The sequence below is a fragment of the Cynocephalus volans genome, chromosome 8, assembly GCF_027409185.1.
Source record: "Cynocephalus volans isolate mCynVol1 chromosome 8, mCynVol1.pri, whole genome shotgun sequence".
NCBI classification, from domain to species: Eukaryota; Metazoa; Chordata; class Mammalia; order Dermoptera; family Cynocephalidae; genus Cynocephalus; species Cynocephalus volans.
Window position 1 is genome coordinate 19248676 of NC_084467.1, and position 72089 is coordinate 19320764.

Below are 72089 nucleotides of genomic sequence, written 5' to 3' on the forward strand. Positions count from 1 at the left end.
GAATCGATGTCAAGTTCATTCATAACAAGCATTTATTACAAACTGTGTGCCCATCACCTTGCTAGACGCAATGGTAAAGAGGAAGGATGTGGAAGATTCCGTGTTTGTTCTGGAGTTGCTCATGATCTAGTTGATACATACAGAAGGGCAACTCTTCCTCTGTCCACCAGGTAAACATTGGTGTTGTTCTGGATTATGCCCTTTGCCCTTTTGTTGTTCTATTCTACCTGCTCTCTCTGGGTCATCTCATCTGAGCTCATGACTTCAACTAACCACCATGCTTCCCTCCCAAATCACTACGCCTGGTCTGAGCTCACTCCTGGGCTCCCAACGTGTGTCTTCCAAATGCTTTCATCCTCATCTCCTCTCTGTCACTCATAATTGACATGTAATTCATCAGTAAGTTTTGTTAACTTTGCCTTTGAAATATAGCCAGAATCCTACCTTTTTCCACCACTTCCACCTTCGTGGCCTTTGTCTAAAACCACAGTCCTCTCTGGTCTGCATGATCATAATACCTCTTTGAAACCAATATCACAATTTTCTTGTGGCTGCCTGCTCCTTATGCACTTCCCTTTCTTTTGGTAATGGAATTTTCTTTGGTGAATGTAACCATCAGCGTCCCAGCAGATGGTTAATCTAAGGAGAGTTTGGTAAAAGTTACACACAAAAGTGTGGACAGGGTTAAGGGAAACAAGCAAGAATGATGGTATGATACCCTGAGGCTGGCAATGGAAGACAGCCATTATCACCTCTCTAGGGCAGGAGAAGGGAGAATTTACCAGAACAAGGAGAAAGTACCTGTATGAAGACCTCTTGACAGAAGCTTCAGGAAATGTATGTAGCCAACCCGCAGTGACCTAGAAGAGGCCAGTGGAATAATACCCTTGCTTCATCCTCCCCCAACCGTGTGATCTCCTTTTGATGTCCTCTATTGAATGAATTCAACTGTAAGCCACAGAACAAAGGACCTCCTGAAGCAGTCCATGCAGGTTTGCCTCTTGAGGCACAAATCGGGAAGGAAAAGGATGGAGAGTAGATCTGGAGAGACCAACAGAAAATGCAGAAAGTCACCTCTTCCCAATTCTCAGTTCATGAGATGTGAGAGGAGCTGACCTTGCCCCAGCTCTGGAGGTGAGCACATGACCCAGGCCTGGGCTTTCAGAATGTTCCTGCTCCTTCTCAAGAGAGTGGTTTAGTGATGCACAAGTAACCCAAGTCATATCAATGAGATGCAGTCCTGGGACTTTGTGGACAGCACCGGGGGAAAGAAACTCTTTGCTGGTAAAGATCTGATTTGAAGTTGTAAGCAGCCATTCTGCCATCTCATGGGGAAAGGCAGCCTGAGAATGAAAAGTTAACATACAGGAAAATAGAATCAAGAAATGAAAGACTAACTCCCGATGTCACAGTTTAAGCCCCCACATACAACCGTGTCTGAAGCCCTGGACTTTTTGTTATGCAAGTCAACTAATTCCATTTGTTGTCTAACCCAGTTTGGGTGATGTATTATTGCATGCAAACAAAGAGAATCTTGAATAATACTTGTTAATACTTACCCCAAACGTATACCTATTTGACTCTAAATATGCTGTTATTTTTATGGAATGCTTTTCATCTTCTCCACCTAGAAAACTCCTACTCCAGTATTCTCTTAACCGCAAAGCATTCCCTGACCTATCCAGGTGGGATCGCTCCCTCCTTCCTCTGCTTTGTGAGTACTTTGCAAATGTCTCTATTAGCGCACATACACAATTGTACCACACCACTGTCCCCTATCTGTGAACTCAAGTGGCAGATTTGTATGGGCCTTACCCTTGGAAGTGCAATACCCATCAAAGAGTGTAATACTTCAGGGAAACTGAGTTAAACAAGGCTAAACTGGTCTTCTGACTTAGGACCTCTCAGAGCCATTTTTGTGTTAACGTGCATCATGGATCTCCCAGCAGGGGTACGGAATACAGCAGTTTTCAAACTCATAGGATGTAAAAATTCGATTTTTTTGCAGAAGTGGCTGTGTTAGAGAAATTTAGAGAAGAAAAGATTACTGCAGTCTTTAACGGGACCTTAACAAAAGAAGTGGCTCTCAATAAATATTTGTTAAGTGAACGAAATTGAAGAACTTGGTTATGCCAAGATGGGGAGCAGGAGCAGCAGGGTTGCCAGCAGCAGAAAGAGCAGAAGCAGTAAGCAGGAGGCAAGAGGGGGTGATCTATGGGACATATCTCTGATGGTACCGGGGTCAATTGTTAAAGGAGCTGCTAGGGTCATGATCCAACCCCGTTTCCTTAGTTTAAATCTAACAGTGATTAGACGTATTCTACATGCTTTAGAACATCTTTCTGCCCCATGACCCAGGTGCTGAGTGCCTGACAACACAGCTTTCTTGATTTTGACCTTCACTTTGCCTCTGACGGACCGTGAGTGTGTGAATAGAGTTGATTCTCTTCTAACTGCACATCCTTACAGATGGGAGCTGAGACAAGTTCCGTCCCTGCTCTGTGTATCTATTTCCCTCTCCATGAGCTAAGGGAAGAGACACGAGCTCCCTTCCAAGCAGGGTTCAGGTACTTTATAAAAATAGCAGTAGTAATAATAACACGCCTGCCAACACAAGCTCAAGTCCAACCACTGTAACTTCACACAAGTCACTGAACAGCTTAGACCCTTGCTCTTGCCATTTGCAAAATAGGTATAAATATGTCCCATCATCTCCTAGGCCTTCTGAGACATCAAGCACCACTGTGCGTGGAAGTGCTTTGTAAACAAAAAAGAAAGCATTAAAAATGTAAATATTATTATTGTACTTAAGGCATAAGGTGAAGAGTATAAGAGGAGAGAAAAGGGGAGGAAGAGAAAGCAGGAGAGGGAGGAGGGGGGGTGGAGAAAGAGGAGGTGGGGGGAGGGAAAGAGAAAGGAGGGAGAGAGGGGGCGGGGGCGGGGGAGGGGGAGGGGGGAGGGGGAGGAGGCGGGGGCTGTGCAGTACGCTCCCAGGGCTGAGAGTCCTCGGTATAGTCACACACCTGGTGCTACCTACTGCTCGGCTACCTACTAGCCGCCTCTCCCCGGGCAATTAAGGACAAGGGAGCCCCTCCTCATGTATTAAGTAGGGACGATCATATCCGGTTCGCTGTTTACTGTGAGGTTAAATGAGGTAAAGCTCGCAAAGCACTCAGCGCAGTGTACATAGTAACTGGCCCTGAGTAAATGTTAATAATATTCCTATTAACTCTCTTGCGCAGGAAAAGGAAATAAACGATCTCTGGTCACTGTGGAAAACAATAAAGTCGCCGGAGTGCCTGTTGCCCGGGGGACCTAAAGCCCCCGCCTCAGTGCAACAGCCCAAGCTGGTCATAGGCGGGGAGCAAGACCCCGGAAGGAGCGGGCAGAGTGCGCGCGCGCGGTGAGACCCTCGCTCCGCCCCCGCCCCAGCTCCGCCCCCGCCCCGCCGCCGACCTCTGGCGCCTGCGCCGCCGCGCGCGCCCTGCCGGAGGAGGGAGGGGGCCGGAGGGGGCGCGCGCGGGCCGGGAGCGCGCGCGACGCCGACAGCCGCGCTCGGCCCCAGACGCCGCCCGCGTCCCCGCCGAGGCGGCCGCTCCCGCCGGCGTCGAGGGCGTGGCGGCAAGGCTGCGGGCGCCCGGCGCCGCTCGGACTCTGCCCTCTGCCCCCGGCCCCGGCCCCCCGAGGCCCCCTCTCGCCGCCCCCGCGTGGCCCCGTCGTGCCGCCAGGCCTCGCCCTTTCCTCGCCTCCTTGCTTCCGTCCTGCAGCGGCGGGGCGCTCAGGTGAGTCTCCCCTTCGCAGGGTGGGGCCGGCGCCCGGCATCGCAGAGCAGGTGCAGCCAGAGCTGGGGAGAGTGGAGGGCGTGGGGGCACGAAAAGTTAAAAGAAGAAGCCGTCCGGAGAAGCCCGGGAGCGGTGGGCTCTCCTGAGCGGAGTCCCCGGAGACGCTGCTGCGACCTTGCCGCCCGCTCCAGCCCCGCTCGCACCCAGGGTCTTCTCTGGAAGCCTCAACGGTGGTGTCCTGGAAGACGAAGCCAAAAGGGAAAAAATGTTTTCTCTCCTCACCAGCGATTTCTCCCCACCGTCGGTGACCTCTTGCAAAGCCGACAGGCCTAACCTGTCCCGGAAGGCAGGAGAGGTGCAGTCGGCCAAGCAGGGGCGGCCGGAAGGTGGGAGCCCCTCTCTCGTTCTCTGTCGCCCCCCTCTCCCGTGATGCATGCATAACCATTGCATGACTTATTCCCCAACTTCTTCAAACTTGTCTTATCTGCTTTCGTCAGGTGAAGCAATAGTGGTCTATTTCCAGGTTGCTTCGTTCCAGCTTGTGCAAAATCTGATCATCTCCTTTAGGGATTAGGATTCTAGCGTAGGGAGCAGTTCAGATCCGTGTTTCAGAAACAAACTAGGATTAAAGTGATCTTTCAGTGTAGTGTTCAAAGCAAAAAATACTCGTTCCCCTTACTGAAAGCTACCTAGTACACCGCGTTTATGTGAACTTTTCATAGAAGTCTCTGCATTTTATACAAGTCTCTGATGTACTGTTTGGCAAGAGAAGCAATGTGTAGCTGTGGTTACTTATGACTTAATTTATGTAAGACGATTTCATTAGCTTTGGTTCAGTATGTTAAACTGTAAAAACACAGTGTTAAGACTCAAGATCTAGATGTTTGTGCTCACACAAACTCGTTCTTTTTGATGGGGATTTTATATTGGTATTCCAGAAATGTACTGTTGATGCATGAAGACAGAGAAAAGCCTGAAAACTAAGAGCCCATTTCTTTAGCTATGTCATCAGCTTTACATTTTACTGCATTTCTTTCCTAGCCTGGGAGGAGATTTCGGTGCCTTTAGAGGAAACAAGATTTTTCCTACTATTGAAATGTAACATTTGTAAAGCTTTTAAACAAGTAAACATTAGAGTAACAAATGAGAACAAATTTTGTACGATGTTAGAGGAGCTGTTGGTCGAAAGACTTAGGCAAAACATCATGAGAAATAGTGTGACATGGAAACCAGTTAGGCTGAAGCCGGTGAAATAGTGGAAGCTCTGAAGTTCAATACCCTTTGTTACTTAGACCCAAAAAACCATGGAAGATAGGGGTCAGACAGTGATCTCCACCTTTCCCCTAGAATGTAGAGGTTATATTGAGGGGAGATGAATTATTATATACAGCAAAACAGCATCAGTCTTTTATATCTCTACTTCAGTTATTCTTTAAAGCCTATTTTCATGTGTTCGGACAGTTGATTTTTGTTGTTTATTTCTGTTCTCTTTCTCATGCTAACAAATATCACTGTTCCTGGTGGAGCAATTATAACAGAACCAATTCTGTATCTGTGATAACAGGGCATAGGCCATTGCAACATACAAAATATAAAAATCTAGTTTTCACCTATTTTACTTTACTGTTGCACCACATTTTTTACCACAGCTACTGAAAATTCTTCCTAATGGGTGAATGAGGATAAACTAGAAGATACAGGCTTCATGATAGCCATTCAGAACCCACCCCTACAATAATAATCCTGAGTGTTTCTTTAAATTTAGCCAAAATTTATAGTTTAGAAGTTTTAAAAAGGAATTTAGTAATTCAAAGCATCTGTGAGTTTATCCTTTAATTTTATATATGAGAGAGAACAAGTATGGAGAAGCCAAATGACTTTTCCAAGGTTATTCAGCAGGACACTTGTAGAGCTGTAAATGGAGTACTTGTTTGCTTCCTTCCAGTATTGTTCAGAAGCATTTTGAACACATCAAAAAATTTTTAAAAATGCATCTGGCTTAGGTATTAAAATGTTCACCAAGTTGGAAAGCATATTGTTTTGAAATTTTATTTTTAAAAAATCCTGGAGGAGAAGGAATTTACCTTTTCCTGATCAGAACTGAAAATGGAAGATCAATGCAATGTGCTTGACATTTTGCCTTAATGGGTTACTTTTGTCACAAGGCTTGTTGTAGCAGAACAGATGGTCATGCTACTTGGAGTTTTTCCACTCATTTGATGTTTCCATGAAGAAACAATTTGCCAGAAGCCAACCACAGCTACAGTTGTGCTGGAGATGATGCTAAACCCTGATTAGCACAGACCTTTGCTTACAGAAGCTGGAGGATATTGGTTCAGCCCTTTTCTGCTGGGCCGGTCAAGATTTCCCTGGGTCAGTCAACTGAAGGACACCTTAGTCTTGTAATAGTTAAGGGCTAGCTGGTTAGCTCAGTTGGTTGGAGTGCAGTGTTATAACACCAAAGTCAAGGTTTCGGATCCTCTTACCTGCCAGTTGCCAAACAAACAAAAAATAGTTGGACCAGAGGCAGAGTTAGCAACAACTCCAGGAATAACAGCATAGAGCCATGGTTCTTCTGTGATTTTTTTCTTTGCCTTAGTGAAACTGAGTTTACCTTTTAAGCACCAGCTGAGTTACCTCATACGATCTCCTTACATATCTGTCTTTCTGTTCAAATTTAACTGCATTTATGATGCCAGAAAATTATGAAATGCTAGACAATGTTGACTTAAGCTATATCCAAAAAAATTCATGGCTTGTCTTTAGCAAGAGAACCATCATCTGAATGATAATGTCACTGATATTGTATGCATTGCATTATGCCAACATTCTGTTAGGCCCATAAAAAGGCAAAAAAAAGGCTGTGGACCCTTTTGTTTCAGTTAGCTCTCTGTTTTTAAATCTTTGAATGTTTTCATACTGGAGCCATATTAATACCTCTGGTGGGTGCTCTAGAGTTCATTGTTTTGATAAATCTGCTACTGAATAGTTTTCTTGAAATGAAACAAAGTGTTAATTTTATTTTTGTTGCCTTTTTGATGCTTGGAATTAGATCATTTGGAGATGTATTTTTCTCAATTTATTATTTTAATGCCAGTTCCACCAGTGGTTCTGATATTGGGGTCCTTTTATGCCTATGTAAAAATAATTATTGAGTACTGGCTGTATCTATCCAAAGCATTATTCTAAGCACTTTGCATGTATTTTCTCATTTAATCCTAATATCCTTATTGGGTAAGGATTATTATTATCCCCATTTTATAGTTGAGGAAACAGAAATAAGCAAAGTACTTTACCTAACATAGAGTACTGAGGAAGCCAGAGTTTAAATCTAGAAAGTCTGATTATGGAGCCTGAAATTTTCTGGGGTACACTTAAGGACTGTTAAGACCTTGTGGTTATTGTGGTGTTTCAGCAATCTGTCCTTTTTATATACAGTAATGTATAAGTGAAGAAAATATAGCAATACTGTCATCTAAAGATTACTGAAATATCTTGAGACAAAGGCAAATAATTTAACAATAATCTAAAAAATTTGAAGGAAGTATAACCATATAGAACATTACTGGGATCACTGACAAAATTTGAATATAGACTGTGAATTAGATAATAATATTCTATCAATGTTAAATTTACTATTTTTGATAATTGTACTTTGGGTTCTGTAAGAAAATGATCTTTTTCTTACACACTAAAGTATTTGGAATAAAAGGGGTAACTCCATCTTACTTTCAATGGTTCAGAAAAAACACTGTATAAAAATAGAGAGAGAACGATACAGCAAATGAGCAGTTAGTAACTCTGGGTGGAGTCTGTGCAGGAGCTCCTGTACTAGTCTTATAACTTCTGTTTGAAGTTATATCAAAGAAAAGGTACCCAGAATTGAAGGTAGAAAACAGGAAATGAAGGTGTAACATTCTAAGAATTTTTTTTTTAAGTCAGGTGAAGGATTGTTTCCTGTGCTCTATTTTTTTTTTTTTTTTTTTTTCTTTTTAGGAGTTCGAGGAGGGAACTTGAAATGAACAAAAAATCTTATCAAAAATAGGTTGACTTTCTCAAATTTCATAATCTTAGCCATTCAGCACTCCCCAACTTGCCAATCTCCAAAAGATCAGGCACAGTATTTTCCTCACCTCTTTAAAGAGGCTGGGAGGAAGGGAATGGATAAAAACATTGATGCCTCCAAGAGATCTAAAGACAGTCCACTTTTATTTATTATTTAATTTTTTTTTAGTTTTATTTTATTTTGTCAATATGCAATGTGGTTGACTATTGTGGCCCATTACCGAAATCTCCCTTCCTCCTTCCTCTCCCCCCTCCCTCCCAACAGTGTCCTTTCTGTTTGCTTGTTGTATCAACTTCAAGGAATTGTCATTGTTGTGCCTTCTTCCGTCCCCCCCCCCCCCGACCATTGTTTGTGTATTTATTTATTTATTTTTAGCTTCCACAAATAAGTGAATATGTGATATTTCTCTTTAAGACAGGCCACTTTTAGTGATACTGAAAGTTAAATTGGGTGGATTACGTTATCTCCCTGCCTAGACACTCAATGGCATGCTGATATTGACTGGTTTTTATGTCAAAACTCTGTAACCCTACTCTCATGGCAACCCGGCCCACACCTACCTTTCTGACTTGTCTCATGCCACCCCAGCCCTCCAGCCGCGCTGGATCACGTGACCTTTGTGCATGTTGATCTTCTTCCTGCCTTTGTTGGCTTCACCTCCAAGGCACCTCATACTGTTCCTGCTGAAACTGTTCACCCTGTAAGTCTCACCATAACCTCCTTTGGGAACCTGTCTCTAATCCCTTGCAGAACTAAATTTTCCATTGTCCATGCTGATATATCAGTGGGGTAATCACAGTGCTATCTGCTGTTGTTCAGCAATCCTTATTAAGCATATTCTGTGAGCTGGAAACTATGCCAGGGCCTAGGGATTCAAAGGCTCTCACAGTCTGGTAGCTAGGAGTGATTTGTAAACAAATAATCATAATGTAAATATATAACAGAGAAGTAGACTGTGAGAGTCTGCGAGAGCTACAAAGCACTGTGAGAGCTGCAAACTCTATCTGACAAATTAGTCTTGAAGAAAAGATTATAATGAAAGCCAAAATGAGATACCATCCCTTCCCCCCACCCTCCAACCAGGGCCCCATTACAAATTGGAGATTTCTGACACAAGAATCTAATTAAAGGAATAAGTTAACAATGTAGTACCTGTGGGCTACCCAGATAGATATGTTCAATAGAAAGTTAAAAATACAAGCATAGAACTCATGAGAGAGGTTGAGTCTGGGTACATAAATTTGAAAGTAGTCGTGTTGATCAGTGATTTTCAGTGTGAGTAGGCAGGAAAGACCAAGAGGCAGATAAGAGTCTCCTAGGAACGTGGTACTTTTTCCAAAATACCCATTTGCTTCATTGTCCAAGATTCTGCTCTTCCTTCCACCTCAGCTTGGGTGACATCCCTGCTGGCTTAAAAAGCATTGTGTGCAATGAGAGATACACCTGTGTATGAACCTCAGGGAAGCAGGAAAGAACCACTAGTGCTTAGGTAGTTACATGCTCTAGTGTGGATAAAACCACCCAGGAAGAGTAAGATGAAGAAAAAAGGATGGGGATGAAACTTCAAAGAGACTAAATTGTACAGGGGGAGTGGAGAAAGAGGAGCCAGAGAAAAAGACAGAGTTGATGAGGAAGAAGAGCCAGGAAGGACCAAGACTCAGAAGGTGGGGGCGCAGAGAGGTCTGCAAACCAACGGGTGGGCAGCAAGGTCGTGTGCTACAGAGATAGGCTGAGACCTGAAATTAGGTTTCAACCATTAGCAAACCACTGCTATCCATAATGAAGGCAGTTGCAGTCAAAAGGTGGTGGCAGAAGCCCAACTGTACTGAGTTCAGGAGTGACCAGAGTACAGGGAGTGAATGCAGCAAGTATAGATTCTCTTTGCAGGAAGTGGGTAAGAAAGGTGAAGGAGAGACAGGTAGATTGAGGGGAAGGTAGAATCCAAGTGGTGGGGATCTCGAACACGTGTGTTTGCTGAGGAAAAGGAACAGGCAGAGAAGGAGAAATTGAAAATACAGCAGACCATTAATGGAACAAGACCCTTTAGGAGAGTAGAGTGGTGAGCATTGTTGAGGAAGAGAAATTCTTTGATGAGAGCCCCTTGAGGGCAGGGACCGTGTCTTATTCATCCAGGATCCCCAATACCAAGCAATAGACACTCAGAAAATGTTTATAAAAGTGAGTAAAGATTTTACTTCTTAGAATTAGTCTTGATTGATATAGTAGAAAAACAACAACAAAAAAGAAACCCCTATTTTTTTTTTTTTTTTTTTTTTTTTTTGTCTTTTTGTGACTGGCCGCACCGCGCTCAGCCAGTGAGCGCACCAGCCATCCTTATATAGGATCCGAACCCGTGGTGGGAGCGCTTCTGCGCTCCCAGCACTGCACTCTCCCGAGTGCGCCACGGGGTCGGCCCAGAAACCCCTATTTTTATCCTGTAATTACTGTTCTCTAATGTACTCTATATAAACAATATATTTGTGGCCCTTATGCTCTTTGAAATAAAAGGAAAATCACAAATTAGGTAATATCGAGGTAGCAGTACTCAGGATCACCTAACTTTTTGTGCCTGATAGGTATTTCTTAAATTCCGTGTTGGCCTTTTGAAAAATGTTCTGTCTATAGCTCTCTGTCCTGGTGGGTGTGGTGCACAGTTCACTGGAGAGACAGACATGCACATAAACAGTCCGTACAAGACCAGTTCTGTTCCATTATTTAAAGAGGGATGCTGCCAGCTCCAGGTCTTTGGCTTAAAATGAGTGATTTTAAAAAGTTCAGAAAAAGGATATCTTTTTGATTCTCTCCCCTGTTAAGTTTTGCCTACTGTAAATGTTTCTGATATTAACAAAGATTGACTTTGTAGAGAAATTTTGGTTCTGTGTAAATTATCTCTTTGAGAGTATATTAAAAAAACAATTTAGTTAAGAAAGGTAAAGTCAGCTCATCACATATTTCAGGGCGCAGATGGTGAGTGAATCTGTGTGGGTTGTATTCTGCTGTGCCAGTTTCAGTGTTTTAGACCTAAAACCCAAAACAAATATGTGATGGCAGTTCTCGTTCACATTTTTCTTCCTACTGCCTGTAAACTAGTGTACATATTGATATCATCTCATTTTATATTATCCTTTTTTTCTACTTTGACTGGAAGAGTTTTGGCCTTTTTTTTTAAAATGTATCATTGCCAGTGAGATATATTATGTAAAATTTACTAAGCAGATCAAATTCGTATATATAGAATTCATTTATGAGGACTGTAATAAGTTGATTTAAATGCTGATTTATCTTTCCTGGATAAAATTGCTTCATTTAATGAATTACTGTCTTGAGAAACTGATTGATTGGAACATTATTTGGCTTCAAAATTTTATTTTTATCTCTGTGTTGTTTTCTTTTTTTAACTGTAGGTAACTGCTAGACATCCTAGAACTTTAAAGACGGAACAGACCTGATTTGAGGGGATAATGCTAAGGGACACTATGAAATCTTGGAATGATAGCCAGTCAGATCTCTGTAGCAGTGACCAAGAAGAAGAAGAAGAGATGATTTTTGGTGAGAATGAAGATGATTTGGAGGAGATGATGGATTTAAGCGATTTGCCTACCTCCCTTTTTGCTTGCAGTGTTCACGAAGCAGTGTTCGAGGTGCAAGAGCAGAAGGTAGGCACATACCCCACCTTTACCTGCATCTGTAGCATGTTGATATATGTGGATTTGGGGAAACAGAACTTTACTGGGCCTGGACAAATTTATTTACAGAAAGTGCATGTCAACCCTTAGGTGTTGCTATGGCATTTTAATTATATTTTAGGAGCATATCAGTCTGCAACAGGTTGGCAACCTTTGAAAACCAGTTGTGGCTTACCGGTTAGCTCAATTGGATAGTGCGGTACTGATAACACCAGGGTCCGGGGTTTGATCCCCATATTGGCTAGTCACCAATAAATAAATAAAAACTGGCTCTTCTCCACAAATACTTTAAGCACTGGCTTTTAGTGAACTCTGAATCAGATCTTATCAAATCTATTCATTCATTCATTCATTCATTTTTGGAGACTGTAGTTAAAGAAAAGCCTGTGAATTTTAGACTGACTTCCTGTTACTTGGGAGTGCATTCACAAAAGAAGGAATTCAACTTTTTCATGAGGCTAATTACATAAAACCTTTCAGGACTATTTGTGATTTCATTGTAACAGAATTGTTAGTTAACATTTCATGTATTACTCTCTGCAACTTGACTGGGGGGAAATGATTGAGTTTATTTTTTTGAAGTTTCGTTTATCATTTACCCGGAAAGAGAGAGGTTTTGTGTGTGTGCGTGCGTACGTGCACGCGTGTGTGTTTCCATCATGACCTCACAGAAGTCTATAGGTCTTAGGTCTACAAAAGTAAAATATTTCTGCCACTGGTTTACATTTTGTATGTTCTGAGACTTTTTCTTGGAATACTGTCAACAGCCCTTTTATTTTCTGTGCACTCAAAGTATTTTCCTTCCAGTGACTTTCTTGGAGTAGAACTTCAGTATGGTTTGACTCGACACATCCCTGAGTGCCTGCAGTGTGTAAGGCACTGTGCGGTTGCTTCAGGGGATAGAGCACGAATCACACAGTTTCTGACTCACAGGGATTATAGTCCTGTGGTGTGAGTGACAAGTGGTTATGATATAAGATGGAATATTAGTACCTTTAGAAACACTTAAAAGTATGTTAAGTATCAAAGGAGAAAGGATCACAGCCAGTTGGACTACAAAATCTTATGCGGAGATGGCATTGGAGAAGAGCTGTGAGAGTTGGGTAGCATTTTGGCAGGAAGGGAAAGGGAATTTTGGCCAGAGAGAACAGAACGAGCAAAAGAGCTGAACCAGGAGTGTGGGCCACTTGGAGTCGCACGCAGTTCTGTGTGGCTGGCACATGACTGAGATATAGCCAAGATCAAGAAAAATTGGGCCACAAAGGTTTGCAGGTGTAGGGCCATCCTGCGAAGCACCAGGGATGCCAAGTTCCAGAGCTTGCTCTTCTGTAGAAAATAGTCACTAAGGGCTTTTGAACAAAGAAGTGACAATCAGAACCACACATTAGGAGGATCAGTTAACACCATGTAGAGTGCACAGTGGTGGCAGGAGGGACCAGAGCCGGGAGCCAGTTAGGAAACTGGAAGTAAACCTGCCTAAAGTGGACAGACCCCAAAGTAGAGCAAGGGGGAGGGATTACACTTGCCAATTTCAGGGTCGTTTTCATTTACAAATGCTGTTTTCTTTCCCAAATTTACTCGTAACTTAGAAATTATCCTTCCTAGTTTTCTCATACTTTTTAAGAGCTCTAGATTTTTGTGTTACAGATACAGTCACGCATCACTTAACGACAGGGATACATTCTGAGAAATGTGGTGTTAGGCATTTTTGTTGTTGTGTGAACATCATTGAGTGTACTTACACAAGCCTAGGTGTGTAACCTACAATAGACCTCCAGCTCCATTATAAACTTATGACACCACCATCATGTGCAGTCTGTGGTTGACGAAAACGTCATATGTGACTGTAATTAACCTTCCCGTTTACTTGTTGTTGTAAGAAACCACATGTATTACTAGTTTATCTTAAAATTATATTCATAAGAATTCTGTCAAGAAACCTCACCTTTTTCTTTTAAACTGTAGCTTAGGAAATTTGTAACTTGCCAAAGGGGTGAATTCTTGGTTTTCATTTTTAAAACCGTTTGGGGGTTATATTTAACCTAAGTTTATACTGGAAATCGTCTTAGGAGAAATTCTCATAGCAGCAGTTTAGTGGACTTCAGGTTGTGTACAATTCTTAGTGATAATGAATTTTATATAATAGCCTTAACAATAATATCTGAAACTGCAAAATATGTTTGTATTATAAAGCTATATGTAGATCATCAATTGGGTATAAATTGTGGGCAGAATCAAATGTTTCCTTTACATTTTTCCTCTCACTATCAGTGTCTTGTTTTGCCTTAGTTTCTCCTGAAATCACCTATTTATGCAGGTCATCCACATATGTGCAAAACAGAAAACAGAATGCTTCTGATGGATTATAGGCAGAATAATCCTGATTACAGTTACAGTTCTAAAGTATTTTTTTCCTGACTTAAAAAGGTTTTTGCCTTTATAAACTTACAATTGTTGGAACAAGATTTAAAGTTCTTTTGAATGATAGAACACATAACACAGGTCCCATTGTGACGTAAAAGGTAAATCTTCATTTTAGATTGCTGGATTTTGGCTCTACATTTTCATCAGTGTTTCTTTAAAATCCCAATGATGTTTTTTGCAGAAATAGAGAAAGCCATCCTATAATTCATATGGACTCTCGAGGGACCCCAAATAGCCAAAATGACCTTGGGAGGGATAATAAACCATAAGAAAATAAACCATAAGAAAAATAAACTGAGGAAAAGGCTTATCTTTTAATTTATAGTTCCTCAGCAGCAGGGCTGTTAGTTTTATGCACATGCTTAGATAATCAGTAGCTCCATCAGGAGTTCTACAGGAGGTTTTGTACATACTTCATTTTTCTTTAACAGATTTGGATTCGTCCCAGTGTGACTATATTTGCTTGTTTGTTCTTTTTAACCCCAGTTTTTCTTACCATAAGAAAAATTAAACTTGCTTCTGATTTGAACATGAGGAGTTTTCAAAATATATTTTAGGTTTTTATAATGTGAGGAATAGGTCTGTCATCTTCCTGCCTCAGGTCTGTGTGCCTGTGGAAACTCAGTAAATATTAATGCAAAGCAATGTTCTAGATGAGTCTGACTTTATAAAGAAATGCAGTATGGCTTTCGTAATATAGTCCTTTTGCAAAGTACTACCCTTTGTATATAAAACTGTTTCTACTGACATGCTCACCATAGGGCATTTGATTTGAATTGTTTTTCTAATGGTGATTGGCTGGGGTATATTAAGACATCTGTACTTGCTCTCCTAGTCCTGCTTTTTGATCAGTGACACCCAGATCTAATTTGAGTACCCAGTGCAGAGTAATACCTGTTAAATGTTAATAAATGGATTCTGTAAATGGTTGTTGAGGATTACTTGTGTAATGCTGTGATAAAGAAACAAAATTATGAGCCAAGTGAGGTTAAGTAGTACATAGGAGATTTAATCTGAGATTATGATCCCAGATACACTAGCCCAAATTCTTTTGTGGTCTGTGTGATCATACATACTATTTAAATCTTTCTGTCAAGCATTTGATTCTGCACCCTCCATTTAAGAATAGAAAATATTATTTAAGAAAAGCAAATGATATTTGGAAGTTAACTGAAGGAGCTGATCCTCTGGTTTTCAGACTAAATCAGTTTTTGGGTATTCTGACTTGGCCTTCAACCTAGAAGAAGTAAAATTCTTTGAGGAGGGGCTGGCTGGTTAGCTTACTTGGGAGCGAGGGGTGCAAACGCTCCCAAGGCCAAGGGTTTGGATCCTGTATAAGCCAGCCACTAAAAGAAAAATTCTTTGAGGAAAGAGATTTGTTTCGATTTGGGAATTGAAAAAGGGGATTCAAAGGAAGAGTGTTTCTGTTATACTGAACTATATTTTTAACAGATGCTGGAACATAATAAGGTTTTAGTAAATGTTTGTTTAATTGAAGCACCCTTTTGGCCAAGAATTAGTAAAATTCAGTTAGCATCAAGTGTAGATTAAATACTGGAGAATCATGAAAGTTTAGAGCTAGAAGAAATCCTAATCTCTATTTTATACAGTAGACTCAGAGTTACACAGTAGAACAGCTTATTTAACTCATTTTTCACTTGTACACTGAAAACTACAAAATATTGCTGAAAGAAATTGAAGGCACAAATAAATGGAAAGACATCCTGTATCCATGGGCTGGAAAACTTAATATTGTTATCAGTACTACCCAAAGTGATCTACAGATTCACCTCAATTCCTATCAAAATCCCAATGATGTTTTTTGCAGAAATAGAAAAAGCCATTGTACAATTCATGTGGAATCTCAAGGGACCCCAAATAGCCGAAACAATCTTGAAAATGAAGAACAAAGTTGGAGGACTCACACTTCCTGATTTCAAAACTTACTACAAAGTTACAGTAATCAAAACAGTATGGTACTGACATAAAGACAAACATGTAGACCGATGGAATAGGATAGCCCAGAAGTGTACCTTTGTGTATATAGTCAACAAGGATGCTAAGACCGTTTAATTAGGAAAGGACAGTCTTTTCAACAAATGATGCTGAGAAAACTGGATATTCACATGCAAAAGAATGAAGTTGGACCCTTATATCATATAAAAAATTAACTCAAAATGGATCAAAGACCTAGACATTAGAGCTGGAACTCTTAGAAGAAAATATAGGGGGAAAGCTTTGTGATATTGGATTTGGCAATGATTTCTCAGATATGGCATCAGAGGCACAGGCAACAAAAGAAAAAGTAGATAAACTGGACTAAATCAAAATTTAAAATATGCATCAAAGGACACAGTCCAACAGAGTGAAAAGACAACTCACAAAATGGGAAAAAATATTTGCAAATCACATGTCTGTTAAGGGATTAATATCCAGGATATATAGAGAACTCCTAAAACTCGATAACAACAACAAAAAAAACCCAAACAATCCAATTGGAAAATGGTGGGCAAAGGACTTGAATAGACATGTCTACAAAGAAGATATATGAATATAAATGGGCAGTAAGCTTGACATCACTAAGAAATGGGGAAATGCAAATCGAAATCACAGTGAGATACCACTTCACACCAATTAGCATGGCTATTATCATAAAAATAGAAAACAAGAAGTGTTGGCAGGGATGTGGAAAATTGGAACCTTATGCCTCGCTGGTGGGAATGAAAATGACACAACTGCTGTGGAATGTAACAGTGCATCAGTTCCTCAAAAAATTAAACACGGAATCACCATGGGATCTAGCAGTTCCACCTCTGAGTACAAATGAGTTGAAAGGGGCTTGAACAGATATTTGTACACCCATGCTTATAGCAGCATAATTCATAATAACCAAAAGATGGAAACAACCCAAATATCTGTCAGTTGATGAGTGGATAAACAAAATGTTATCCAGCCTTATAAAGGAATGAAATTCTGATACATGCTACAAAATAGATGAACATTGAAGACATTATGCTATGTGGAATAAGCCAGACACTAAAAGACAAATACCATATGATTCCACTTTATATGTGGTATCTAGAGTTGTCAAATTTATAGAGACAGAAAGTAGAATATTGGTTGTCTGGGGGTGGGAGGATGAGGAGTTATAGTTTAATGGGTAAAGGGTTTGGGATGATGGAAAAGTTTTAGAGGTGCATAATGGTTACAGTCATACAACAGTGTGAATATGCTTAATGCCACTGAATTGTACCCTTAAAAATGGTAAAAATGGTATATTTTGTATTTTGTATATTTGGCCACAATACAAAGAATGTAAATGCACCCATTTTTCTTGAGTTTAGTGTTGTTGATAATGTTCTTATATTTATGCATATGCACATGTGTATATATGTGTGCATATACACATTATGTATGTATGTATTGGACTCCTCTTTTGCCCCACTTTGCATCCCCTTGGCCCACCTTTTCACTGCAGCCAATGCTAGAGCACCCAGCTCTCCACAGGTGTAATCTCACAGCAGCTGGTGTAAGCTGCACTGTGCATATCTTGCTTTTTGTCCCAGCATTCCTTTGCTGCCTGTGTAAAGGTGCTCAGCCATACTGATGCATGCTCAGACTTGGAAGTGTAAGGAAGTTAACATCATATAGGGCAACCTTTGACCAGTGGAGAACTAAAGCCAATGAATAAGTCCCTCCTTTTCTGACATCAAGCCAAAAGTTCTCAGGCATATTCTCACCGGCTCCTGAGAGGGCTCCTAGCAGGACCAAGCCCCATTTGCCGACAGAGGTGACCAGCTTGATAACACAGCCTGGAAGAACAGAGAACCGGCTTTCCCTCCTTCCCTGTTTCACTGTCACCAGACTTCTGCTCTGGTCTGGTGGGGTCACTTCCCAAAACAAATTTTCTGCATGTGTTCCCTTGCCTTGGCATCTGCTTTTCCAAAGAGCCTAGGTGAGACACAGGGAAATAACTTCCAAGTTTGGTTATTCCTCTTGTGTAAAGGCACTATCCCAGCCTCTCAAAAAAAAAAAAAGAAAGAAAGAAAAAAGAAAAAAGGCAATTTTTAGATTATGCAAAAAGGATATAGACTAATATAAAGAACTCCCATGTGCCCACCCAATTTAGCAAATACAATTTTACTCATGCAATTGAACCTTCTATGTCCCCTCCCACTGATAACCGTTGTCCTTAACTCAGTGTTTATTGTTTCCTGTGCTATTTTCTAACTTTTTAGTAGGTTGAACCATAGGGAATTGCTGTATTTGTAGGTAAAAAAAAATGGCCAAATATCAGCATTTCTTCTGGCTCAGCCTGATACTGTATATATGTATATATACTATTTTTTAAATTGTCTCTATTTGAAGTTGACATAATTGCCTATATGTAAGGAATCTACATAAAAGCTGTTAGAACTAATAAATTAGTTAGGAAGTTTGTAGGGAACAGGGTTAATATACAAAATCAACTGTATTTCTGTATACTAGTAGTATATACTGGTAATAATTTCAGTTTGGAAATTGAATTTTAAAAAACAGTACCATTTACAGTAGCACCCAAAACACATGAAATACTTAAATATAGCACTGAGCACTGGGTCCTCCCTCAGACCACACCACAGTATTTATAACATTTAGGGATTTTATAATATCTTAAGAAATTTTGAAATAAAAAAGCTTCTTTGGTTACCTTCAGTGATACTTTTGGCTTCAATATAAATCTAACAAAATGTGTATAAGATGTGTATGCTGGAATTCATATGCTAAATCACTGATGAAATATATAGTATTTTACATCACTTTAAATTTTATATAAATGGCATAATTGTATAAGTTCTGCTCAACACTATCTGTAGGACTAGTCCATATTGAAATGTGTATTTAGTCTCATTTACTGTATAGTATCCTATTTTATAAATATACCACAATTTATTTACCTGTTCTTGTGTCGATGAGCATTGAGGTTATTTTTGCTCTGTTGCCATTGCATGCGTGATGCTGTTCGTGTTCTGTAGGTGTCCTGTAGGGAGGTTGGGGGGGTGTCTCCTCAGGGTATGAAACTAGGAACAACTTTGCTGGCTTGTAGGGTTGCGCTTGGTCAGTTTTAGCAGACACTGTCAGATAGTCTCTGAAGCTGTCGGGCCTGTTTGCATTCCTGCCTGCTATCTATATGAGTTCCCATCGCTCCACAGCATCACCAACACTTGATGTTTTCAGAAGTTTACAATTTTCCCAGTCTGTGGGGCTGGCCGGTTGGCTCAGTTGGTTAGAGCACGGCAAGTCTGTTATTTTTGTTGTTATTTATTACATTTTTATTATTTTTAATGCATTTTTTGATAAAACTATAGATAAATCCTTCTCAGACTTATCAGAACCAGGTTTTTCCTCCAAACTATCATAGACTGATGCTTTTGTTAAATGGAATAAAAATGTCAATGCAATATAAATTGGCTAAAACATTCCTAAATGCTTTCTCTCAATTTCTGTACTGAATCCTGTCATGGACTGGTAGCAATGTTCATGGACTGGCACTGGATCCTCAGACTGTATCAGTATATACAGCATTTAGGGATTTTGAAATATCTCAAGAGATTTTGAAATGTAAAAGCTGTATTCAGTTGTTGTCAAGGATATTGTGAATACTATGTGAAAGGACGGAGTCAACACCAGTTGACGATCCACCGGAGAGAGCTCGTCTATTAGGCAGCACACACATATATATAGGGCTTTTAGGGAAGGCTGATTGGCTTAAAATACAATCCCTACTTAGCATACCGCATGGGGCTTGGGGTGAGCTGATTGGTGTGCGATTCGCGCCGGCGGGAAGGAGAGTACGGAAGAGAAGGGCAACCAGCGCCATGATGGGGTGTGGCCGAGAAGGACTTATGTGATCAGGGTGTGATCCCTTGGGGCATTTGGGTCCCTACATTCCTCCCTTTTTCTTCTTTTAGGAAAGGGGACGTTGAAGTCATCGAGCTACTTCCTGCTGAACTGGGGCATTGTGGCGGGGGCAAAGGGAGGAAGGTACATAAGTACCCATTATGAAACCCCAAAGAAGGGTGGAGAAACAAGTAATTTCAAAAGGGGAAAAGTCCATAAACGTTCCTTGAAGCCACAAGTCGAATATGCACCGGTTCCATTGTTCGTAGTTGGAGACTGGAGGGAGCAGCCAGGCGTCAGTGGCGAGGGCGTGTAGGCCCCGCGTTCCCTCTGGAAGGTGGTGTCTCTTCAGCATTGGCTGAGGCGCTCACGAGATGAGGCGGGGGGTTCATCGGTACCTAGAAGCTGGTAGTTACTAAGCAAAAGCTGGTTAAAGGCCTGATTAGAGATTTTTCCCACTTGGGTTTGAAGAAACCTAATGATGCAGGGCAAGAAAAGGCAGGTTATGAGGATAATGATTAGAGGTCCCAAAATGGGCCAAATCCAAGTTGGGATAGTTTGATGATGTTTGTTACTAGCATTCTTCCCCAAGGAAGATGCAAGTACCTCCTTTTTCTGCAGTGAAGAGGTCTAGTGCTCTACGGTTTTGGAGGGTGACCTGCGCTAAAGAGGTGATTTGCCTCTGTAGAGAGAAAAGAGATTCGGCAGTGGAGGTCAGAGCCCCTTCAAGTTTAGCATTTATGTCTTCGACCGCCCATAAACTGTGTCCTAAGGCTCCTCTCGACAGGCCGGCTCCAACCGCTGATGTTGTTAGGGAAATACTGACCATGATTGGGAGGAAGGCGGCCATTTTTTGCCTTGAGGGGGGATGAAGAAGATGGAACAGTTCTGAACTGGTGTACAGAGTGAGTTGAGGGACGATGGTGACAAGAAGGCATGGGACAGTAAGATTAGGCAGGATGGAGGTAGACAGGGTTCCATTGCACCAGAAGAAAGAGCCTGGTGGGGCGACGGTGTGGGTATGAATGGTTGTGTTAAGATTACAATAAGACGGAGGAAAAGTTAGGGAGGAAGAGGTTCCGATGAAACAATGACGGGGCAACAAAGTGTTATTGTGTTTGTTGTCGGGCTCCCAGAGGGGGACGTCCGGAAGGTCAAGGGGTTCTGATGGTGGGGAGGAGGTAACATTGAGAGGAAGGGAAGCGTTTAAGGGGACGGCCGCCAGGAGCGGTCGCATGAGAGAAAACAATTTCTGGGAGAGAGAGCCGGCGAGGTGTGGTTGAGAAAGATGAGTGTTTCAGAAATGATTTGTTGCCAGGTGTAAATGTGTCACCCTGGGGGGCTAGCAGAAAAGGAAGAGGATTGTTCTAGGGCAGAGGAAAGTTGTTCTTCCTGATGTGAGATGTCCGTGGAGACATGGGACATTGGATTGTCGACAGGAACGTATTTTCGGGAAATTTCTAGACTTCTGCATGGATGAGAGGCATAGCCGTTGCAATAGAAGAAGGCAATGATCCTGGTAACCCATCTGGAGTTCCAGGGATCGGAAACTGTTAGGGAGTATTGCTGTGTCCCGCTGTTGAATGCAAACAACCTGCCGCCTGCACCAGTGAGTGGGTCATGGATCTTGCAGGACCAATACGGACAGCCTCCGTAAGTGTCCGGCCACCATTTACAGTGGTCGGCAGTTTGGTCATAGAGAAAACATAGGTAGGGACGGGTGGCTTGTTTGATTAACTGGGATGTAGCGAGAGGGATGTTTACAGTTTGAGAGCAACCGGAGATGGGGCAATCTGCGGTCCCAGCTAGAGAGCCGCTGATCGGGGTTTGTTTATGAGTGTAGGTTTCTATTACCTCAAACTTCCATATATAGGAAGGGGTCTGAAGGCTCCCTGGGTGAAGTGAAAGGAACAGGAGAAGGCCAAGGAGAAGGTTCATGTCTCCAGAATTGGGGGTAGGGCTGAGGTCCGGGATGGGCGGAGTTTGAGAGGGTTGGTAGGATGAGGGATACACTTAAAGGAATGGTGTGTTAAGTTTCCTTGCAGCTTGTTACTGGAGTTCTCGGTGGCCAAGGGCGGATCCTGAGTGTACCTGGCAGGGCAAGTTTAGCAGCAGTTGGAGTGCAAAGGATGACAGGACATGGGCCTTCCCACTTAGGGGTTAGGGGGGTTTTAGGTTACTAATTGGCCTGGGCTGAGTGAAAGGTTATTTTTGAAAAGTGATGGATCTGGAAGTAGCCAGTCCTGGTACTTCCATAGCTCGGTGCGAAGGTGGGAGAGCAAGGGTAAGGCCATGGTGGGTGGTATGGGTCCTTCAGTCGCTGTGATCCCCAGGGGTAGGAGGGGCCTACCATACATGACTTCAAAAGGGGAAAGATTGGAGGGCCTTTTTGGGAGAGCCCTGGTCTTGAGTAGAGCGAGAGGTAGAAGACGGACCCAATCAAGGTGTAATTCCAGAGACAATTTAGTTAGTATGCCCTTTAAGGTTCTGTTGGTTCTCTCTACCTTTCCGGATGCCTGAGGTCGGTAAGGGCAATGTAGGTGCCAGGGGAGAGTGACTGGGAGAGTTTCTGTATTACCTGGGTGGTAAATTCAGGTCCATTGTCAGATTGAATGGAAGTGGGCATCCCAAATCGTGAGATGATTTGGGAAAGGAGAGTCTGGGCTACGGTGGAGGCCTTTTTATTGGATGTTGGGAATGCCTCTACCCATCCTGAAAAGGTATCAACAAACACCAAGAGGTATTTGAGGCGCCGGACGGAAGGCATGTGTGTAAAATCGACTTGCCAGTCGGCCACGGGTGTGAGACCTCTGGCCTGGTGGGAGGGGTACGGCCCAGGTTTGAGAGGGGTGTTAGGATTGGTACGCTGGCAGATTGTGCATGAGGAGGAGATTTTTCGTAAGAGGGCTTTGTCAGATGGGGTGATTGAGAAGAAAGCCTGTAAAAACTGGGATAAAGCTTGGGGGCTAGAGTGAAACAGGTCATGGAGCAAGCGAAAGAGAGAGGACTTATCATCATTAGGCGGTTGAGGCTGAGAGGGTGTCTGTGAACCTTGGGAGCCGTATGGAAGAATGGGAAGTTGGTTTTGTGTCTGTGGGTGCCGTGCCGCAGTGCGTGTGGCGAGGTCAGCCTTACAATTCCCGCGAGTGATTGGGGAATCATCCCTCTGGTGGGCTCTGCAATGAATGACTCCTAATTCACAAGGTAAATGGGATGCCTCAATTAATGTGGAGATTAAAGCTGAGTTGGTGATTGTGTTACCATTGGTGTTAAGCAGACCGCGTTCTTTCCATATGGCGGCATGAGAGAGAAGTATATGAAAGACATATTTGGAGTCAGTGTATAAGTTAAGTGTTTTTCCTTCAGCTGGAACGCAGGCTCGCGTGGCAGCGATAAGTTCGGCCTGCTGGTTGGTAGTACCCTTGGGTAAAGGTTGGGCCTCTATAACCGAATCAAGGGAGACTATGGCATAACCTGCGTAATGAGTGTTTCCTTCCTTGAATGAGGACCCATCCGTGAACCATGCGAGATCAGTGTGAGACAGGGGCCCCTCAGTGATGGAAGAGCGGTAAGGTATAAAATTCTGCAGGCTTTCTACGCAGCTGTGCAAAGGGGTGTTGGGGGAATCTGGTATAGGCAGTAGAGTAGCCAGATTTAGGGGTGGGCAGGTATTGAAGGATAGGGCAGGATTTTCCAGAAACGAGGATAGGAGGGTTAGGATTCTGGAAGGTGGGAGGGATTGGAGAGCCTTATAGGTAAGGAGGTCTTTAAGGTGATGTGGTGAGAGAATGGTGAGAGTTGCCCCAAATGTTAATTTGGATGCCTCCTTATGCAGTAACTGCCCCACTGCCAGGGCTCTTAGACAGGGTGCCCAGCCTTGTACAGTGGGGTCCAATTGTTTTGATAGGTATGCTACGGGGGCAAAGGAGGGGCCATAATTCTGTCCTAGAACGCCCAGAGCTTGTCCCGTATTTTCATGAACATAGAGGAAAAAGGGTTTAGTTAGATCAGGGAGATGAATTGCAGGGGCTGTTAGAAGGGCCTGTCGAAGCTTGAGAAAAGGGCGCTGAGGTGAGGAGAGCAAAGTTTCTTCAGGAGGACCCTTACTCATATTATAGAGATGAAAGGCGCCATTAGGTTTTTTTACAGCGAGTATGGGAGTATTGAAAGGGGAGCGAGTGGGACGGAGATACCCCTTTTTTAATAGGTCCTGAATGATGGGGCTTAACCCGAGGAGGGCTGTTGTGGTTAATGGATACTGAGCCTGACAAATATATTTGGAGGGGTCTTCTAGTTTTATGTGTACAGGGGAACACTGGGCCAGAGCAGGGCTGGCAGTGTCCAAAACTGTGGGGTTAACAAGGTGCGTTAAGATGGGTAAGGACTCCTTTGGAGGGGTGGGATTAGTAGGATCTTGGGCTTGAACTAGCGCTAGGAGGAAGGAAACGGGGGAAGAGGAAGAGGACAGGGGCAAAGTAATGGAGACTTGAAGCCGTGATAGAATGTCCTGACCCAACAAGGGGACGGGGCATTGTGGCATGACTAGAAAGGAATGGGAGAAAACGGATTGAGTGCTTGAAGGCAGCAGGTTAAAAGAGGGGTTTTTTGGGGAAAGATTTGTTTACCTCCTACCCCGACTATAGGAGAGCTGCTGGAGGTGGTGGGGCCTTTATATTCCCTTAAGACCGAAAAGGTGGCTCCAGTGTCCAGGAGGAAAGATATTGGGTGGCCGTCCACAACCATGGATACCCTGGGCTCCTGCTTTGTTATAGAGATGGTCGGGAAGGGCCTAAGGCTCCGTCAGTCCTCCTCAGCGAGGCCCACCATATAGGTGGTGTCCACGGTTCGGGGGACTGTGGTGCAGTTGGTCCCTCACCCCTTCGGGTGAGGGGGCAATCAGATCCCCAATGTCCCTTCTTTTTGCATTTTGGACAAGGAGTGGTGGGTGGCCTGGGGGTGAGGCAAGCCTTTGCCCAATGCCCTTCCTTTCCACATTTAAAGCAGGCTCCAGGTGGAGGCTTAGAGGTGGAGGCTGTGGGAGGGCGCCCGGGGGGTTTGTTAAGCTGGGCCAACATCTGGAAGTTGGCGTGGTCGGCCTTTTGTTTTCGACGTTCTTTTTCCTCCTCCCGATTATGAAAAACCTTGAAGGCCACTGACAGGATTTCAGTCTGAGGGGTTGCAGGACCCTGCTCTAATTTTTTAAGTTTAGTTTTAATGTTGGGGTAGGATTGGGCCAGGAAATAGGTCATAAGGACATGCCAGCCATCTTCTGAGTTGGGATCTAAGTTAGTGTATTGTTGAAAGGCCTGAGTTAATCTATTGAGGAACTCGGAGGGAGTTTCCTCCTTTTTTTGGAAAATTTCTTGAATTTTTTGGAAATTGACGACCTTGCGAGCCGATTTTTTGAGGCCAATTATTAAGCAAGAGGCAAAATAGTCTTGAGCCTGGATTCCCTGGGCTGTGTTATAATCCCAATTAGGTTCCTGTTCTGGGACTGCTTGGGGGCCTGGCGGGTGATTCGGATTGGTATGATGGGTGTCAGTGGCATGGGTTTGGGCTGACTCCCAGACCCTGCAGCGTTCCTCAGGGAGGAAGGTATTGGCTAGGAGCATGAAGATGTCGTGATGTGTGAGGCTGTAGGCCTGCAGGATCCATTGGAATTCTTTAATGTAGGTGGTAGGGTCAGTAGAGAAAGAGCCTAGTCTTTTTTCTAATTCTGTAAGGTCAGCTAGGGAAAAGGGAACATGGACCCTAGCTACTCCTTCAGCCCCAGCTACCTCACGTAGTGGGGCGATTGTTAAAGGGGCAGGGGGAGGTCCTCGAGAACGGGTGAAAGGGGGGCTTAGTGGGTCAGGAGTAGGTGAGGGTAAAGACGGGGGAGTGGATGGCGCAGGAGGTGCAGAAGGTGACGTGGATGATCGGGGTGGAGGAGCGGATGCCGGAGGCACTGGGGAAGGAGGAGGTAGGTAGGGTGGGGGTTCATACAGGTTTAAAAGGACTTGAGAGGGAGCACAGGAGGAGCAGAGGGCGGGGTTCTGAGCCAAGAGGCGAAAAGCCTCGATGTAGGGGATCTCCTTCGATTTTTTAGGTGCTGGCAGTAGTTAAAGAGGTCTCGTAGAATGTTAGGATCTAGTGTGCCCTCAGGGGGCCATGTGTTTTGATTATCTAAAGGATAATAAGGCCAATCTTGTGTACAGAATTTGGTGAGGAGTTTGGGTTCAATATCCGGCCTGAGGGAAAGGTTGGTGAGGTTTTTCAGAAGGCATTGAAGTGGAGAGTCCCCTAGGGAGGAGGAGGAAGCGCCCATTCTGGTCTCTTAATGGGAATTTAGACAGAAATCGGACAGAGATTTAGTGATAGGACAGATCCTTCAGCCGGTTGGGAAAGGCAGGATCCTAGAGGGCGTCCCCAGTAGGTCACGTCAGTCCCGGCAGGTTCAGGTACGAACCAGGAGGAGAGAAGGGAGGTGTGGGTCGTCACTCAGACCTCCACTTCTCTAGGGCAAAAGCCCGGTGCCTGAAGGAACCTAGCGCCAGGATTTTCTGGTCGGCTCCCGGACCCGGGAAGTGGAGAGAAGAGAGTGGTGGACAGGAGGGTGAAAGAGAGAAGGAGAGAACAGAATGGGGCTTTTAACCTCCAAAAATGAAAGTGGTGGGGTGGGATATGGGCGTTAGGGGCTACCGGATGATCATGGCTAGACTCCCTGTGGTAGCCTGAAAAAGGGCTGGTGCCCTTTAGGAAAGGGGGCTTACCTAATGATGAGCCGGTGGTGAGTGGAAGGAGCCAGCGCCAAAAAGAATGGACGAGGGTGGACCGTCAGTGGTGAGCGGTGGAAGGGAGGCTGGTCCTGGCGGGACGGAGTTCCCGAGGGGCGACTCGAAAAGTGCTGCTGCTGCGATTTGAAAAGTGTTACAGCTCGAGGGAGCCACGAGGGGCGGCTTGGAAAGTGTTGCCGCTGCGATCCGAAAAGTGTCACCGCCCAAGAGAAACTCCGTCCCGGGTTTCGGCACCAAATGAAAGGACGAGTGGACACCAGTTGACGATCCACCAGAGAGAGCTCGTTTATTAGGCGGCACACACACATATATATAGGGCTTTTAGGGAAGGCTGATTGGCTTAAAATACAATCCCTACTTAGCATACCGCATGGGGCTTGGGGGGGAGCTGATTGGTGTGCGATTCGCGCCAGCGGGAAGGAGAATGCGGAAGAGAAGGGCAACCAGCGCCATGATGGGGTGTGGCCGAGAAGGACTTATGTGATCAGGGTGTGATCCCTTGGGGCATTTGGGTTCTTACACTATGTCTCAAACATAAGAGTTGAAAAGGATTTTAGATCATGTATTTAGGTATCCTAATTATCTGCAATATTAAGACTCACTGAATAATAAGGTTGGCTGTCACATTGTTAGAGATAACTTGTGTGAAGGTTAATTCTAGATGTCAACTTGGTTAGATGAAGGAATGCTGAGAAACCTGGTAAAGTGATCTTTTCAGGTGTGTACATGAGGGTGTTTCCAGCAGAGATTAGTATGAGAGTCTGAGTGGCCTGGGTGGGAAAGACCCACCCTCAGTGTGGGTGGGAACCATCCAATTCGCTGGGAGTCTGGAGAGAACAAAAGACAGAGGAAAGAGGTGAAGCCCTCTCTCTCTCGATCTGCTGGAGCTGGGATACTCTTTTCTTTCCTATCCGTGGACATCGGAGCTTGAAACTCTCCAGCTTTTGGGTTCCAGAACTTACACCAAGGACACCATCAGCTTCCCTGGTTCTGAGACCTTTGGACTTGGACTGAGTCACGCTACCAGCATCCAGTTTATAGAAGGCCTATCGTGGGACTTCTTCATAGCTACGTGAGCTAATTCCCCTAATAAATCCCTCTCATATAATTATAACATATCCTGTTGATTCTGTCTCTTTGGAGAACCCTGACTAATACAACTTGTTTTACAGATTCCACGTTCTGTCTTGATTCGTATTCCATAAGTACTTAAGGAGCATTGTACCAGCCACTGTTACAAGTTCTAGGGAGACAGTGGTGAACAGATGAAGTGTCTGCCCTCCCAGAACACAGGGAGAGAAAGAGCATATAACAAGCACCAAGAAGGAAATGAAATAGTGTAGAGTAATAGGGAGTGACTTGTTGGGTGGTGATTTTTAACTAGTGTGATCAGAGAAGGCCTATCCAAAGAAGTGACATTTGAAATTGGACCTAAATAATGTAAAAAAAAAAAAAAAAAAAAAAAGTAAAATATTTAATTATCCCTGACTTCTATAATTTAATTGAAAATCATCCTAATATAATTTAAGTAACTTTGTTGTGTATATATAAACAAAATACTTTATAATTTTTTATCTTGATTTATTGAGATTCCATATATCGAAGCAAATATAAGACATCTTTGAGATAATGGTACCTTCCCTACATTGAAGCTTTTTTTTTCCCCAATAAGCTCAAATCTAATCGGAAGCAATCTGCAACTCCCATATCAAGGTAGGATTGAAGACTCTTGGGTCCTAAGAGACAGCTGGATTCCCCTTGTCTATATGTTCCTAATCTTTCCAAAGCAGGGTGCTCCCATGGGTGGGGCTGGGATAATTTAGGAGTAAGGGAGCTCAGGATAGACATGTTCTCCATACTGCCTAGTTCCTAATCTTTCCAAAGCAGGGTGCTCCCATGGGTGGGGCTGGGATAATTTAGGAGTAAGGGAGCTCAGGATAGACATGTTCTCCATACTGCCTAGCACAGAGCCTCACTTTTGAGCCTTGCTGTTCATTAAATATGTTCTAAGAAAAAGATTGAGAAGATAATCTACAGGGCTCAGGATACCAACATTTATGTTGAACCCTCATAAATTAATTTCAATGACCATCTGTTTTCTTTTTATTTCCTTACTGATTTACATTTCTATTTTAAGTTTTATAGGTCCTATTAAGACAGCAGAACATGTATTTGCGTGTGTGTGTATAAACAAAAAATTAAATAAATAAAATATATTGAGAGTACCACCGAAGTATGTTTACTGGTTTGGGTGTACAAGGAACTTTTTTTTTCCCTAAGCCATTTTAAGAGTAAGTTGCCAACAGCGATGGCTTTCACTCCCAATACTTCAGTGTTTATTTCTTACAAACAAGAGCATTCTCCTACGAGAAAAAAAAAAAAAATTCTCCTGGGAGAAAAAATCAGGAATTTAACATTGATACATTACTCCCTTCTTATCCTTAGACCCCATGCAGGATTTGCCAGTTGTCCCAATAATGTCCTTTACGGTAGAAATATCCAGTCCCTCATCATGCATCGCGTGTCGTTGTCAGCTCTCTTTAGTCTCTTTCCGTCTGGAAGAGTTCCTAGGCTTTCCTACCCTTTCATGACGTTCATGCTCTTGAAGGTCACAGGCCAGTTATTTTGTAGCATGGCTCTCAGTTTGGGTGTGTCTGACGTTTCCTCAGGGTTAGGTTCAGGTTGTCCATCTTTGGCAGGAACATCACAGAAGTGATGCTGTTGTCTTCTTGCTGCATCCTGTCAGCTGGTGTGACTTTGGTTTGTCTTATTACTGATGAAATTCATTCTGAGCCCTTGATTAAAGTGGTGTCTGCCAGAAGTCTCTGCTGTCAAGTTATTCTTTTTCTCCTTGTAATTAATAAGTATTTTGTGGGTGGTACTTTAAAACTGTAAATAATCTGTTTCTCCTTCAAACTTTCAGTGTATTCAATTTCTTTATACAGTAAGGCTGTTTATGGTTTCCTATTTTACTCATTGGTTATGATCTGTTACTGTCATTATTTTGATGCTCAAATTTGTCCCAAATTTGGCCAGCGGTTGCCCTTCCAGATGACTTCTGTATCTTTTTGACATGTGTCCATCATTCTTTGAGTGCTTCTGTATTTTCTAGCACAATTAAGATATTCCAAGGTTATTTTGTACTTTCCCTTCCTCAGCCCTGGGATCAGCTATTTCTCCAAGGAGCCCTGATTTCTTTCAGTGGGAAACAGTATTGAGAAACAAGATATGGAGTAAGCTGGGCTCATTGCTCTCTGACTGTCGCTGTTCCTGGGCCTCTCAGGGACAGAGCTAGGAAGTGTGTGGGTGCATACGTACATGTGTTCACACTTACACTTCCAACTCCAGTCCAACACAGAAGTCACTTCTGGTTTCCTCCCTTTTCTAATTTGTAACTCTTTTACTAGCTTTCGTTATCTTGTTATGTTCACTTATTCAGTCACGACCCCCAGGTGTAACTGCTACCACCCCCTTTCCCATGTGTGCTGGGCCGCCCTCCTGCACAGACTCATCCTCACCTGCTCGGACTCCTCTCCCCGCTGCCGGCTGGGCTGCCCACATAGAACCCCCTCTCACCCTCTCATCCTGTTTGGGCTTCGACCTCTTGCCCGCTTTCCCTTCCACTGAGATACCCTTGCTCCTCAGGCACGCTGTCCTTACCCCTGTGGGCTCCAGCACCTAGAACAGTACCTGGGCTTATTGAATGAGTGGGTGAATAGGTGAGTGGAGGAACAGACAGAATTGAACAAGGCACACAAACACACAGATCTAGGTGGAGACCTCAGAGACAGAACAGATCTCCAGGCAATGTCAACCCCTAAGCATATGGGCAAGTCCAGGCATGAAACATTTTATCTTCGTGCATAACTGACCTTAATGAATGAAGAAGAATCCCATCTTGATGCTCCACATTTTCCTTATATACAGTCGTCCCTTAGTATCCATGGGGGATTGGTTTTAGGACACCCCGTGGATACCCAAATCCACAATTCTCAAGTCCCTATGTAAAAGGCATAGTTTTTGCATATAACCTACACACATCTTTTTGTATGCTTTAAATCATCTCTAGGTTACAACACCTAATACAGTGCCTACGCATGACTTCGTGTGGATTCAGTGTAGTATTCAATGTACAGCAAATTCAAGTTTTGCTTTTTGGAACTTCGTGTAATTTTTTTCTTCTGAACAGTTTTGATCCTCGGTTGGTCGGATCCACGGATACTGAACCCACAGACACAGAGTACCAACTGTAATTTGATAACTTCATATCAGCCCCTTCCATTTGTTGTAAGTGGCTTTGCATTCTCCCATGCCAGCTCGGCATCATGAATAGCATGCATAGTAAACCATTTTCAAGGCCATCATCAAATAGTCATAAAATGGAAATAAAACAAAAAAAAATTAAGCAAGATTAAAAGCCACCAATAGGAAAACAATGTGTTTTTTCACTGTGTTGCACTTGATTATAGGTACAATTAACCTAACAAACAAACAAAAACACTGCTATCCTTTCCCTCAATTTGAGTCGAGTCAGAGTTCTTAGCAGAGTAACAGATCCGTCATTGTCAACTGAGAGGCAGTGTTCTCTGCTTCAAAGTTTTGAGGGTCATGGGTCAAGTTCTGAGGAATTCTGGGAAGGTGGGTCACTGATGTCATTAATCAGTGGTGCACCTTATCACCTGCTGCACCCTAGTGTCCTGGAGGGCATGTCTCCTAGAGGACTGCTCCAGCAGTGGGACTGGCAGGAGGGGCAGATTCTAGTTTTCCATCGGCGACCTCCGTAGGACCTGCTATCTAGTTCATATTGTGTCATCGCTGTGCATTCACCTCCTTCCCAGGGAATCCACTTTCTATGGAAGAGTGACTTCCTTTTCTGACCTCAGCTTGGCAAGTGGACTATTGTGAAAGCTCTACCCTATTTCTGTTAATAATAGTACTCCCTGTGTATTTGAGATATTCTAAGATCTTTAAGTATTCACTCTTCACCCTCACAACAAGCCAGTGAAGTGGATACCTGGTTATTCTAATTTAACAGGTAAGGAAACTGTAGGCACAGCAAAGGTAAGTAACTTGCCCTAGGTCACACAGCTATATATAGCTTAATAGAGGATGTCTTGGTGAGCAGTGTCATGGATTTCCTCCTGCAGCTGGAATGGATCTGCTACAATACTGACCTTGAAAACTGAACCCTGAGTGCTTGGAACAGCAATCTGGGCACCTGAAACAGTTTTCCTTGTTCCTGGGGAGACTCACATGGTTTGTAGGGGAAGAATGACCTTTGTCGTTTTTCTTGCCTATGTCTTAGATCAAAACTCTATGTTTGATCCCTCGTGTCTGGAATGGTTTGCAAACCTGAAAGTGTTTCATGGGCTATTTTGAGGCTTTAGATTAGATAATTGCTTACCTGTAATCTGACTGCCTCTTGGAGATGCCTGCCAACAACCAAAGAGCTCAGCGATGTAGTGAGATGACAGGATGAGCAGGAGGCAGAAACCTGCTCTTTCTCTTCCAGGGGGCTTTGTAATCTGCTCTTCTGACTTCTCCGCTCTTTACAGTAAACCAAACAACCTGTAGGCAAAAAAAAAAAAAAAAAAAAACCAACGCTGCTGTCAAGAGGTGGAATCTCATTAGAAATTCTCACATTTGTGGTTTTGAAGATTACACTTCTGTAGATATTCCCTAGAAAAGCAAAATAAAAATACTTTTGTTTATGGATGGGCTACAGGGATTGAATATCATTGACTGAGTGCAGTACCTTCATATCTTGAAAATTGAGTGTCTATGTAGAGACTCTTCGACTAGAGACCTACCTGCTACTGCCTGATCAGCTTTAGTATTTGTGTTGTAATTGGGTGGTAGCTGTGGTTGTGGATCTTTTCCTCTCAAGTGGCAAACTGCATATTCTAGATGTTTTGAAGCTAGCAGTTGGCCACCAAACTGCTTGAAAATGACTTCTGCATTGTGCGCACATCTTCAGTACAAGCACAATCATAGACCTTTTCCAACTTAGCTATGGAAGGAAGAAAATTTTTATAACCAAAATTAGTACTAAAGCTAAGGCCAAAGCCAACCTTTCTGAGCTCACAGTCAGGTCCATGGCTGATGCTCATGGAGCAGGGCTGTGGCCCCCACAGGCTCTGCTCAGCAGCGGAGAGGGCCCATGTGCTGCTATAACTACCTGAGACCATCCCTTATTTTGTTTTCCCTTATACATTTTTTTTTTTAATTTGGTAAAACTTAACCTACAGTGAAATATACAGATCTTTGAGTGTGTGGTTTGGTGAGTTTTGACAGTATCTACCTGTGTAACCAACTCTCCAATCAAGAATATTTCTGTCCCTCCACGCTGATGCCAATCCATAGTTGGTTACCATAAAAAATGATTTATCATCATGTTGACCATGTTTCTTGTACATGATGTATGGAATATTAGAAATCTGGGAAAAAAAACTATAGTTCTTTAAGAATTATGTTCCAATGAGGCAGAGTATGTGTTTTTAAATCTATTAGCCATTGCAATATAGGCATCAATATTGAATAGATAGTATTCAGTATTTTCCTGAATTTTAATTGTTACATGCTTCTTTCTGATCTGGAAAGGTATTGGAGGCAACATAGATAATAAAGATTGTAGAGATTTTTAATTTCTTTAACATGTTCTGCTGCCCTCTAGTACTTTTGAATGTAGGCCCCAGAATTGCTTTAGGTCCCAGAAGTGCTTAGATTATCAAAGTAAAGTTTTTAATTCTCCATGGCCAGCTGTATGCGTGCTTGCTTTCTGGTCAGTAAAGTCCATCTCTCTGACTGTTTTAGTTAGCAGTGATATTGAGGAGGATCAGAAGCCCTTTGCCTATCCCCAGGCAGAAGTGGAGGCCTTGCCTGTAATATTGATGAACCTGCAGTCCCTGGACACTGGAGAAATGGAATTCTCTAGATCAGATTTATAGAGAGATACAGTGTAAAAAAAAATCTCTTGCCTTAGGACACGAAAGATAATTTCACTGCTGAGTGGAAAGAAGCATCACTCCTCAACAGTGAAATTGTCCCTCCTGCTCGTTAATGCACAGAAGTGATGAGCTCCCATTTTTTTCAGTCCGAAGCAAAGGGGTGTGGTAAAATCATTTTCATAGTTTGTTCCTTGGTAAAATGGATGACCCTCACCTTCTGTGTTTTGGGATAGGATAAAAGAGAGTGGAGCCATGGTAGTTCCGGAAAGGTCAAGAAATAAATACACACGTAGCTGCCGTCCTTGTCTACAGGCTTTTCTACTTTTTCTCCTTTACTGATTTTAGTATGTCTGAGTTCTCAAGAAAAGTTGCCGCTTGCCTGTTCTTAGATATTTTAGGTACAGGGTATTTGTCATTTCAACAGCTAGGTAAATTCAGCATATGTGAATGCACAGGTGATTTTAGCATAGGAAGGCAGCTTCTGGTCTATATTTTGTGGAAAACGTATTTATAGGAAAAGCTCAGGGACTGGTTTTCGAGCTGCATGATTTGTGTTGTGCCTGCAGGTGTGTACTGCCGAGGGGAATACTGAGTGACCACTGAAAAAGTACAGTGGTTTTCATTTTATGATGATTTTCATTTTATGGGATCCTTGTTATCTGAAGTAAATGTGCAACCATCACTCTATAACAACAAGATGATGTTAATTTTATATCTTTAGGGAATTCAGAAACTTATAAAAGTGAGTTATTTCTGAAACAATTCTAAGGAGAAAAATAGTAATTTGGTTTTTGAATGAACTATGTACAGGTGCATAACCTTCCTGTTTGTCACAAGTCATTTTCATTCCATTTTCATAGATTATGTTCTTACTTCCTGTCTCTAATCTTCTAAATCCCTTTCGTGCTAATGCTGACAGCCTCAGGAATGCTACATGGTGATATCTGTGGACTCACAGCTGGGCAAAACTGCCAGCTGTGGGCTCTGACCTTTTTCCTCAAGTGGGAAACAATAATAGTTTTGCTTCTAAGTTAATTCTTCATGTTTCTACAGCACCTCATGGGTGGAAGTCACATATTTCATAAACCGTATTTATGCTACATCAAGAGGAAAATGGGTATGAAATAGAGGAAAAGAACTAGTGCAAAACTTAGAAGAAGCTAACTCATCAACTCCTGCAAGGCTTCATTTTTGTGTAATTCTTAATCAGGTCACAGGTATTGGAATTGGGAAGAGGGAGACCCATAGACCCATCTATGTCATCTGCATGTGACATTCAGTTGCACTGTATTTCTGGAATGAGAAAAAAAATTATTTTGAAGGGAAATAGGAAGAAAGATATAACTATCAAGTAACTTTAGTTTGCAAGATAAGCTTGTGTCATACAATGCATTGTTACCGTGAAAAATTCATTATTGTTGGGGGTTAGGAATAAATACATGGTCCTTTTAACCTGGGCAAGGAGAATGGTTTAATGTATAGATTTACAAAATACAGGGTTTTCATAAACCATGCTGAATTAGTTCTTCCTTAATTTCCATTTCCGCTGTGTTCAGTGTTGATGTTTCTTAACTATCTCACATGAGAATTATATTTGCTTTGTATTCAAAGTATGTTTAAAATAAGCTTCTACCAAGAATTAAATGGAATGTAATTTCACAAAATCTCAATTCTGATTTTTTCTAAAAGTGACACAGCTAGCCATCTTTGAAATAGATGCTGAGGACACTGTGAAATGAACCTAGAAGTGATAATAATTATTAGTATTTAATATATTTACACGTTCACATTTCTTTTTAAGAACTGATGTGCTATTTTAAAATCCTTATTATGTCTATAATATTTTATGTATTTGTCAATGTTACTTTAAGATATAGAAATAACGTAGTAAATAAGAATAGGATTGATCTTAAAGTTAACCTCCCTTTAAAGTAGCTTATAGTACATTGGAAATTCAGACTTAGCACAAGGTCTGGTGTGCAGTTGATTGCTCAATATATTTTTAAAAAATGAATGAAAAGAATAATATAATTTTTAGGACAAATGACATTTCCTAAATGAGAGATATTTGAAAATTAGAAGAATAAATAATTGAGCACAAATTATTATAAAATTTTATCCAGTTGGGGAAATATCGCAAAGTGGTAAGTAAATGTTCAAATTGAAAGAAGTTAATAAATGAGAGAGCTTATGATTTGCACTTCAGATCAACAGATAATTGAAAGATTTTTACATAGGCCAACCAAGAGCAAAGCTAATATACAAGTTCCTTTTATTGTGTTACCACTGGCAAGCCTAAGGAGTATTTCTAAAGGAACTGAGAAGTGTCTTAGGTCTGTTATGTTACATTTCATTTATTATGATTTCCCTCTCACCTGCTCTATTCCACCTCAAAAAACCTGAGGTATATATACCTAATTTTACTTTTTGCCAAGAAATCCTATTCTTGTGGAATTACTCCCAATACATGAACCTTGAGAAAAATATTTTGCTTTGCCTTTGTAAAAAAGGAACTATGGTGATAGGGAATTTGCATCTTTGCAGAAGGTGCTACATGTACATTAGCATCTTTCATAGGAATTTCATTCAGAGGAGGGAAATAGAAAAAGAGGAAAAAAATTGAAAAAAGGCAAAAAAGGAGAGAAAATGAACATAGAAAATCTGAGACACATAGATAGACATCCAAAAATATCAGTAATCACAACAATGGACTGATTCTTCAAGTTAAAAGACAATAATTGTCAAACTGGATTTATTTACATATAAATATACGAATACATATTCTTTTTATGAGACATGTAAAACAAAATGATACAGAAAGGTTAGAAGTAAAGGATGGGTATTGATTTTCTTGCAATATATAACCAAAAGAAAGCCACACCAGTTATATTAATTCCAGACAAAATAGTCTTTAAGGCAAAAGGCATTCTTAGAAAGATAAAGAGGGCCACTACCTAATAAAGGTTCTATTCACCAGGAAAAGGAAAAGAAAAGAATTCTAAGCTTGTATGCACACAGTAACATAGCCTTAAAATATATGAAGAAAAAATGACCAAATTACAAACAAAAATAGCAAATCCACCTAATAGTGGGAAAATTGAACAGATCTCTCTCGGTAATCAATAGTTTAAACAGACAAAAAATAATAAGGATATAGAACTTCTAAAGAACATGAGCTTGATGTACTGGACATATTTATAATACTATACCAAACAGCTGCAGAAAAAATTCTATACAAGGACACATAGAAGATTTATGAAAATTGATGAGCCAAAAGCACGTCTCAATCTTTCCAACTCAAAGAATTAGCATCACTATGGATAGCCTCTGATCATAGTGAAAATAAGTCAGACATTAAAAAGAAGGAAGAAAAAAAAACCCAAAACTGCCATGTATTTGGAATTTAAGAAATACACATCAAACAATTCGTGAGACAAGGAAGCAATCATAATGGAAATTGGAAAGTATTTAGAATTAAGTGATAATGAAAGTAATGCATATCAAAACTGGTGGGACATGGCTAAAATAATACTTAGAAATGTATCTTTTAAATATAAGAAAGTCAAAGAAAATAAAGGTAACAGCAGAACCTAATGAGATAGGAAATAAATATGCACAGGGCCAATAATGTCAAAAAGTGATTCCCAGAGGAGAAAGAGATATATCCCTCCATTTATTTGGGTCTTTAATTTTTTTCAACTGTGTTTAATCGTTTTCAGTTCTCGGGGAAAGGATAATCTTTTCAACAGTTAGCGATAGAAAAAAATAAACTTTGACCCTTTGCCTCACACCACGTACAAAAATTAACTTGAATTAGATCATAGACCTAAATGTAAGAACTAACCTATAAAAAACATCAAGAAGAAAACATAGGTAAAAATCTTAGCAACTTGGGGTATGGCAGAGATTTATTTGTTCAATATGACACAAAAAGCAGTCCACAAACTGAACTTCATCAAAATATAAAATCTTCTGCTCTTCAAAAGATACTGTTTCAAAATGAAAAAGGGAAGCAACAGATTGGGAGAAGACATTTGCAAAACATGTATTTGACAAAGGGCTTATATCTAACATACATAAAAGGACTCTTACAACTTAAGAAGACAGCCCAAATTAAAGTGTGGAAGAGCTGGACACTTGATCCTAGAAGTTATAGAGATGGCAAATAAGCTCATGACAAGATGCTCAATATCAGTCGTTTTTAGGGAAGTGCAAATTAAAACTACAGTGAGATAATACTGCACACCCAATAATGGCTAAATTTAAAAAGACTGACCATACCAAGTATTGGTGAGAATGTGGAACAGCCAGAAATCTCCATACACTGTTGGTGAAAATGCAAAATGGTATAACCACTTTGGAAAACTGTTAGTTTCTGAAAAGTTAATTATATACCTGTCATATAGGTCAGCTCTTCCACTCTTTGGTATTTGCCCAAAACAAATAAAATTATATATCCACAGAAAACCTTGTACCCGAATGTTCATAGCAACTTTACTTGTAATAGTTCAAAACTAGAAATAACCCAAATATCCATCAACAGGTAAAATAGATAAACTCCCATTCAGTGGATTTCTGCTTGACAGTAAAAAGGAACACAATAGCATGGGTGAATCTTGAGATAGTTATGCACAGTGAAAGAAGTCAGACCTTCTCCCCCCAAACAGAGGACATTGTGATATGATTCCATTTATATAAAATTCTAGAAAATGAATCTAATTTATAGTGACAGAGAAAAGATAGTGGTTGGCAATGGGGTGGAGGGACATCTCATACATAAACGTCTGTCTCATGCTGAGTAAAGACTTATGTGTGAAAGATAAAGCCATAAAGCTTTGAGAAGGCAATCTAGAACATCATTATGATCTCAGGATATAGAAGAATTTAAGACACAAAAAAGCACAAAAAGAAAAAATCAGTAATGTTCAAATCTAAAACTATTTTTAAAAAAACAGTGAAAAGAAGTAGGAAAAAAATATTTATGGCACATACAGTTGACAATTTGTATCTCTGTAGAACTCCCATGACTCAATAAAAAAAGACAACCCAATAGAAAAATGGGCCGAAGATATGAACCAGGCATATTACATTCAGAGGAACCCCATATGGCCACTAAACATAAAAAGAGGCTCAACCTCATTGTTATTCAAGGAATTGTGAATTATAGCAAAAACTAGAGCCAATTTCATATTCCCTAACTCCCACTGATAAAAGTTGAGTCTAGCTATACCAAAGGTAGGCAAAGATATGAAGCAACCAAACGTTTACCTGCTTTTAGAGATTAAATTGGTACAAACATGTTGGAAAACTATTTAACATTATCTACTAAAGTTAAAGATGTGCCAACTCTAAGGCCCAAGAAATTCCACTTGTAAGTATATACACCAGAGAAGCTTGTGCGTTGCATACCAAGAGATTTGCACAAGAGTGTTTATAGCAGCACTGTGATAGTAGAAAACTGGAGGCAGTCCAAATTTCAACAGCAGTAGAATAGATAAGTTGTGGTATGGCTCTACGATAGAATACTATATAACAGTGAAAAGGAACGACTAACAGCAGCAAGAAAGAATCTTAGGAATGAATGATGAGCACAAAATTCCAGAAATGATTAAAGGAGCAAAGAAATGGGGGAGTTAACCCTCTGATGCACTGAGGACCTCAAAACAATAGTAACGTTCTTGTTCTACACTTGGGCATGTTTGTATCATTTTTTACACCTTACATTTATTTTATGACCTTTGAATCTATACAATATTTAATAATTATATTTAAAATAAGTGCAAATTACAGAATTTAGCATGTGAATAGCAGCATACCTGTTCTGGTATACATGCAAGAAAAATATGCTTTCTTGGAGAAAAGGTAACTCCATTGTCCAGTAAGTACTAACTAATTACTTAAGTGTAATGATTTGAATTTCCTTTTGTTAAAGGTTTTTCTTTTTTTCCCCTTCTCTCTGCCCTGCTGCTCCTCAATTTGTAGGAGAGATTTGAAGCACTTTTTACCATCTATGATGACCAAGTTACATTTCAGTTGTTTAAAAGCTTTAGAAGAGTCAGAATAAATTTCAGCAAACCCGAAGCAGCAGCAAGAGCTCGAATAGAACTACATGAAACAGACTTCAACGGGAAGAAACTGAAGCTGTATTTTGCACAGGTGCTTCGTTGTACAGAGGACACTGTTCTCTGAACTTGTTTTTCCCCATCTGAAAATATTTTCACCTGTACAGGCCAGCTGCCAAACAAAATCATTTCTTCCCTTTCAATATCAGAGGTTTTTGAAATGTACAATCCCAATCAGTGAATAGTATAAAAATATTTTTCCTATATTTTACAGAAATATAATTTTAATATAAGCATATTTATGCCCCTAATTTTGTTTTGCTGAGACTAATAGTTAGAGGAATTCATATTTTCTGGCAGCTTTGCTCTTTTGGGGGTCTTTGAGGGTTAAGCCCCAGCACTCTAAGGTTAGTGAATTAATTTCTCTCCCTTGCATCTAGAATGGCTCTCGTGAAATAACATCCTTGGGAGAATTGAGAAAATAGTCCCTCAAATCATTTTCTGTGTTCTGCAGTTCATATGAGGAATCCCCATGGAGAAAGACTGCCGGTCCATGGGATGGCCAGGGAGGGGGCATAGAGCTGTACAAAAAAGCTGTCCTAGACTTTGAAATTGCAAATGATCCTGTGGGCTACCAAGAACTGGCTCTATTATTCTAATCCTACATTGGGTGGCTCTCTGAGAAACCAATTCCTTTTTGGAAAAATTAGCAAAATAAGCTGGCTGGTTAGGTCAGTTGTTTAGAGCATGGTGCTGATAACACCGAGGTCCAGGGTTTGATCCCTGTACCAGCCAGCAAAAAAAAAAAGAATTGGTGAAATAAAGGCTCGTGTATTAAGTGCACTGATTTATTTTCATAAAAGTTCCCCCCCTCCCAATGAAAGCAATGTCTAGACATTTTTTAATAGAGTCTCTTAAGGTAAAATACAAAGTAAGGCTACATATAGCCTTATCTCTTCTGACATTGGAATTTAGTAGTTATTGAAGTTCATTTCTTCATCTAGTTATCCATTTTTTTTTTATTCAAATAATATTTATTGAGCACCTGATACGTGTGGTCACTGTGCTGTTCGATGGTGAACCAAACAGACCCAGTCCCACTTTCTTAGAGATGATAGACTGAGAGAAATTTTTAATCTTCTCCAAAAAGACATAACAGTTAATGTAAAGATGAAGAAAAAAAGAGCCCAGTTTGCAAACTGGCTTTGCGTGTCTCCTTCCCTGCAGGTGCAGATGTCCAGTGAAGCCCGGGACAAATCGTATTTACTGCCGCCACAGCCTGTCAAGCAGTTCCTCATCTCCCCGCCAGCATCTCCCCCGGTGGGGTGGAAGCAGAGTGAGGATGCGGTGCCTGTTATAAATTATGATCTCCTCTGTGCTGTTTCCAAATTGGGACCAGGTAACACACTTCTATTTTTCCTGTTTTCTTCCCCAAGAAAACTTTATAATGAAGACCATGTTCAACAATGTGTATTGTAACCATGGTTAGAGCAGAGGATGAGGTCACACAACCTGGGTTCACATTCCAGCCGTGGCATTGCGAGCTCTGTGAGCTCTTGAGCGAATTACTTAGCCTCAGTTTTCTGAGCCTTGTTTTTTCCATCTACAAAGTCGGGATAATCATACTATCTACCATTCAGTGTGGTTAAAGGATCAAATGATACATACCTAATACTCAATAAATGTAACTGCACCTTTTACTACTACAAATTCCGCTCGTACTTAATAGATGGTTAGTGAATATTAGTTCCTTCTCTCCCCATCAAGTACCAGACAGATGACAACTACTTTGAATATATTTCAAGGAACTGGTGGTGTCGTATCATCCCTTCCACATTTCTCTCTTTACTTTTATTACTTTTCCATTTCTTCTTTTCCTTCTGCCTCTATCATCCCTTTAGAATAACATAAGAAATTAATGCCCTGCTGGTTCAGACTAGTTGTCCACCCAAGACAGCGTTATGTCTCTTGTGTGGGACACAAGAGGCCTTTTGAGGAGAAGTGGCTTAGTGTTGTTTTTAAGCATAAGAGCTATATCTTAGGTGTCTGAGGTCCTGTAATACAGAGATTGCCAATGCTGCCTAGAACCTGACAAGTGTCTCCCAAAGGAAAACCAAAACCATTAGGAAGTTAAACAGATTCACTCCTGTTAGTCATAGAACAGTAATTTGCATTTATGTTTTAACTCCCAAGACCTCAGTAGAGACGTCACCAGGTTTTACAAGAGCCTTACAGTGTCGAACCTCTAACACCAAAACCAGATAGAGTTCTCTGACATAGGGTTTAAAGATTTAAGAAAACAAGTAACCAGCCATTAAAATAGGAGGAGAACAAGAAATGACAAGAGACCAAACTGTTCTTTTTGCTGGAAGTTCTCATGTTGTCTGCCCGCACAGGAGAGAAATACGAGCTTCATGCGGGAACCGAGTCGACCCCGAGCGTGGTGGTTCATGTCTGCGAAAGCGAAACGGAGGAGGAAGAAGAAACCAAAAGCCCCAAACAGAAAATTACCCAGACACGGCGCCCCGAGCCTCCTACCGCGGCCCTGAGTGAGCCTCAGACCTTCGACTGTGCGCCGTGAGGCCGTGGGTTGTGGCCAGGTCCCAGTGACGTGCCCCCATGGCGGGTGCGTGGCTGCTCATAGCGTAGGGGAGACTGAGGCAGGGGATGTGGTGTCTTCTCACCATGCCTGTACTGCAGACGTGCTAGTGTGGAGTAGCAGCTGATTTCACCTGTTCAGAAGTTTAAGTGAGATTCCAAACAGCACTTTAAATGAAGGGAGTAGTCCCCAAGATGTGGCAACTCTTGACCATTTTAAACAAGTAAATTAGGAAAATGGCTCCCCCCCCCCCCCCCCCGCAATGTTAGTTCCCCTGTTTTCTTTCTGTATAGCATGGGGTACCAAATACTGGAACTGTAGTCACCCAGTGCAGTACCATTTTTATGAATTTAAAATTGGTCTTAAAATTTTAATAATCTAGTGTGGATATTTTTGTACTTGTGTAATAGCTTCTAACATATTGATCAAAAGTTAGTTGTTACTCAGTATATATGAAATTTTTTGCACGAAAAGAAACCTAAAATACAGAAGGATTCATAGAAATCATTTTCCCAAGTATTTTTCCATTAGCTTTGGGAAAGAAATGCCAAATCCACTGGCACCAATGTGCATGTTTGTCCCTGTGGCTCTTACTTGGAAGTCGGGGGAGAGTGATGCACAGACCACTGGTCCTGATGCGTCATCCCTGCGGAGGTGGGCTGCCCAGAGTGAACTGCTGCTTTGGAAGTGGGACATATCACCAGGAAGCTTCACTGATTATGATTTCAGGGGTCTCCTGCATTCTGCCACTTGTGACCATGTTTTTGCCTGTAGAGGACCAAACTGTCTTCACTCACCAGTTGTTTATCCCATTTCCTGTTTCAATATTGTGTTAACCATTAGTTCTTGTGTTTTTCTATGCTGTGTGTATGTTTGTGGATGTCATTCATAGATGCTCAGTTAGAAAGATAATAAGATTTTCTGAGGACCATTTTTAAAATGTCCACTTAAACATTTTTCCGCTTGCTTTGAAAGAAAAATCGCACATACTATTTTGCTATGCATTTGGAAACGAGGGGGGAAGTCATTTAGTCATACGTTTTTTTTTTTTTTTTTTGATGAAATTTTTGACCTTGGCTTGCAGTTGGGATTTTTCCCTAAAACAGAATTGTTTCTCACTTATGTTTTAGAATGTATATTCAACCCCCCTACAGTAGAAGCAGCGTCTTTTTAACTCTTGGTGGTCTATTCAGACTTTGAAGTCCCTTTTATAGAAAAGTCTCATAACTAAGAATTCTTTTGCTTTTGATTCTCTTCTCATTATGCTATTTTCTTTGGGTGGCAAATGTCCAGAGCTCCCTGGCATGTATGTTAAGGGGTTGCATATATGAGTTAGAACTGATAAACTAATGTGGCTGCCACTGCAAAGAAAAGGCAGAAAGTCAAGCCATGATGTCAGTAAATTTAACGTGTTATTGTGGTTGAGTTCTTATTGTGATAGCATTTATTTCTGAGGGCTTATATTGCACAAAAAAATTATATTTTCCTTGCACTCAAATACTCTGAGGTGATAAACTCTATTTGTATATATCCACTATTGTAAGCCACAGTGTAAATTGAGTTGAAATTTGCAATCCCATAAGCAATTAACTTACTGAGTTCAGATCATCATTTGTCAGTTTAACTACTGGCCACTTAAATACATTTACTTTGCAGTTCTGCACTCAGCATTTTGCTCATTTTGATTGCAGGATAGACCCCATTTTCTATGTCAGAAAATGTATGTATTTTCAATAATTGGGAATTTTTTGAATTTTCTTGTAGGTAATATTTACTCACTATAATTTTCTAAGTGATATAAGCCCATGATGTTTTGTTATTTGGCTTGGCTTTCATTCTCTACCGGCCAATTAAGAAATATCCTATTCCTAACACGTAAAACTTTTTTTAAAAAGTCAACCCATGGGCCGACCCCATGGCGCACTCAGGAGAGTGCGGCGCTGGGAGTGCAGTGACGCTCCCGCCGCGGGTTCGGATCCTATATAGGAAGGGCCGGTGCGCTCACTGGCTGAGTGCCGGTCACGAAAAAGACAAAAAAAAAAAAAAAAAAGTCAATCCATGCAAATTACCCAGGGTTTTTTCTATTCCTTTTTTTTTGGTGGGGAGCGGGGGTGGTGCAGAGTATTGAATAAATTGAAGAAAACTTTGAACCTAAATTTTATTTATATATATTTACTTATGTGTGTGTACATATATACATTTATACATGTGTGTGTATATAGATACATACACATATATATGAATGTCTGTAGAGAGTCATATAAACTTTTCTGATTGGAGAACATTAATATTTTCATTTTTCCTAGTACATTATTTTCATAAGGTGAATTCTAAAAGAAAAACTAGTAAATGCCCATCAACTTTTAATATTGTGAAATCAGCAAGGATCTCAACCAGTAATATGGTCTCTGTCCTTTTGTGGCTATTTTATATCCAGTTCATGTAACCATTTTACAAGAGATGAGTCTCATGTATCTTTTTAAAGTTCTTTTAATAAATTTACCTGCATTTAAAAAATTTTTTGAAATCGAGTTACTACTTAGATTTAACTCTTTTAGTATAGTAGCCATGTTTTTTTAGAAATCATAACCTCTTCATGGGAATCAAATTACGTAGAAAACTGTGAGGAAAGATAGTGTTGCTTCCTGTCATAGGAAGACTTGTGAAGGATATGAAGACCGAATTACTTAACAAAGATCGTAGATTCTTTAAACATCCCCACCCGATAAAACCAGAGATAAATTAAAAAGTGTAGTAGGGAGCCTCTACTAGGTTTAAGGTGCTAAGAGGCAGAAATGGGCAGGAACAGTTCCCTTGCCTTGGAGAGCTGAAAAACAGGAACACAGCACACTATGCTTTTCACATTCTGCTTCTTCAGAATTTACATGAAACCTGTCAATAATTAAGAGCCAAATCAAAGCTACAAGGAACTTTTAAGTTCAACATAAAGGTTTAAGTAGAACATCGCAGTCATCCATGGGATGTTTGAATTGAAGAGATACCAGGAGATAAAGGTCAGGTCCAGTACTTCCATTTTTTTAAGAATACGGTCTTTGTTTCCCATTCCCATTAATTCCATCTTTTAAAACTGTTATGATTATAAAGTAAAAAGATTTGGTTTTCTTAGAATGTCAGTTACAGAGCTGAAGGTCACTTTGGAAATCATACAATGTAATCCTTGTGTTACATAGATGAGAAAACTGAGGTTATGGGACGTGCTTAGGAGACCACAGCGAGGCAGCCCAGGGACTAGAACTGACATTCCCAACTCGGGCCGGTGCTTTTTCTACTTTTTCTTGCATTGGCCTCTTAAAGAGGCAGTGACTAGTAATACCTATCATAGGAAAAAAAGTGGGCTGGGGAAGGAATTCTTTTTCCTCTGATGGGATACAGTGAATAAGAAATGAATAAGAAAAATCTTATCTGATGAGAAAGGTGACTTAGTAATTTTAGTTAATAAATCTGATGTTCCATGTTTTGTGTTTTTGTTTTCCTTGAACCATTGGGTTGGAATCCACTTAAATAATGTCATCTTGGTAGCCAGCAATTATGTTGGCATTTTATATGGGCTTTTCTAGATTTTCATATTAATGAAATTTAAATACATATAAATAGTCGTACTTAATGATGTGACTCTAATGAAGCAGAATGAGATCTAATATGATTTGGGAATGGGACATTTTGCGGTAGAATGACACCCTCAGTCCTTGTAAAGTTGAGTCCTATTCAAAATCAAAGACTGACCTGTGTGTCATGTTTTTATGTAGACTCTTACAGACCATGGATTTATTTTGAAGGAAAAATCTCAAACATAATTAATAGAAAATGTACTACATTATGTGGTATGTCAGGTTCACTGTGCACTGGATTTCTCTCTTTTCTCCAGAGTTGTGAGAAAATACCTATTGTACAGGTGAACTTGGTCCATCTTTCCTTCTTCCTCTCCATGTGCTTCTCTTCTGCACACTCGCATTTACATTTTCCTGTATTAAAGGAAACAAATTACTTATAGTATGACAATATAAAGGAACAAAAGAGTTAGGGAAATAGTTGCCTCCTAGCTGGGGCTGTAAGTCAATGTTATAGAAACACACTCTCTTAAAAGTTAAATAAATTTAAAGAATAAGATTTATGAACCTTGTCCAACAATTTGATAAATACTCATTTGTTTTTTTAAACTCCCCTTGGAGTATAGGTCATCTAGAACATCATCATCAGAATGCCATTGTTTTCTTTAATTATGAATCAGGGGAAAATGTGAATAATTTGGAGAGTGTCATTATTATCAAATGTATAAGCAACAAGGCAACTGAAAGCAACAACAACCACTAGGTTCACTAAACCCAAAAGATTACAAAAATTGTCATATTCAAAGTAAAGTTTCTGGCCAAAGTTAAGAAGAACTAGCCTTGGACTGGGTCAAAATGTCTCTCTCCATTTCTATAAAAGTTTAAAGACCTTTTACCAAATTAGACATATGGTCTATCTGACAAACCTACATTAATTCCTTTTGAAACAAAGTCATATCCTGTAAACTCTTGGAACTCCTGCATGGCTTTGACTGGATTGTTCATTCTTGTTGTCATGGAAGACTTATATCCATGCAGAGAATGTGTGTTTTGCTGTATTGTTTTCAGTCTAGCACTCAATCTTTCTAACTCCCACTGGGGACTGAAGAGAGAGAAAGGTGGCTAATCCCATAAGTGTGCCATATCCTCCCACCGCTTCTCAATCCGAAGTGAGCATTGATTTACGTTATTGTGCATACCCTCCATGTTTGAGAAAACTTTCATTTCACTTAGATCTTAATGGTACCCAGGAGTTGGATTTATTATCTTACGTGAACGTGTTTGTGATCCTCTGTTACATTTTGGGGCACGTTACCTTTCTGGTACTATAAGCTGTAGCGAATACTCATTGTACGTCTAAAACAACTGGTCAGTAATTTATGTACATGTATTCCATGTTTTAGTGTGCTTGAAGTGACAATCCAGTTTGTAGTAGTTTGTTAATTGTCTACTTTAACTCTCCTGTGTTTTGAGGACATTTAAATATTCCTTGTCCTACCAAGGTGACAAAAGCAGAATGTAATGTGATTACTTGTTATAAGTTTTGTTTTTAAAACTAATAAAAATAAAGTTAGTTTTTTTTTAATCAGGCCATTGAATTGAGTTCTTTGTGTGGAGTATTTTCAGTATGTATTATTTACATTTAAGTAATAACACAAAAAAGACAGGAGAGTGAAGTATTATATTTGCTCCTTTAACAAGAGTCCTGTTGAACATTAATGCTGTGCCATGCCAGAGTTCAAGGTGGTGAGTCACTGCCAGCTTTGTAAATAGCCACTCCAGTTCTTCACCAAGAATGGTCTTTACCCTGGTTTACTCCTCAGTTAAAAATGATTTATTCCTGGTAAGGGCTAATTTTCTGTCTTGGTTTAAAAAAAAAAAAAAAAAAAAATCTCCAAATCAAAATATTGAAACTGGAAATGACTGTAAAGGTTATCTAGTGCAGTGGGTGTTTTAATACTCATTTTTAAGGCATAGAACTCTGCTGCCTTTGTTCAAATAAAACTTTACATAAAGCCCAGTGTAAAACTTAATACAAAAAAAGAAAAAAAAAAAAAAGGTAAACAGAGCTGCTCTGTTTGAAGGGGATGGGGGAGGAGTGGGGACCCAATGTTCCAACCCCTGTACAATAGTTCAGAACACACTGATCCCTTTCAGCTGCCCCCACACCTTCCTCCACCCCCAACACACCTTTACAAGAAAATGGCCTGACGAGGCATTGCCAAATTCACACATCTGATGGTAGCCCACCTGGGACTAGAATTCAGGTTTCTTGCCACTGTCCCAGTTTCTTTCTACCACACTCCACTACTCTGTTAAACTGAAGTCTTTAATTTTTTTGGAGAAAATGCATTAGGATTCAAAGGTTCTTGATACTGTACTGTTTTGTTTTTAGTGAAACTAAAGCAGAATAGCTGGGGACACTATCACTTTAACCGGTGCGTGCCAAGCCGTGTTCTGTGGGGCTGCCTCCAGGTGGAGCTGGGCACCCAAGTTCCCAGGGACTTGCACTCCGCTACAACTCTTCAGTGTCCAGAATGGACTTAGCATCACACTTCACTTGAGCTAAGATTCCTTGACTAAAATAGCAAGTTGGAAAACCACGGCAAATAACCTAAGGAAAAAAACAGTTTTTTAATGCAGAATAGAAAACACAAGAATAATAATTTAAGTAATTTAACTCATAAAGATAGACTGACTTAAAAGTTAAATTCAGCAATGTATGAGAGTCCTGTTACCACAAGAAACATGTTAAAATAGATAGCGGGAGAGGGCAATTACTATATTCTGGCTTTCAATGAACACGTCAAAATGATTCTAATCTAGAAGGAGAAAAGATTAAAATCTTAACACATGTAGGAAAGATCTCAAATCTTGACAAGCTTCCCCTGGCCTTCTGAGACAGAAGGTGTAAATATAAGTGATTTGCAGAATAGATATTTATGTAGGGTGTTTCAAAGTATATTATCTAGGAAAAGTTTGTGGTCCAAGATGTTGGGAAAAGCTAACCAGTTTCTGTATTGCAGTGCTTCTAAGGCACTTCCACATGTGCACATTCTATCTCTAGGAGGTATACCATGATTCTCAAATGTAATAAACTACGGGTCCCTGTTGCCTAGGAGCATCTCATTGCATTGGTGTTCGAGAAAACATTTGATTAAAATCTTGACTTGGAGTCTGATTAAAGAATGGATTTGTAAACTTAAATTCCTTTATTCATTTCTCTAAGAAAGAGTATTGTTAGGTTAGGGCATCAGAAGGAGGCTTTCTGGTTTAAATGAACGGGAAAACCAAGTTAATCAAACTATTAGAATCTGTAAGAAAGTTCAGCAAAGCGGCCTGAAAGTAGCGTAGCTTAGAAAAATCAGTAGCATTTTCTTACACCATCAGTGACCAAAGCGTAGCCAAACTCTGATAAGGACATAGATAATTAAGTACATGTAGAGTCCATACTCTTGACTAGGATAACAATATATTAGGAATGTCAGATTTTCTTCAAATTAATCCATAAATTCAATGAAAGCTGTCAAAATTACAGTTTAAATGTATTCTAAAACTTTTATGGAAAAATAAACACAAGTAGTTAAGATAACTTTATAAAAGAAAAGTGACAGAGGACTTACCCTACCAAATATTAAGACAACCCACAAAGTCACATGAGGTTGGTGCAAGAACAGGAAAACTAAAAAGGAATAGAGATCAACCCATGTCTATGAGAATTTAATATACAATAAAGTGTCATCATAAATAAATGGAAAAAGGCTAGCCTGTCTAATAGATGGTGTTGGGAAAACTAGCTTAGCATGTGTAGGTAAATAAAAACTGGTTCTCCATCAAATACCACATACAAAGGTAGACTCCAGATGGATTAAAGACCTGAATATAGAATATAAAACTATGAAGTTAATAGAACAAATTGTAGGAGAATATTATTGTGACCTAGAGGCAGAGGAAGACTTCACAAAACTTTAAAAGCATAAGCTATAAGGTAAAAAATATAATTTGGTTACATCAAAATTAATGAAGAATTTCATGGACAATGTTGGCAGACAATAGGGAGATCTTTGCAGTCCTAACATGGCTAAATAACTATAATATGAAAGGAGATTTTGCAAATCAACAAGGAAAAGCAGCCCAAGAGAAGAGTGGGCGAAAGGATATGAAGAGCAATTGGAGAAAAGGAGAAAATGGGCCTCTGAAAAGACACTCGAACCCAGTCTTCAGATAGGTGCAAATTAAAACAAGATGCCATTTTACACCTATCAGATTCTCAAAAATGTAAAGAGCAGGGCTGGCCAGTTAGCTCAGTTGGTTGGAGGGTGGAGTTAGAATACCAAGGTCAAGGGATTCTCTACCAGCCAGCTGCCAAAAAGAAAAAAAAGCAAATAATGCCAGAGGGTGGGGATGGAGGATGTACTGCTGGTGGAAGTGCAGACTAGGTTAGTCGTTCTGACAAACAATCTGGTAGCACTTAGTCATATAAACAAAATGTAAAGAACAAGATCTCTGCAGTGCTGCTCCCAGAGATAGACAGAGCTAGAGATAGATACAGATATAGATATAAATATATTATCTCCCCAGAATATCCCAGAGATTCTCACACAGGTCCAATAGGAAACATGTTAAGGATGTTCATTGCACCATTTATTTATGGAGGCAAGCTGCGTCCCCAACTGGGAAATGAACACGATGGAGAACCATGCAGCAAAAGAGTAGCCATGTACACAGCCACGTGGCTGGGTCCTGAAAACAGAGCTGAGTGATGAAAGCAAGAATCAGTGAAATGTCTGTAACATTGGCATCACGTAAACACAAAGACAGTAATGCACGGTGCAAGAATACATACAAATAAAGATATTATTAAACACATGACGGATTTTCAAAATGTTTGTGGAAATATTTGTTTTATCTTTTAATTCCATTTTCCCCTGAACTTTTAAAAGTATGTACGTACATACATACATACATACGTACGTACGTACATACATACATACAAGGCATCTTGCATGGATCAAGGATAATGTGCCCTGAATTGAGAAGTCTGATTTTAGACTTTATGTAACCTTTCTATAGACCGTAAGAAACTATTAATACCTCTGTCTCTTTCCTACCTTGATTCTACATTAAGGTTAGTTAAAAATTGCATGTTATTTTTCTCTATTATTGCTCTAGAAGAAAATATTTTACTGTGATACGTTTAGGTGAAATCCAGATTTTATTGGAGATGTTCGTGCCTTTTATTTTAAGCTAAGTATTTCAGAAAAATATCAGGTACTGCCTATTCTGTAGCTAGATGTGTATATATAAATGTTTTTTCCAAGTAAGGTTACATAGACTCTTTTGTTAAATTTACTCCCGTATGGGTGGAAATAATACGCCACACCACTCACTGCACTCTGAGCTGCAAATGAATAAGCATTGCATGTGGTTTGACTCTGGATTCACCATTTCCTTTTGGTTCAAAGAAGTAATCAAGTTAATTCTTGGCCGGGTGTTGTCTTCCTTCAATGTCTTTTGAATAATTGAGATCTTTAGTAGGAAATTAGACAATCTTCTGTCTTGGGAGATTTGACCAAGCCCTTTCCCCCAAAGGAGGAAATTAGACCAAAAATGATTTCTCCGAGGTTGTCTGAGTGAGCCCCGTGAATAAAAGGTCTTTTATGGGCCTAATTTACTAGTCTTTCATGACTTATTTCCTTGATAACTTTAGTCATTTCCCAGGCTATTTATTCTATCCCATTAGAAATTTCTAACTGTTGGAAAGTCTAGAATAGAGATTTGTCCCTTTTGTAAATGAAAGCAGCCTTTGGGTACCAAGTGATTTACCAGTGCATCCTGCCAATTCAAGATATGCCAGTGAGTTCCATTGTGCAAGGACCCAAGCTGCCCTCTTACTTAAATCTGGTCTCTAGTTTCCTGTAACCATCTATGTAAGCATAGAACAACCTTAAAATGTGTTTTCCTGGAGACAGACTTACTAATTGTTCATGCTGGAGAAAAAGGAGAAAATTAAACTGCACAATTAATGAAAACCCATTAAAGGGTGTATTGGTTATGTATTGCTGCATGTCAAATTGCCCCCAAATGTAGTGGCTTAAAGCAACAAAACATCCATTGTTTCACAGTTTCTGAAAGTCAGGAATCTGAGAATGGGTTAGCTGAATGGCAATGGCTCAGGGTCTCTCAGAAGGTTGCCATCAAGGAGTCAGCGAGGGCCACAGTCATCCAAAGTGGCTGGAGATGCTCTTCCAAGCTCACCCACAAAACTGTGGGCAGGCAGCTTCATTTCCTTACCACGTGGGTCTGTCCATGAGCCTGCCTATAGGACGTGGAAGCCGGACTGCCCAGAGCAAGTGATCAGAGAGAGAGTCTTCACAACCTAATCTCAGAAATCACACACCATCACTTCTGCCACCTGCTGTTGGTCACAGACCAACTCTGATGTGGGAGGAGACAAAAGTGCCACCACAGCTCTCTCAGGCAAATGTGTAGCTTTACGTGCCTGTATTAAGAGCTCAGAAGGGTTTAGGGTGAAAACGCTCCCTTCATCTCTGAGCTCTTCCTGTCTCTACCTCTCTCCGTGTGCCCACCGCATTCTCTCCTACTGCAAAAAGGCCTTCCCCCTACAGTAGAGAACATGGCAGCAACAACTCGGGTGGAAGGAGAGTTTCTTCCTATGGGTGCACCCTAGGGTAGGATTCTCATTGGCCAGGCTGGGTCACGTGCTCATCCCTGTGGCCAGGTGGGCCAGTCCTTTACCCAAGAAAGGGAAATGAAAGAGAAGCAGATAAAAATATAAGAGCTATCACAATGTGCTTCAATATATCAATGAACTTTATAAAGACCAACAGGTGAGAGCATTTTATTGATTAGTAAAAAGAATTAGTCAGAATTTAGCAGTCTAACGAATAACACATTTATCTGGTCTTCATTTTTCTACCATCCAACTATGATTCCAGGTAAGAGACGAGGAGTGAAGTTTAAGTGTGTCTTATAAACTTACCCCAAATAAGTTCTGATATAGAGAAGTTTCTGATACAGAGTTTGCATGGTATTTACCACAGAAATTCCTTATGATCTTGATCTTAAATGAGAACTAACACCAGTGTCACAGTCTTCCATGTTACAATGAGAGACATGCACCAGACGTACTCGTATACGTAAAGAACATTATTTTATCATTACTCTAAATTTTTCACAGGGCGAGCCACTTTATATTATGGCTTCATAGTATTGCATCTATTTAAACACTTATAGATCCAGGAAAGGAATTAATGTCAAAACTTTTTTATTTACGTTTTCTGACTTTATAAAATGTTAGCCTCATATTATATCCTTTCATTCTTTTATTTCTATGTAAATTTTTATTCACAAGTTTGCAAAACCATCACCGCTATCTAATTTTAGAACATTTGCATCACCCCTAGAAGAAACCCTGTGCCCATTAGCAGCCACTCCCCATACCCCCTTCCCCATCCTCCAGCCCTTGGCAACTGCTAATCTCCTTTGTCTTATAGATTTGCCTTTTCTGGACATTTCACATAAATGGAATCATACAGCATGTGGCCTCTCGTGTCTGGCTTCTTTCACTTAGCATAACGTTTCCAAGGTTCATCTGTGTCATAGAATGAATTCTATTTCTGTTTATGGCTGAAAATATTCCGTTGTATGGATATACCACGTTGTGCTTACCTGTTCACCAATGGATGAGCGTTTGGGATGTTCCCCCTTATTCACTATTATGAATAAAGTGGTTGTGAACATTGTGTACAAGTTTTTGTGTGAACATTTGTTTTCAGTTCTTTAGGTATATATACCTAGGAGTGGAATTGCTGTGACATGCAGTAGCTCTACGTTTAACTTTTTGAGGATCTGCCAAACTGTCTTTTTTTTTTTATTATTATTATAGTCATCCCAGTTGGTTTAAAGTGGTGTCTCATTGTGGTTTTGACTTGCATTTCCCTGACGGCTAGGGATGAGCGTCTTTTCATGTGCTTATTGGTGTATCTTCCTTGGAGAAATGTTTGTTCCTCTCTGTACTGGGTTGAATAGTGTTCCCCATTCATGTCCCCCTGGAACCTGTGTACGTGATCTTATGAGTGTTTGGAAATAGCGTCTTTGCGGATGTAATGAAGTTAATGTGAGTTCATACTGGGCAGACCCTAAATCCAATATGACCGATGTACTTACAAGAAGAGAGAAATTTGGACGAGGTCACACACATAGCGGAGAGATTGGAGCGATGCACCTACAAGACAGGGAACACTGAGGATCGCCAGTGACCACTGGCAGCTGGGAGAGAGGCATGGAAGTTCCTCCCTCTGCCCCCGAAAGGAACCAATCCTGCTGACTGTGAAAGAGTAACTTTGATTGTTTTAAGCCACACAGTTTTGTGGTAATTTGCTACAGCAGCCCTAGGAAACTAATACAAGTTCCTTTGCCCATTTTTAAATTGGGTTATTTGTCTTTTCATTCACAATTTCAATTTATAGGCAGAACACACTGCATATAATTTAATTCTTTCCTTACAATTATATGTTTTAATAAGTCTGATTTATATCACTAGCTTCGAAAGCAAATTTTTGTCTTTTGGTTTTAAAAGGTCTCCATACATGCATATTTCTTTATGTTTATTTTTGTCCCACTTGTTCTCCTATCCTTGAAATGACTTTAAACACATGTTCTTATATTTGTTAGGAAAAGTCACACAATTTGTAGGGAAACATATAGGAGAAGAGATATGTGGCCGAACTCCTTTGAATAAATGCCTTATCCTGTTCCTGGCTCTCACTCACTTATTCATTCATTCTTCATTCGTTCATTCAACAAGTATCTGTTGTGTGTGCCTTCTCCATAGGTGACAAAGGCAGGGACTCTGCCCTTGAGCGTGTATTCTAGGGGAGGAAACCAGACATGTAAACAAATGTCTCACTGTCACTCTCAGAGTTAGTTACTCTTTCCCTTCCTAGGTTCCTTTACTAAAACTAACATATTAAACTCAGCACTAAGCATTATTGCTGGTACAGTTATCTTAATAACTTTTAAAAAATTTAAAAGACTTTATTTTTTAGAGCAGTTTTAGCTTTATAGAAAAGTGAGGAGAAAGGACAGAGTTCCGATATATTCTCTCATTTCTTCCCCCGTTTACCCTATTATTAACAGCTTTTAAAAAAATCTCATTACCTACATGTTCATCCTAAAATACAAACATAGACAAAAAGAAGATAAAGATATTCATAATTCCCATTTTCTGATATAATTATTAAAAACATTTCAATATATAGACTTGCAATCTTTTCTATCTGTGCAAACATGGATTGTTTCTTTCATAAAAATGAAGTCATACCCTTCATATTATTTTGTAATCCGAAGTTAGCTTTACTGCATTTTTTGTGCTTTTCTCCATATTCATTGGAATCCTAATCCCTAATGTCTTTTATAAACTTTTAAAAAAGGTTTGGCATCCAGTAGAGCCTGACCTGTAAGTAAAAGAGAATTATCCTGAGTTATTCATTACCAGAACCAAAATACAAAATGTCTTTTTCCTGGATAAGAACATCCTCTAAACAGTGATACTCAATTGTTCTTTCCTTGTCAGACACCTTGGAGGACCTTGACCTTTAATATCAGCCCTAAACTCTGACCAGCAGATGCCTCCTTGGCAGCAGGCTCTTTGGAGCAGAGATGGAAAATGCAGGGATTTGTGGAATCTAAGCAGGCTAAAAGACAGTCTCACCAATTTGAATCTTGTTTCACGCAAAGCAAGATATTTAACCATTATATACTCCCTGGTTGTATTTTGGCTATAAAACAGAAAGCGTAGTCAAGAAGCAAAAATACAAACCAATCTAACCAAAAGAATTTTCACTGAAGGAAACAACAAAAATGTAGTGTTCATGTAACTAGTTTAGGATAGAGAAAATATATAGTGAAAATATCAAAGTGGATGATAAATCATGGAAAAACACGTAACCTGGCAGAACAGGATGAGGTCAGGAAAGGAAATACAAAAGGGGAAAGCATATTAATATTTTTCAGGACGCATTCCCGTCACACCTACTATTCCTCATGTGACCTTGAACATGTGGCTTTCCCTCTCTAAATCTCAGTTTCCTGATATGTAAACGGAGATACCAACATCTGCCCACATATCTCAAGATGTTGTTAGATTTAAGTGAGATGATGTATGTGCAGAAATTTTATAAATTGCAAAGTGCTATACACATCTACAGAATTCTTATTTCTTCCAGACATGGCCTCCTAAGAGGCAGAGAACATAGTTCAGTGTTCTCTCAGGAAGTGTTTACTTAATTGAACTCACACATGTGGTTAAATGAGTTAACATTTGTGTGTCTCAGAAAAGATGACTTCCAATACCCATAGGATAAATTTAACAAAAGCCAACCCTGTACATCGGGAAGAAATTTTGAAAAGCAGTATGGTCGTTTTCCAGATGACAGCTATCTCTACAGCAATCGTTTTGTTTTTAGAATTGTAGGCATATTTTAGACAAACCTGATCAAAGTTTTTTAATTGCCAGAGGTTGCTCACTGGCTCCTGTGGCTGTGTTTATTTCATTTTGTCTTAAAGCAGCTTCAAAGCCCCCGCCGGTCTCCTGAAAGTGACTGAGATGAGGGATCTGCCTCCTAAGACAAATGGCCAGAGCAGCAGATGGATTTCACCTGGTATTTCCTTCACATTGATATATGATTTATCTTTCATATCTGGGATCCTTTGGATCGTTAACAGCAGCCACACAACAAAGGTGGAGCAGATGTTCTGCATTTCCAAAGATGAATTGGTCATTTCCCTCCCACAAATTTTTCCTCCTCTAATTCCCAGTGTGTTTAATGTCGTTGCTATCCACCTGTTGGGGTAGAATTGTGTCCCTCCAAAATTTATATGTTGAAGTCCTAACCCCCCGGTACCACAAAATGTGACCTTACTTGGAGATGTCCAAATAGGGTCACTGGAGGTGTAATTAGTTAAGATGAGGTTGTTAGAGTGATCCCTAATTTAATATGACTGGTATCCTTAATAAAAGGGGAAATTTGGACACACCACACACACACACACACACACACACACAATGCCACATGAAGGTGATGCTTCTATAGGCCAAGGAACACCAAATATTTCCAGCAAACTACTAGGAGCTAGGTAAGAGGCACGAAACAGCTTTCTCACAGCCCTCAGGAGGAACCGACCTTGCTGACACCTTAATCTCAGACTTCCAGCCTCTGGAACTGTGAGGCAATACATTTCTGTCGTTTAAGCCACCCAATTCGTGGCACTGTGTTACGGCAGCCCTAGAAAACAAACACACTACCCATTCACAACCTAGAATTTGCAGAGGAAGCCATTAGGACTTGTCACTCCATGTGAAAATCTTGTCATATCTACACCGTCTCTGGCTCCTCCTCTCCAGCCCCGCTGTCACTGCCTGGGTTTCAGGTCCAGTTTGCACAGTGTTCTCCTTGCCTCCCCGCTCTCCAGCCCTGTGCATCTTCCATCCTGCCACCGAAGGAACTAAGACCTCCCCCACCAGGCTGTGAGCTCCACTGGGATGGAGACCGAGTTTCTCCTGTTCATCACCATATTCCCATGGGGCTTGCACACTGTCCTCTATTGAAATCATCTCATGCTGTTGAATTGGATTGTAATTATATGTCCATAATTCTGGAGTTAGAACTATGCCTCTATCCCCAGTCCCTGTACTGTCCCTGGTAAATGTCAGCTCTAAATGATGAATAAATGAATGGATGGATGAATGAATGGATGCCACGCAAACTCTGAGGGTGAAGTGGTCACCCAGACTTGAACTTGGCAAGAAGGTCCCCGTGAGAGAGAAGGGCTCTCATGGCCTGTAAGGGAAGAGTAAGCCTCAGGTAAGCAGAGATAAAAGGGAAAGATCCTGCAGAGAAGAGGAAGACCCCGAGCCAAGGAGCAGCAACGAGCAGAGTCACTGAACTGGCCCAGCCTAGAGTTTGCACAGTAAGAGCAGGAAGTGAGGCTGACGATGAAGGACTGAACGCCAGGGAAGGGAGTCTGGACTTTTCCCTGTGGATTACTGCCGTTTGCAGGAAGGGTGGGAATGAAAGCAGACTGTGAAGGGACTTCAGGACAATTTATCTGGCAGAAGTGGATGGGATGCCATCTCCTGTAGTAAGGAGAGGGAGGGGGCAAGGAGCCCAGGTAGGAGACGTCCGATGAAGTCCAGGTGGTAAGGATCCTGCAGGGGGACATAGAACCCCTGTTTTGGAGTCAGACAGACCTGGGTCAGATGCTGACTCACCACTGTGTGACTTGGGCAAGATTTCTAATCCTATCCTCTGTGAGCCTCAGTTTCCTCATCTGTAAAGTGGGAATACTAAAATACCTTGTAGTAGGGTTTAATAATAACACTCATAAGTGACCTAGCTTAGTGCTGGTATATAATATGCTCTAAGTAATCACATTATTATTATTAATATTTGTTTCTTTATGTCTGGCACATGCAGTAGTGTAGAGTTGTTAGAGCACAAGGTTCCAGTGAACCAAGCTTTAAGTGGAGATTTTTGTCCAGGAACCACTGACAACCTGGTGGGAGGGAGAAAACCAGATCAATCTTTTTATGTACTGCTTAGGGAGAATTACTCTCCCTTAAGTGGACAGGAAAAGACTTTTCCTCAAAAGCTTTATATTTTTCTCTAGTATGGAAACATTAAGTATACCCATGAGGAAAATAACATCTTTGGTCAAAATCTAAACAAAGAGCCACCAAGTTTTACAGAAAAGAAACAAAACCTTGAAGAATCACGTTCTTCCCAAGGGTGCTTTCTGGGAGCAGTTTCTGACTTCAAAATGCTATTCCATGATCAATTACATTAAAAGAGCTACCTGAGCAAGCTTCACTTAGTTTCCGGAGCAACCTGCAACCCTGATCCATAGTCACCTCTCTATTGCTATTATCGGTTCCTGACAATATTGCCCTACAACAAATTCTAGGCTAGGCCATGGTACAATCTTGATGTGTTGTGTTCTGATCATTACGGGTTTAATTATTAATTTAATTATTGTAATTAATTTGACATTTGTACCTCACCATTTTCAAAGCATTTCACATTCATTATCTCCTTTGGTTTTCACAGTAACCCAGTGGTCGGATTTGTTTGTCTATCCTTCTGTAGTTACTTTCTAGTTTTACATTACGTTACGGTCAATGGATGTGGCATAACGATTCCTGTTTTGTATAATCTGTTGGAAATTTCCTTGTGACCAAGAAAGTAAGGCAGGCATATATTATGATTTTATAGGCAAAAATACAGTTGTCAAGTGCAATGAAAAGTCCAGGAAGGGCCTCGGGAAGGCATGAAGGAAAAGGAGGACGTGACCTGGATCTTAGAGAGCAGGTGGGCCCCTAAGGGTGGAGAGGGGGAGGAACAGCACTCCAGAACTGGAGGGAAAGGGTCACATGAGGAAAAAGCCCTTTTTAGGACACCATCAAGCCTTCTTAGAATAGGTTCGTCTCAGCGACAGCAGTCAGCTTTGAAATGAAGCTTGTCTGGAGCATTTGGAGAAAGCTCATGGAAGAGATGGAGTATGAACAGGAAGGGGAGATTCTAATATATATCTTAAGAGATCAGGTAGACAAAAGGTAAGCACAAATAGTAAAAACTTAAATAAGAAATTAAACAACTTGGGCCAGCCCGTGGCTCACTCGGGAGAGTGTGGTGCTGATAACACCAAGGCCACGGGTTCAGATCCCATATAGGGATGGCCGGTTGGCTCACTTGGAGAGCGTGGTGCTGACAACACCAAGTCAAGGGTTAAGATCCCCTTACCGGTCATCCTTTAAAAAAAAAAAAAGAAAGAAAGAAATTAAACAACTTAATCACATATTATATGTAATACATATAACATATAAAATATGTTACATAATAATGTAGTCTAGTATTATGTATAATCTAGTATTATGTATATTAGGATCACATAATTATGTGATCTAGTATAACAGATTATGCGTGTGTGAGTGTATGTACACACACACACATATATAAATAAAACTGTCTTAGTCCATTTAGACTGCTATAATAAAATATCGTAAACTAGGTGGCTTATAAACAATGGAAATTTATTTCTCACAGTTCTAGAGGCTGAGAAAGCTCAAGATCAAGGCACAGCAGATTCTGTGTCTGGCGAGGGCCTGCTCTCTGGTTTGCAGATGGCACCTTCTGACTGTGCCCTCATGTGGTAGACGAGAACATCTCTGGTCTCTTCAGCCCTTTATAAGGGCACTAATTCCATCATAAGGCTCCACACTCATGACCTAATCACCTCCCAAAGGCTCCACCTCCTAATACCATCACATTGAGGATTAGGTTTCAACATACACATTTGGAGGAGACACAGACATTCAGCCCATAGCAAAAATTGTACCCAAAAAAGCAGTCTTACACATTCTTTTCAAGCATATATTAAACATCATTAAAACTTAGCAGGTATTAGGTCACCAGGAAATTTTCAACAAATTACACCAAGCAGGAATCCTATATGCCACATCCATTGACCATAACGTAATGTAAAATTAGAAAGTAACCGTAAAAGGATAGAAAAACAAATCTGGCCACTGGAAAATTCAAAACTACCCTTCTGAATATCTCTTTAGGTAAAGAGGAAAACAAAACTGTTTCTGGAAAACCTCCTTTCTGAAAATGAGCAGAGAAAGTAGTCCCTATTGAGACCTGGCATATGACTCAGTGGCACTCAGAGGACAGTGCAGAGCAGCCTGGCGGGTGGCCACTCACTTGCCATCTGCCTTCTGATTCGTGAAATGGTATTTCTATGGAACAGGCTCTGGTTTCCCTGGCTATGGGCTCTTCCTTCTGACACCTGTGTAGGAAAGAGGTGGTTGGAAGCTTGAGTTTTAATATTGACTCCTCCTAGTTCGCCAGGTAACCATAAGCAAGTCCCTTCCTCTATGAAGCAAGACCCTTTCTCATCAGGGAAGCCAGAGAGCTGGACTAGGTGACAAAGCCTGAGAAGACACCCAGAGGAACAGCCAACTCCCCTTAAACTCAGACTGACAGTGTTTTAAAGGAATCTGGGGTTGGGGTGGGGAAGCAGGCTGGAGGATTTGTGTTCAGAATCTGGAAATAAATAGTAATTCGGAGATAAATTGCCAGCGCTTCAAGTCTCACCTCTACCATGACATCTTAGCAAATCATTTTGGAGCTGTTTTCATATGTGTAAAACAGGGGTAACGATCCTGCTTTGCAGGTTAACTGTAAGAATAAATGACACTAGGTACTAGAAAGCACTTGGTAAGTGCAGCTTGTCCACCCCAGAGATGCCCAAACTTGACACCATCTCCTGAATCCTTGGCAAGAACGCGCTGTGTGAGACGTACGAGTGCCGTAGAAGGCTGCCGAGACATAGTTCTCCCTGCACTCTGAACTCAGTTCACCTTATCAAGAGGGATCAAGAGAAGGATAAAATGCTCAACCCTAATCTGCCCATCTTGGAATCAGATCCCTGGTTACACCAGTCTTTCCAGAAAAATCCCTCAATGTCCAGGCCAGTAGGCAGCCAGGATGCTGTGATCTTTAGCAGCCTTGGATGATAAAGGTAGGGGGACTAAAGTCATTTCCACCTCCAATTCCTCTGGATGCCTGATAAGTAGATCCCAGAATAAAAAGCAACAAAGTCTTGGATTCTGGGAGCATTTAGCATTCCACACAGACACGGTTTCCTCTCACTGGGATGATGCTTTTATGTCCCTAGATAGAGCAGCTCTGGGCAAAAAGAAAGGCCTCAGCAACTTCAGGAGTGGTCCCGGGTGTCTTATAGTCCTAACCCGCACCCTGTACAAGCATCTCAGAGGAAGCTGCTGGGTAATCACCTGGGCTGGCTGTTTAAAGGGGCAGTCATGACAATCAAACTTACCAGAGCTGGAAGAGGCCGCAGAGACCAAGCGGTCCAACCTGCCATTTTACAGATGAGATAACAGAGGCCCAGAGAGATCAAGTGGCTTGCTGGGGCTTACAGACCCCTGACTCACCCCTTGTCACTCTCCTGTCTCCTCACCCTCCAGTGCTGGGTGCTCCCAGAGGTGAAATGGGAATTATCCTGCACAGGGGAAGGACTGCTGCCTTCCTCTGTGTCTTCCCACTGAGTACCACGCAGTACGCATCTACTGGAGAACATGACAAATCGCACTATGTGCCCTGTAGACAATCAAGAACCAGAACCTGAGTCTTTTGGCCTTTTCTACTCCCTCTGTCCCCTTGGTTGAGAATCAAGGAATTGATTTCAAAATCGAATGGCCTAGGTATCTTTGTTTCCTCTTTTTTTTTTTTGTATTGGATTAATCAATGTTGACTTGGGTTTCTCTGGATTCATGATTCTCTGTGCTTCGTCACCACCACCCCCAACTTCCGAAATTGCATTCTAATCCTACCTGACATTTGGCTGGTTTCCCCAGCAACCATCTCAAAAGCCATAAACAATAGGTTAAGGCTTTGAGAGGAGAAGCAAGAGACTGGACAATCCTGGCCAGGAGATTAAAAACCCAAATGCTCAAAAACTAGTTTGCAGTAACATCCTCTGCTAATAAGAAAGGGAAGGATAACTCGTTACATTTGGGTATTTTCCATGTGGAAACAGTTTTTTGTTATTTTTAAATCTCCCAGCATCTAAGAATCCGTATGGTACATCTGAAACACAGGTGGTTTGTTGGGTAATTTTGTAGGCAATTTTCATTGATTTATAAGACTGTTTTATATAAACATCACTTTACAGGAAGAGAACATGAAAAGCACCACACTTTACTTACATCCCATCAAATTCCCTTAGAATCTTAATCAGTAACAGACATACACTTCATATAGTTGTACGAGTTTGCATGTGCTATTTTCTATTTGTACATGCACCCCATGTGCTGGGAACAGCTGAGTATTTGCATGCCTGGTGCCTCTATGAAAAAGCCCAGCTGACTTGGCCATACCCTACCACTTGGAATTATGGTCATTTCCAGTTTTTATGTGACATGCACGACACACGGGCACATTTCCTTGTCTCTCTGGGCTCAGACTCCGTGGGTGTAAAACCTAGAGGAAACTAGAAGATCTCTGAGTTGAGTCCAGCTCGGTCAGAAGGAAGGTTAAGATTCTGGTCATGGAAGCCTTCAGTGCTCGGGAAATGAATTGACCCATCAGCAACCAAACCACCACGTGGCCTTCTTCGAACCTTCCTCCCCATCAGCAATCCCTGTCTGCCCTCCCTCCAGAATATATCCCAAGTTTGACCACATCTCTCCACTTCCACTGCCACCCTTTTATTCCACCCTGCCAGAGTGATCTGTTAAAAGCATGGGTCAGAGCAGGTTGTTGAAACCTTCCCATGGCTTTCTGTGGTCCTTGGAAGAAAATCCACACTCCCCACTCTGACCTATAAGATCTCATGGCATGCGGTCTCTGCTTGCCTCTGACATCACTCTGTCTACTCTCTCCTCAACCCTGCACTCTGGGAGCCACGCTGGCATGATGGGCTCTGCATATACCTGCCCCCCGCCCCCCATCTGGAATGCTCCCCAACCCCAACCCCTCCTGCACCTGCCTGCCTGTCCTTCAGGTCTCAGCTCACCTGTCTTCTCTGGGGAGATGGTTTTTACCCTTCCCTCTCTTTCTGAAGGAGCCGCTACCCTCCCACCCATAACGGTCAATGACAGCATGTTGTTATTTCCTGCACAGAACTTTTCATAGATTGTCTTTCTTTTGTACTACCATCTCTTGTACCTGGGTATCAGTTGTCCCCTCCCCATCCCCACTGGAAGGTGAGGTCTACAGGGCGAGGAGGAGCCACCATTGACTCCACCCCACCTTGAAGAGTGTCTGGCCTAGTGGACATTCCCTATTACCCAATGAGCGAATAAGTGAGAGATGAAAGTCACCTTGAGCCTTTTTATGCTTCTGCCTCACTGGGCTTGTCTCGTGTGTATGACCCTGGTTATGGGGAGGGTTGGAGAGAGGAAGAGCGTCATTCCCAAATCCCTTGCTGCAGATGTGTGCAAACTCACTCTGACGTGGCAGGTCCTATGGCTCGCTCAGCCTGGATTAAGGGAGAAAGCAGAAGGTGGGGCAGAGCCATGGATAATGGAAGCTTGAAGCCCACCCGATCCATGGGGGAGGACCTGCTCCGAGATGCCAAGGTCCTCCTTGTGTCAGCATGTCCCCTCCCCAGCTCTTACCACTGAGCATACCAATTCTCCCGTTTATCCAGCACATGACGAGCATTATCTCATTTCTAGTCCTCACCATAACTACACTGGTGTTAGTATGATATCTTCATTTTACAGAAAGAAATTGGGTCTCAGAGAGGTTTTAAAACCTGCTCCCGTCTTGTGATTAGTAAGGAACAGAGCCAGAATTGGAACTGGGGACCATCTGACTGCTGGGCCCTTGACCCCACACACAACACCAAGAAGAGCTTCCAGAAGCACCTAAAGTGGCCCCTTAGTGCCACATCCCTTGGAACTCAGACCTCAGGGCCAAAGCAGTTGCCCACTGGGCTCTGCCCCCTCCCTTTGGGGCCCCTCCTGTGGCCAGGGCTGCCCCCCACCCCCCCACGGGGAAGCTCTTGAAGATAAGGCTGGTGTCCCATGTCTTTGGTGAAGAAGCAGAATTACAGAATGACACTTCTCAATTAGTATTTGTTAATAAATGCCACCTTGCAGTTTCCTCTGAAAATACAGTGAATACTTTCTCAGTTCTTCGTCAATCGGGAAGTAATCAGGTGTTTGAAAGCGTCTCACACAGGCCTTTGGTGGCAAAGCAATAGGCCCATAAACAATCACTTTCTGGATATAATTCGAAAACAGAACGACGAAACTTGGGTCTCCCCCTGGTTCTGTCACGATCCTGCTACGTCACTTCGGCGATTCATCCCTGCTTCCTGGGCCACGGCTTCCCTGCGTGTACAAGGAGAGGATTGGGGTTCCCCCCTCTAAATCTCTTCCCTCTTCCCATAAACATCGCTGAGGGCCCCCTGCGTGCTCGAGGTGTACTGCTGGGCTCCCGGGGTACAGCGGTGGAGGAGGGGGTCTTTGGTTGGACCTGCGTGGAGTTTTGGACGCTGCCAGCTGCCAGATCTCTGCTTGGTCCAACGCTGGGTGATGTCGAAACCCCATCCTGCCCCCAAGCCCTTCAGTCAGATCAGCGTCATGCTGCTTAAAGCATGTGGGCTGGTGAACTGAGAGCCCTGGGCCGCAACAGCCGGAGTTCCCGAAAAGACCCAGGCCTGGGAGAAGCTTGGGGACACCACGGGGAGGCGCCGCCACTCCAGCGTGCCGGACCCCAGGGCGGCCCCCTAGGCTCCCGGGGATCACCTGCGCGGGGCGGGGCCGGGGGCGGGACCCCCAGGCCGGGAACGCACGACGGCCGCGGCGGCGGCTGCTCAGGCAACCGAGCGCCGGGGGAGCTGCGACCCGAGCAGGTAGGAGGCACCGGGACGCCCGGGGGGCCGGGGAGGAGGGGACCCCAGGCTCGCCCCCACCTTTACGGGAGGAAGTGCCTGGTGTCTGCGCGCGGGGGCGGGGGCGGGGGCTGGTCATCTCCAGTGGGGTTTGCAGGTGAGGGGGTGCGTGAAGGTGCCCAGAGTGCAGACTAAGCTCCAGCCAGCACGGACCGGGGCCCTAGAGTCAGCCCGCCTATAGGGGGTGATATTTCGGGCAGGTCGTTTCCTTGTCCCAACCCCCACCCAAGCCTCCGCAGAGGGGCTGAGACTCCTCGGAAGAAAAGGGAGCTGACCGGGCCATCTGGGAGGTGCAAGGAACCGTGACCCACTGGGGACCTGTGACATGGGCCTCATCTGTGAAATGGGCCGGCCCTATGCGGAAGCCTCCCCGGAAGACCGGCGATTCCATGAGATGAAAACTCACACCGAGGAAAGGGATCCAGGGTTCCAGTTCAGATCAGCAAATTTAACAGGCAAATTTGGAGCAGCTTCCCTGTCACTCATCGGACTGCTGCTCCTTAAGAAAGATGCAGAGAAGGCTCTGGGTGTCCTTATTGAAGGAGGAGATGGCTGTGTCAAATACAGGGCTGGCTTAGGGGGACCTAGGAAGCCCTCCAGTCTGGGAGAAGGATTCCAGAGGACTCCTCGGAGGAGGTGGGGTTTTAGTGGGACTGGGACAGAAAAAATAGTGATTAGAGCCAAGCTCTGCAAACAGTCAACGTGGGTGTTGGAATCCCTGCCTTGCCCTTCAGCCAGGGCTGTCTAACTTAGCTTCGGACAAATCCCTTCATTTCTGTATGGCTCAATTTGATGTGCTCCTTAAATGAAGCAATTTCTCTGACAGATTAAGTCAGATAATCCCTATAAAGTGCTTAGTACAGGGTCTGTATACACAGTAGCAGGCACTCAATAAATATAAGCTATTAACTTCTGCTAGACTGTAACTCCTTGAGGGCAGGGATCATGTCTGTTTGACTCAGCATTGTATCCCCAGCACCAGCATCGTGCCTGGCATATGGTAGGTCTCAATACACACGTATTTGTTGAATGAATGAGTGAGTGAATGAGTATGTAGTACAAGGCTTGGCACATGGCAAGTGGCCAAAAAATAGTTGTGAATTTAGAAGTGGCTAGGTTCGAACAGATGGGTATGGATACAGGAGACAGTGGTCTAGGCGGATGGAACAGTGTAAACATAAGCCCAGGGTAGCAGATTACAGGCACCCCCTCTTGTGCGGTGAGTGTGTGTGTATGCATGTATGGTGGTGTTGGCAAAGTGACAGGCTGTCACAGCACAGAGGCAATGGAGGGCACATAACATACTGGAATCCCAAATCCCACCAGCCGCATGGGAGTAGAGGAAGGAGATGAAACTCTTAAGTAGGACAGATACCTTTCTCATGTCCTCTAAGTGTCCACCCCAAAGTTCCAGGGATAAGGAGAAGGGACAGAGGGGAGCCAAGAGACAGCAAAGGACCATGGGAGGGGAAGATGAGAAGGGAAGGGGGCTCCCATATCCCTTCACGGGGTGAGACATTCTTCACCTGGTCCCTGCAGAGGTCTGTGTGGGCCGCTGAGGGAGGCGGTGGGTGCCAGCCAGCTCCTGGGCACTGGTGGTGAGTCAGGCAGCAGGGAGCTGGGCCAGGCATGGCGGTGTCTCTGTGGGAACCTGGAGCAGTGGCTCATCCCCTTGGCTGGTTCCTGGGCTCTGTATCACCACTGGGACTGTGGCCACTCCTGCCTTTGTCCTTGGGGTAGAGCCACTCTAAGCAAAGTTGGGGGCTTTCATCTTCTGACGTTCTGACAGGCAGCTGTGTTGGGCTTCCATCCCTCTGGTTTGACCAGGAATATGTGGGAAGCCAAGGTCTGAAGCGGAGGTGGGGGACCTGGGGGAAGACTTCAACAGGAGACAGAGGCACTGTATCCCCGAAAGAGCCACATTTGAGGCTTCTCCTTGCAGCACCTTCTATAATTGCTCATGATCATTTGTTTTATGTCTGCACTGCTCTGTAAACTCTATGAGAACAGGGAGTAAGCCTGCCTGGCTCCTCATCGCATCCCCACCTAGCACAGCATACGGCACATAGTAGGTGCTCAGGGAATATTTGTGGAATGTATAAACACGGACTGAAGACTGGGGCTCTTGGGCTTTGAGACAGGAGATCCTGACAAAACTGACCACAAGCTTCCTTTTTCATTGTCCAATCCTCACCTGCCCCCAACTCGAGCGGCACGTGCACCCCTCCTGTGTTCACTAGTCTGCCCTCTCTCTGACAACCATCAGTGCCTTTTCTGAGAAAAGGACTTACACCTTAGGGAATGGCCTGGGCACTGTGTAGCTGTTCCCCGGGCTCCAAGGGGAGGAAAGCAACGTCCATGATGATCCCTGTCCCATTGCTCCCGGGACACAGACTCATAGGGTATTAGAGCTTGCAGACCCATACTTTTGATAGAGGTCCTCCTCATTTTAAAGGTGAGGAAACCGGGATCTAGAGAGGATGAGACACGTTCAGGGTCATGTAGAGTTAGGCGAGACCCACCTCTCCTAATTTCAAGTGATTTTATTACTGTAGTGGGCCATGAAATTATCTGGGAATTGCAAATGCGGCAACACTTCCGTTTATATTCCAATCTTCCAATAAAATGAGATGGAAGGTCAAAAAAGAAAAAGAAAGGTAAAGTAAATTTTAAAGTTGCCAATAAACTTTTAATTTTTAAAAAATCTCATGTATGATGAAAATAAAGATCCCAAACTATGTATGTTCACTTTATTTTTTAAAAGATATATGGTTGATGTTGAAGAAAAATATCTAATATAGGAACCTCTCTAACTTGGGCTGAACGATTGCCGGCCAGAAGTGTCCCGTGTTAAGATGTACACTTTGCAGGCTGCCATCGAGGGCCTCTGAAGTCAGCCTAGAGGCAGCAGCGTGTTTGTGTCTCCTGGACAGCCTCCAAGCTCTGTGCCTGTTTCCCCTATCGGTTTCCCCATCTCCATCCACCCGGCCTCCTGATGCAGTCTTTGGCATCTTGGCCTCTGGCGTCCCACTGTTTGCTCTGGGATCTGGCAGGATGGAATCCTCATTGTTTGCCCTGAAATGAAGTATAGATCTAGGTAGGCAGGAGAAGGCAGGAAGAAAGGAAGGGGACTGAACCAAGGAAAGAGCCAGACAGTGAGCCTCGGTGGATTCCTGAGCAGGGCCGGGTGTGTAGGTAAAGCTGAGCGGGTGGGGCCAGAGCCCTAGTGGACTGCAGGGCTGGAACTTCTGTGGTTTGAGACTCCCAGGGTGGTGGCTGCAGTTTGGCCTAAGGACGGAAAAGAGAGTGTGCCAATCTCTAAGACAGAGAGGCCTGTTCTCCAGCCAGCCTCGGGGCCTGCTCTGAGGTGCCTCCTGCCTGGGCTGGATGCACCTAGGCTGTTGGGGCCCTCGGCAGGGCTCGTACCTGCTAGGTGCCTTCAGGCAGTGGTGGGCCAGCCCGCCTTGCTCCAGGGCTCACTGGGGGCAGAAATACCAGCAACAAGGATGGGTACAAGAGCAGGGTCTGAAGCCCTGTAATCTGCATCAAGCTATCACCCCTCTGAGTCTCAGTTTCCTAATTTATTGACCAGAGATGATAATATCCACAGAAATCACTTAGTAACTATTAGCTTCCCTTCTCTTGTGGAGACACTTGTATCTGTCGATCTGTTGAGCCTCAGGATCTTTACATTCCTTTCACAATTCACTCATTGTTCATTCACTCAGTCCACTCCTTCAGTGCCTGCTCACATCTGCCTGCACCGGGAATTCAGAGAGAGCTCTTTTGCTGCCTGTTTGTTTGGTTTCTTACAGACTTCCAGTACATGGTGGCCTTGCTTTGAAGCTTCCATCTGTTTCTCCACCTGAGGGTATCTCTTCAGTCTGTCATGAAATAAAAAGCAATTGTGTGACTTGTTCCCAAACTGCTTGCTGTGCCCAATCCTGTAACCCTTCTGGAGGTTTCGTAAGGTTTTAGCCTGCAGTTTACAGACGGAAACAAATGGTGAACTCCAGTTTGCTGAGAACTTCCCACGTGCCCACGCACTGGTCAATGATCCACATGCCTCAGTGCCTTTAACACCCACAGCATCTCCAGGAGGTAAATATTCTTATTCCCTAGATCCCTGCTAAGGCTCAGAGTGATTGGGGCAACTTGCTGGTTGTCACAGAGCTAGCCAGGGACGCCTTCTGACTTCCCTGGGCCTGAGGTACTTTTGCCTTCATGGGCTTTTTCCTCCTTAAAAAATATTAGAAATTATATTTATGACTGCATTGGTATATTAAAACGTTTTCTTCAACCTAAAAGTCCCTTTTTTTCTTCAGATTTTGAAGGAAATGAGAACATGTTTGTGGGCACCTAAAAGTACTGTGGGCTCTGGGTACTGCGCTGCCTGTGCCTAATGGAGACCTCAGTCTTCAAGCTAACAAGAAACAAGGCTGAGATTCCAGCCCACACTCATCACTGTAAAAGCTCTAACATCATCTTTCTCTAAAATTCTGGATGCTCCACTGGGGCCTTCTCTCCAATCACAGACCTTAAGGGTAACTCGTTTGCCAGACTATGAAAGGGGATTCATTTGTCTTTTAGAAGTAGCTCTAAATTCCTACCTAATCCCCGGTAGCAACGTCATTGGTCATAATAATAATAACAATAACGAACATGTAGAGCCTTCAGTGTGCCAGGCATTGTGCTCATCACTTGGAAGCATTGTCTCCTGAAGGCCTCAGGAACGCTATGAATAGGTGCTGTTATCCTTTCCTTTGTGTAGATGAAAAAATTCAGGCTTAGAAAGACCATGTAAGTTGCCAGGATTTGGATCTGAGTCTGTTATTTGTTGCCAGAGCATAACCTCCTTGAGGACAGGGACTGTGCCCTTTTTCCCATTGTCTCCCATCACCCAGCACAATGCCTCGGTACATACAAGCTTACAATGTGGAATGAACAAATGCTTGTTGGACCCCAGAGCCTGAAATCTTAACCCTCCCACTGAACTGCCCTTTAGGGAAGCTTATCTGCTTAGGGTCCCTGCCCCCTGTCTTAAGACAGCCCAGGGGTAGACTGGAGCAGCTCAAAGCTCTGGTGGAGTGATAAACTTATAAAAATAGGCAAGGGCTCAGGCATTCATTCCTCTATCAAAACCCCTCCAGCCCCACCTTCCAGCCCCAGCTGGTGGAATCTCACAAGAGTCTACCTCTTGCGAAGGCTGCTTCTTTTTCCCTTGGAACTTAAAGTGAAGTCTGACAGTCACGCCTGGCAGAATGCCAGCCAGAAGGAGGTGGCCGAAGAGGCTCTCTGCCCTAGGACGTATCACGTTCCCTTTCCTTATGTCTTGGGCCCTTCCCAGGCACATTACCAGAGAGATAGTTGGCACTCCTAAGTGAATTTGAACTCACCTGCCAAAATAATTAGACACCTGACAAGTACAGCCACTACAAAAGAAAGACCATAAATCAAGCCACATATGCCATCTGAAGCAGAATTATTAAAGCAGATGGACCAAGTAAAGCATGATAATTATGCTTAAGGAGGTGAGGGAAGAAATTTGTGAAATAATGCAAGAACAAGAAGGCACAGGCTCTTCCATTTTTCAGCCATTGCTGAAGCAGCGGCAGCCAAAATGAACGTCAGTCCCTTTGCGATTTCCAACTGGAGCAAGAACCACAAAAGGCATTTCGGTGCACCTGCCCATATTCGCAGGAAGATTATGTCTTCCCCTTTCCAAAGAGCTGAAACAGAAATACAAGTTTGATCCATGCTCTTGGGTCAACAAATTGGCAAAGTGGTCCAGCTTTCCAGGAAGAAATAGTCATCTACATTGAAGGGGTGCAGTGGGAGAAGACTCATGGCACAACCGCCCATGTGGAAATTCACCCCAGCAAAGGATTATCGTGAGGCTAAAACCAGACAAAGACTGAAAAAGTATCCTCGAATGTAAAGCCAAATCTGGCCAAATAGGAAAGGAAAAGGGCACATATAAAGAAAAAACAATTGGGAAAATGCAGAAATAAAGTAATCTTATATGCAGCTTTCATTAAAAACTGCTAAAATGAAGGGGGAAAAAAAGAAGTCATAGGAAAGAACCAAGTCAAAATATTTTTTTTTCTTTTGGCGGCTGGGCAGGACAGGGTCTGAACCCTTGACCTTGGTGTCATCAGCCCCTCGCTCTAACTAACTGAGCTATCAGCCAACCCTCAAATCAAAACATTAGCTATGAAAAATATAATATTTAAATGAAAGACAGGATAGGTGACATAACTATCAGGATGGATATCACTGAAGAATTAACTGGTTAATTGGATTGAGAGCTATTGAGGCAACAGGGAAAATAAAGGTATAAAAAAACAACAAGGAAAAACTGAGAGATATGGAGAATAGAGCCGGAGTCCCAAAAGAAAAGAAAAAGAAAAATGAAGATGAGGAAATCATTGAAGATATGATGGAGATTAGAAGTTCCAAAATTAAAGAGAAATGAGTTAATACAGATTGAAAGGATTGACAGAGTAACAAACAGTAGAAACGAGGAAAAACTCACAGATAAATGACACACAGATATTATGGTGAAATTAAAAATATAAAGACAAAGAGGAAGAGCAGAGAGAAATTACAGGTCCCTAACAAAGGGACAAGAATCAGATTGGCATTATTCTTTTCAATAACACCACCTGATAAAGGAAGTCAAAGAGGCGATGTCATTAAGAATGGAAAGAAAAGAACTCTTTCAATCCAGAAATGTAAAGCCAGCCAAATTGTCATTCAAACATGAGGTCATCATAAAAATATTCTTAG

At 42.0% G+C, this 72089-nt stretch overlaps 1 protein-coding gene and 1 pseudogene across 4 annotated transcripts; both read left to right on the forward strand.

The window, feature by feature from the left end:
* Window positions 1–3593: 3593 nt before the first annotated feature.
* RCAN3 (RCAN family member 3) lies at window positions 3594–47326 on the forward strand. 4 transcript variants are annotated; one of them, XM_063104582.1, is made up of 7 exons: window positions 3594–3782; window positions 4068–4168; window positions 8437–8548; window positions 11253–11504; window positions 39544–39717; window positions 40851–41022; window positions 42020–47326. In XM_063104582.1, exons 4-7 carry the CDS (start codon window positions 11310–11312, stop codon window positions 42202–42204), a joined length of 726 nt encoding a protein of 241 aa, XP_062960652.1. In that variant the 5' UTR covers window positions 3594–3782; window positions 4068–4168; window positions 8437–8548; window positions 11253–11309; the 3' UTR covers window positions 42205–47326. The 4 variants fall into 4 exon arrangements, with proteins under 4 accessions (XP_062960652.1, XP_062960653.1, XP_062960650.1 ...); XM_063104583.1 differs by lacking the exon at window positions 8437–8548; XM_063104580.1 differs by lacking the exon at window positions 4068–4168.
* A 23594-nt stretch (window positions 47327–70920) lies between these two features.
* LOC134384715 (large ribosomal subunit protein uL24-like) lies at window positions 70921–71311 on the forward strand (annotated as a pseudogene).
* The last annotated feature ends 778 nt before the right edge of the window (window positions 71312–72089 follow it).

Coding starts and splice junctions, on each gene's coding strand:
- RCAN3 (XM_063104582.1), top strand. CDS start 11,310: ATGCTAAGGGACACTATGAAATCTTGGAATGATAGCCAGTCAGATCTC. Junction 11,505..39,543: donor TCGAGGTGCAAGAGCAGAAG/GTAGGCACATAC, acceptor CTCAATTTGTAG/GAGAGATTTGAAGCACTTTT. Junction 41,023..42,019: donor TGTTTCCAAATTGGGACCAG/GTAACACACTTC, acceptor CTGCCCGCACAG/GAGAGAAATACGAGCTTCAT.